A 72089-nucleotide genomic window follows, 5' to 3' on the forward strand; every position below is an offset into this window, starting at 1 on the left:
GCCTTATTAAGTTTGTTAGCTTTTGCAGCGGAATTATTATTATTATCAGAGTTTGAGCTAACAGACTTTGTAACAGAGTTTGTACTAGAAACAGAGTTTGTACTTGCAGAGTTTTTATTAACCTTTAAAGAAGGTTTCAATTGATAATAATCATAATACAAACTATGATATTCTTTGCAAGTATAAATAGAATGCCATAAACTACCACAATGAAAACATGGATCTTGTGGTTTATATCTAATACTACTTTTTCTAACTCCAGACTTTGTAGGTAAGGAGTTAATGTCCTTGTTCTTCCTGCAAAAATTAGCAAGATGATTAGTATTCCAACAGTTATGGCATGTCTTCCTAGGTGCATTTGGAACAGGCATGTAGTTATTACTCTTGTCTATTCCAATCTTGCCATTTCTATTTTTCCTAGGCTCCTTGTTTTTGTCATCAGACTTTATCTCTTTAAGCTTATGTTTAAGCTGTTTCTGAGTCATCAGCCCTATGTTAACCTGTTTGGGCTTATCAGATTTTAAATTGTTGTTAATCTCTGATTTTGGTCTACTCTGTTTAGACTTAGAGGATTCAGCAACAAATTTAACAGGTTTAACCTTAGGTTTTTGAGTTTTAACAAACTCTGTTTTTGATGACTCAGCTTCTGAGTTATCAGTGTAACCTAGTCCCTTCTTCCAGTTTCCACTACCTAAGATATCCTGAGTAGTTTTGCCTGAATTAGTCCATGTCTTAATAATCTCATTTTCCTTAGCAAGTTCTGATTGAAGAGATGCATACCTCTTTAATAATTCATCTTTGACAATGACAGCATCATCTCTTTCTTTCTGAACTTCCAACATCTGAACTAATTCTTTTTCTAGATAATCATTCGTTTTCTTTACACTTAGAGTTTCAGATTTTAATCTTTCATTTTCTAAAGTCTGATCTCTAAAGCTGATATGCAAAGTTTTAAGAAACAATCTTAACTCAGTTATATCTTCAGTATCAAAGGCAAGAGTAGAATGAGGTACCTTTGCAGTAGATTCAGAGTTGTTGTCAGTGTTTGCCATCAGAGCATAATTGACTTCTTCCTCTGAATCAGATGTATCTGTCCAGTTTCCTTTCTTGGTGATAAAGGCTTTTTCTTTTTCCTTCTTGGCTTTCTTGCATTCAGATGCAAAGTGACCCTTTTCACCACAGTTGAAACAGGTATACTTGTCAGCTTTTCCAATTTTCCCTTCCTTGCCCTCATTCTTCCTGAAGTTCTTCTTGTCATAAACTCTGTCAGAGTTTCTGTCTTTCCTTGAAAAACTTTTGCCTTTGTTGAACTTTTTGTAAGCCAACTTCTTGAAGCTTTTCACCATCAATGCCGCTAACTGCATCATTTCACCATCACTGTCATCAGAGTCTGAGACATCAGAGTTTGAGTCATCAGAGTTTGATGACTCAATGTCAGACTTTGTGACATGAGCTTTTCCTTTGCTCTTAGCAGCTTCCTCTTGAACTTTCAGAGCAACAGACTTTGATTTGCCTCCATGACGTTTGCTTCTTTGCTCCATCTCAAGTTCATGGGTCTTCAGTCTTCCAAAAACATCATCAAGAGACATTTCTCCAAGATCAAGATTGTCTCTTATTGTGGTGACTTTCAAATCCCACTTTTCAGGAAGAGCCAGAAGAAATTTGAGGTTTGAGTCTTCAAGATCATATTCCTTGTTCACAAGAGATAAGTCATTCAGCAGTTTGACAAATCTGTCATACAGATCTGTCAAGGACTCACCAGATTTTGAGTCAAAGTGCTCATACTCCTGTGTAAGGATTGTTTTTCTATTTTTCTTTATGGCCTGAGTTCCTTGACATCTGGTTTCCAGAGCATCCCAGATTTGTTTAGCAGTTTTGCACCCAATCACCCTATTAGACATTGCATTATCAAGGGCACTGTGCAGAAGGTGTTTCACCTTAGAGTCTTTACCAATTGACAAGATGTCCTCAGGGGTGTAATCTTTCTATTCTTTTGGAACCATCTTCTGAGGTTCATCTGCAAGCCCAACAGAGAGCTTGGTGGGCATATGTGGTCCATCATAGATCCTGTCAAGGTATTCTGGATCAACAGAGTCTAAGAATATGATCATTCTCTCTTTCCAGACTGGATATTCAGATGCCTTAAGGATTGGAACTCTAAAGGATGAAGCTTGTGATTTTTCAGACATGATTGTGATTAAGATCTGACTATAGTAATCTTAACAGAGCTGGCTCTGATACCACTTGTTAGGTCCTATAAACTCACTATATAAGATGATATAGTGATCACAATATGTAACACAGTATGACAATATAAGAGATTGAAAACAATAAACTCTTATTCACAAAGCTTGAATGGTTACAAAAACTCTCTCAGTGATTTATATTTTATCACTAAGAGCTGCTAGGGTTCTTAACAATGTACTCGATAACTCTACTCATATAGAGTAACCCTAATCTGTGTTTATATAGACACAGTTACAAAATCAATCTCTGAGTTGATATCCTATAAATCAGCTATGTATTCTATCAATCAAAGATTGCTCCAGTTTTCTGTTTAGTTTCCATAGTCAGCAAATCACTCCTCCGCTTCTATCCTTCCTTGAAGTATATCCGCTTCTGAGCTCTTTCCACGTGTAAACTCTGACGAGTCTTGACTATGTAAACTCTGATCAGACTTTATCAAACTCTGGTCAGACTTTACTAAACTCTGATCAACTTCATCAAACTCTGATCAGCTTCCAGCTTAAACTCTGATCACTCCTGTTCTAAAACAAACTTTAAGAACATTAGTAATCATCAATTATATCTAACACATGTTTATAAGAAATATTCTTAACTCAACAATATCATGAGTATCAAAGGCAAGAGTAGAATGACGTGCCTTCATATTAAAACTTCAGAGCTACTTTCAACATTTTCCATCAAGGCAGAGATCACCTCATCTTAAGTTGCTGAAGTGTCTGCCCAATGCTTCTTCTTTGTGATGTAGGCTTGACTTTTATCAGCTTTGTTGCACTCAGATTCAAAGTGTCCCTTCTCACCATAATTATAGCATTTAATCTTGGACTTGTCTACTTTTTCAGATTTGCCTTCCTTTCCCTCAGCTTCTGAAACTCTTTTTGTCAGAGTTTGAATCTCTTTTAGGAACTACTTGTATGCCATCTTATTGAATCTCCTAACCATCACGGCTGCAAGTTGCATCATCTCAGTATCACTGTCATCAGCATCAGAATCTGTGAGATCTTCAGAGTTTGAGTCATCAGCAGAGTTTTCTGCGTTTTGTGCCTGACTACATGCTAGAAAGGAATTCTGCGGCACACGTGCGTTAATAAACATACGAAGGTTTTCTGTCGGCTCATTATTTAATTGTTTAAGGGGAATACAGATGAAACCTACCTAAAAAGACCTGAAGGGTTGAACCGAGCCAAGAAGTCCTGGATGGTTAAATGGGGTTACCAGTATGAGGCAAAATTTGACACATGGCATTAAAAAATCAAATAAGTCTATTGCATATAGTACTATTACAGATGGTTCTTGTAATTCACATATTTCATTGTGGATCCAACATCTCTAGAGAATGCAAGAGATGTCTGAATCTGCAATAAAGTTAACGGAGTAGCAAGTGGGAGAGAATGAACACCGTGACCTGTGAAGGGCTTATAAGAGAAAGTCCAATAAGTTACCTATCTCATTACTTATTAATAATATGAAATAATGAATTCTAGTGAGTCTTAGTGATTTAGGTAATCTACTTTTAGTGTCAACTCCAATAGCAATCCCTATATTTGTTCTCCTAATATTATTTTAATAATAAATTTGAGAAAGAGAAGGGGAAAAGGAGGGAAAAGACAAAAAAAAGGGGAGAGATGATTATTTTATTCATAAATATTAAATAGGTAATGGCTAGGTGTTACTTATAAATAGGTAATGGTTAGGAGATTTGAGGTTGTGCTAGTGATTTAAGTAACCACTAGGAGAGTGTTGGAGTGCTTGTTTTTAGGACATTACCTAAATGTAAGTTTAGGTAACCTATTGGACTTGCTCTAAGCGCCTAACCATAGTTAGCCAGTAAGGGAAACAGAGTTACATAGTACACAGAAAACATATGATCTGCATTACCCTCATTTGTTGTAATTCTTCGCACAATTTTTGTTCAAAAGTAAAAAGGCTCAATGATATCTCACTCTGAAATGTTGAATGTTGATGGATGGAACCTGCTTGTCTCAAAAAATCGTTATAAGTTTCAATGAAGAATAACCTGCGGAAATGAAATGAGATTCAATGGCAAGGAACAAGTTACTCCATTCATCACTGGCAAATTATGTTTGACCGGGTTACTACTTTATAACAACTGCTATATTATGTTGTGGATGCTGTACTACTTGTTATATCTGTATTAATATGGAGGAAACAACTCAACATCTATTCCTGTCATGTCCTTTTACACATCACCTTTTCAAGCTAATAATCAACAGTAGAGCTATTCTCAATCCCAAACAGAGATAACAAGAATGGCTCCGAGATAGCGAAAGCTTTAAATAAAGATTCCTCATGTAAGGGAGAATTTTAAACTGTAAAAGTCTTACTGCCACTTGTAGACACATTGTCTAGGGCTGTCTCTGCTCTTTTGAGGTCTACTCCTCCCCCTCTTATTTCTAGCTTTGCATTTGAAATGGTACATTGGGATTAAATGGTAGCATCTTTTTTTAACTTGCAGGACCGTAACATCTACCTAGATGGTCCGTATAAAGCATCAACATGTGAATATATACTTTATGATAAATTAGAGAATACAAGTATATGTTCAGTTGTATTCAATTAAAATTTATAATTTAAAAGATGTAGAATTCAAATTCCCTCAAAAACATATTAAATTTGATTTAAAATTTACATATAGATATAGTTATTATTAGGCTTAATGACCTTTTAGCCCTTGAAGTTTGGGTGGAAGTTCCGATGCGGCCTCGAAGTTTAAAAACATACCTTTCGACCCTCAAAGTATCTTTGTATTACCTTTTAGCCCTTATGGCGTATACCGGTATATAATGGGAGGGACAAAGTTGACATTTCACACGTGAGGGTTAAAAGGAGCATTAAACATTAAGGGTTAAAAGGAACATCTAATGCATTTTAATGTATTCTTTAGGGGTTAAAAGGAACGAGATGTAAACTTTAAGGGTTAAAAGGTACGCCCAAACTTTACCCTGAATATGAATTGTCAAGTTTATCCCCTGATTTATACCGGTATTTTTAAAAAGGGCTAAAAGGTATGACAAAGATACTTTGAGGGTCGAAAGGTATGTTTTTAAACTTCGAGGCCGCATCAGAACTTCCACCCATACTTCGAGGGCTAAAAGGTCATTAAGCCTTATTATTAACAATCGAATATATAGTCGTATATAGCACCCGTTAGAGGAAGTTAAAAGGTAGGATAGGATTTGCATATTGTCTAGTTTTGTTTTACCTAAACCATGTAGAGAAGAAGAGTGAATTCGGTTTCCAAACAGGGTTAGAGTGATTGAGCTGTCGGTTAGCATCTCCTAAAGGGATGAGGATAAATAAAGAGAGGCCACTGCAGTTCTACATTAACTAATATTTCTCATAATTTTCACAAACACTCATGGATGTTATAATTTGTTGATTAGTTATGTGTTCCACGTCATCAGCCAGCTTGTCATCAGTACTAGCTAGCTACCACATGTCACTATCAGTTAGTAACGATACTTTGTTATATACTCGTTTTACATCCACTACCCTGTAATCAGTTTTATTACTTCTTTCTTAAGCTTCACTGTAAATACATGTTTTCTCTTTGTGTTTCATTTTGATTCACATCTGATTACTTAGTTTGCGCTTGATTGAATTGTTTCCACTAAGTGATTTTTGTTGGAATTCTGTGCTTAATTGTTGTTGCAATGGCGTCCACAAACACAAACCCTTGGAATCGTCCTAATCTACTACACTGTCATGATCCAGCTAGTTCTATTATATTAATCCTTCTGACGCTAGCACCTCTCAACTTGTGTCTGTTAAATTCAATGGAAATGGCTATAGTAATTGGAAACGATCTATATTTCTTAGTTTAATTATCAACTTAAAATAAGCTTGAATTTGTTGATGGAAATGTTCTTCAACCTGATGTTGCTTCTGTTGAGTATAAGGCTTAGGAGAGGTGTAATGATTTGGTATGTTCTTGCTTTTAAACAATTTGGATGAAAGCATTGCTAAAAGTGTACTCTTCTGTAAAACTGCTAGAGAAATTTGGGTTGATTTAGAGGAAAGATTTGGCTATCTTTCCTTGGCTCAAGTATATTTACTTGAGCAACAACTGTTTGACTTAATTCAGGGCACAAAGTCTGTTTCAGATTACTTTACTGAATTAAAGGCAATTTGGGATGCTCAGAATGATGTTGATCCCAATCCACATTGTACCTTTAATCTATTTGTGTGTCCCATTAATCAGAGGCTTCAAAAGAAACAACAGGATTGCAGCCTTATTCAATTCATGACGAAACTCCATGACAAATTTGCTTCAATAAGAGCCAATATTCTTATGCGATATCCTTTACCTCCTTTGTCCAATGCATTCAGATTGTTTGCTCAGGAAGAAAGACACCAAGAATGTAGGAGTAATCGGATCTTGGCCTTGCGTTTTATGATATCAATTGAAAAAGTTCGAACAGAATATTAACCTTAATCGCTATGACGCAAGCGATTCAAATCTACGTCTTCTACTGTATTCCTTGATCTTCTTGGACGAAGTGTGGCCTTCGATCTCCCAAGGTGTACCTCTCCTTAAAGCTCCAAAAACCCTAGCTGGCTCCTTGAGAAAAACGGCTGCCTCTCTCAAACCCTAGGATGAATTCGTTTTTTGTGTGTATCATAGCTTTAGGAGAACGAGAATATATATAGGCTACAATAGGGATCATGGACCATTAGGTCATGCCTTCCAATGACATCTCAGGCCAAGCCCAATGTCATTAAATATTAATTCAATCCACTAAAGAATTAATATTTGCACTACCTTTCCTAATTCTATTAAAGAATGACTGGGTGGTTTGTTGGACTAATTCAGGTCCTAAAATCTTTCTCTCTCCAACTTCATCCTAAACAAGAGGTGATCTACACTTTCTGCCATATAATACTTCATAAGGGGCCATTCTTATGCTAGAATGATAGCTATTGTTGTAAGCAAATTCCACTAAAGGTTAGTGATCTTCCCAGCTTCCTTTAAAATCCAAAGAACAAGCTCTTAACATATCCTCTATGGTTGGTATTATTCTTTCACTTTGCCCATCTGTCTGGGATGATATGCAGTACTTAGATTGAGCTTAGTCCCGAAACATTCTTGAAAAGCTTGCCAAAATCTTGCATGCCTATCTGAAACAATTGACATTGGTATTTCATGTCTTGTCACAACCTCATTCATATATAGCTTTACTAATCTTTCCATTGTGTACTTTTCACTAATAGGAAGAAAATGTGCAGATTTCGTCAGCCTATCGACAATTACCCAAATAGCATCATGACTAGCTCTATTCTTTGGTAATCCAACAATAAAATCCATGGTGATGTGTTCCTAGTTCCATTCTGGAATCTCTAATGGCTACAATAATCCACTAGGTCTCTAGTGCTCTACTTTCACTTTTTTGACAAGTTAGATATTTACTTACCCAATCAGCGATTTCTTTTCTCATGTTAGGCGACCAATAATTCTTCTTTAAATCCCTGCACATCTTGGTGCTTCCCGGGTGAATAGAAAATCTTGATTCGTGTGCTTCGCTTATAATATCTCTTTTAAGATACGTCATGTTAGGAATCCAAATCATGTTTGCAAATCTTCTAATCCCTTTATCATCCTTTACACTTAAATACTCATCAACTGACAACCCATAACGCTTTTCCTCAATCATATATTATTGACTCTTTTTGATTCTTTCTAACAAATCTGATTGTATTATCATTTCAAAAATCTTTCCATCTTTAGGGTCTGAACCCTTAATCTCTAAATTTAAATTTTCCAGCTCTCTGATCAACTTGTTTGGTAAAGACATCACACTGATTCTTTCTTTTCTACTTTAAGCATCAGCAACTACATTGGCTTTTCCTGAATGATATTTAATCATACAATCATAATCCTTGATCAATTCTAACCATCTTCTTTGTCGCATATTCAGTTCCTTCTGAGTAAACAAATACTTCAAACTGTTATGATCAGTGTATATCTCACATTTCTCACCATAAAGATAATGCCGTCAGATCTTTAAGGCAAAAATTATAGCATCTAGTTCTAAATCATGGGTTGGGTATCTCAACTCATATTCCTTAAGTTGTCTAGAAGCATATGCTATTACTTTTTTTTTCATGCTGCATCAAAGCACATCCTAAACCTTTATGAGATGCATCACTAAAGATTACAAGGTTCCCAGTTTTATCAGGTAAAGTCAGCATAAGAGCCATTGTAAGTCTTTTCTTCAATTCCTGAGAATTTTATTCACACTTAGGAGTCCATTCAAACTTTTCTTCCTTTCTGGTCAACTTAGTCAGAGGAGTTGCAATCTTAGAGAAATCCTTTACAAATCTCGTAGAGTAACCTGCTAAACCAAGAAAACTTCTTACTTCTGTAGGAGTTCTAGGTCTCCCCTAATTTGATACTACCTCAACCTTTGCGGGATCTACAGAAATTCCTTCTCTAGAAACTATGTGTACAAAAAAAATGAACTTCCTTCATCCAAAACTCACACTTTGAAAATTTTGCATATAGCTTTTCTTTTCTCTGGGTATATATCCAAGGTTATCCTAAGGTGCTCTTCATGCTCTTCTCTAGTCTTAGAATATATCAAAATATCATCGATAAAAACAATAACAAACTTATCTAGATATTTTTTGAACACTCTATTCATAAGATCCATAAAGGCTGTAGGGGCATTGGTTAATCCAAATGACATCACTAAAAACTCATAATGTCCATATTGGGTCTAAAGGCTGTCTTAGGTACATTCTCAAACCTGATTCTTCAAATGATGGTATCCACATCTCAAGTCTATATGAAAAAGTAAGATGCTCTTTTCAACTGATTAAACAAATCATCAACCCTAGGTAAAGGGTCATCTTATTTAACTCTTGATAATCGATGTAACAATCCTCAAATCCGGGGATCTGGATTTGGCATCACCATACAACACCTTCTTAAAACTCTTTAGGAAAAACTGTTTAAAAAGAACAAAATCAAAGAATTTGAAATCTGAGCATTTCAAAAAGAATTGAAAGGAAATCAGAATTTTAAAACTTTGTTGGACATATGGAAGCCTTTCACAATGGTAATCACCGATCAATGAGTTTTCAAAATAGCTTTCATTTGAAATAAAAAGGATGATTGGGAGACCAATATGACCAAATGAACAAAATGTTGCGTGTCTAAATTAAGACACCACTAAAGGTTGTTAACCTTCTTGTAATTACAACACACACAAGCGATGGCGTCTTATCCAACTCCTATCACATAGATAGGTATACCTTGTGTCCCGTATAATTAGGGTTGTTCATCCCAATCAAATTGAAGAAATATAAAGGAAGATTTATCTTAAAGATTTGCTTTTGAATTGTTATCTCATAATTTGGACAAACCTAATCTACCATAATCATTTCCCCAACACACTTTTTCCAAGGAATGCGAGTAATGCATCCTTTAATCATAAATCAAGGATTTTCAATGGGTAGAATAGAAAATTGGATCAAATATGGGACGATCTCTTAGAGTTATTAGATTGAGATCATCATTTTGGTATATATCTATTGCAATTCTCAAATATTAAATCATGAATCGCAAAAGATTTTGTAACATCAAAGAAATATTGATTATTGGGGAGCAGTCACTTCCAAACAAAGGAAGGACTCAAGATACAGAATAAACTTCTCAGTTTTCAAAATGAGATTTGATGTCAACTTGAGCCAAAATAGTGTGAAACGTATATTATTCATTAATAGCGTATTCCACAGATCTTATACTCAAGCGATGAAGGTCTTACTTATAACAAGTTCGTGGTCTGCGAAGATCTAAACCTTTGATTTCCTTCCATATTATCTATATTCTTTGCTCTCGGCATCTCTTACTTCACAAAAGGCTTCTTCACCCTATGATTCCAAGATATCTTTCCAGCATTTTGATTATTTTGCGGCGATTTACGCTTCCGATCGACTTTCTCTTTGTTAAACAACTTGCCACTTGACCCAATGATACAAGCTTTGTGCACTAACGTCGTATAGCTAGCAATCTCGAGAACAACAACCATATTATGAATCCAGGGCTTTAAGCCGGACTGAAAATGTCCAGCTTTCTTTTCGTCCGTATTTACTTGATGTGAAATAAATTTCGACAGTTTGATAAACTTAGTTTCGTGTTTAGCTATACTAACATATTCTCTTGCTTAAGCTCTAGAAATTTGAGCTCCATTTGATTCTCTAGGTATTTCGGGACATACTTCTCTAGGAATAATTTTGTAACCCTAGTCCATGATATCACATTAGACTCTTCTAGAACTTTCTTAGCTTCCCACCAATAATTAGCCTCTCCATTAAGCATATAAGCATCAGAGAAAATTTTCTTATCCTCCTCTACACCAACTATTTCAAAACTCTTCTGTATTTCTCTTAGCTATATCTCTGCCTCAACGGAATCCACAGTCCCTTTAAACTCTGGGGGTTGAAAAAATTTTTTTTTGAAAGATTTGAATAAAAAGGTAGGTTTGTTAAGTTAACTCGGAGAACTTCTTTCAAGATTGTTTTGAAAATTCTAGGTTCGTTGTTGAAGAAGATCAATAAATAATTGAACAAGATTGGGTTTGGGTTGTATTCCAGGTGAAACATCTGGTATTAATTAATCAACAGGGTTGTCATTCAGGTTTAGGTTTATCTTGATTCAAAAACAGGTTAACATTGTACAAAATGCAAGATTTATCCAAATGTACAACAAGGTGCAATTTTGTAAAATACATAGTATTAAACTTTTGAAAACAGGTTGCATATTTTTGGTCCAAAGTTGCAAATTTTTGAAAACTTTTAGAAACTTCAGAGGTTGCACCTTTTCTTTTGGAAACTCTAAAACTTTAACATTTCTTTTTTTTCTTCTTTATTTTGAAAACCTTTAAAAACTTTAAAAGTTGAAGACTTCACATTGGATCATTGATGTAGAAAATGCAAGATAGTTGACAGAAATGAGACAGGTCAAAACTAGTTAAAAAGTGCAAAAAGCATGGGGAAGGTATATGTTAGGTCCTATAAACTCACTATATAAAATGATATAGTGATCACAATCTGTAACACAGTATGACAATATAAGAGATTGAAAACAATAAACTCTTATTCACAAAGCTTGAATGGTTACAAAAACTCTCTCAGTGATTTATATTGTATCACTAAGAGCTGCTAGGGTTCTTAACAATATACTCGATAACTCTACTCCTATAGAGTAACCCTAATCTGTGTTTATATAGACACAGTTACAAAATCAATCTCTGATTTGATATCCTATAAATCAGCTATGTATTCTATCAATCAAAGATTGCTCCAGTTTTCTGTTTAGTTTCCATAGTCAGCAAATCACTCCTCCGCTTCTATCCTTCCTTGAAGTATATCCGCTTCTGAGCTCTTTCCACGTGTAAACTCTGACGAGTCTTGACTATGTAAACTCTGATCAGACTTTATCAAACTCTGGTCAGACTTTACTAAACTCTGATCAGCTACATCAAACTCTGATCAGCTTCCAGCTTAAACTCTGATCACTCCTGTTCTAAAACAAACTTTAAGAACATTAGTAATCATCAATTATATCTAACAATCTCCCCCAACTTGTGCATAAATAAGTTATGTGCAAGTTAACAGATAATTGATGATGTCAAAACAAATAAGTCAAATGCAACAGAGTTTAGCTATATAGCAGAAAACTTTTTAAAACTTACAGATACTTTACTCCCTAGCTTCATAGACACCATTTGCTGTCTTTAGATATCCTCTGAGGAGTTCTCTTTCAGCTTCTTCAAGTACTGTAATCATCTGTCTCTTGATCTCTCTAAGTTCTGGATCTGAAACTCCAGTTTGGTAAATTGCAGCTCTGAGATCATATATCTTGTTTCTTCTCAAGTCTCTATCCAGCCTGATATTGTAAGCTTTATCAGACTCTTCATTGAATGCAAGAGTACTGATTCCAGCTATTTTCACTATTTTTGCTGAATTTTTCTTCATCTCAACCAACTGTCCTTTATGATTGAAGTATTTAGGAATGAAAGGTCCAGCATTTTTGTTTCCTGTAATACCCATCTTTCTTCTGATTTGATCTTTGAGCAGGTTGGAGATGTGTTGGCATGACTTGTTCTTTACTTGAAACATGTGTGAGACATATCTCAGTTCCTCCCAGTGTTTAGCATAGAGATCAGCTTCAATTACTCTAAACACTGTTCCATCAGACATGAAGTAGATAAGAATGTTATCTCCTCTGTCATTTTTCACTAGCTGGACTGAATCAAGTTTGTCCATTTTTTCTTGCAATGCTCCAGTCTTGGGAGCACAGAGAGATGAGGGGTCTGTTGACATTGATCCTATACTCTGATCAAATTTCTCATATTTGGATCCCAGCCCTCCTTTATCTCTTCCTGCTTTACGATGAGAGATTGGTTGAATTGAGCCCTTTTCAAAGTTTATCTCAGTCATCAGACTAGGCTTTGCAAATCCTGCCAGTGGAGTAGTTGTTGGTTTGAACACAGCTTGAGCTTTGTCAGAGGTTGTGTCTTTCTTTGCTTCTGTATTAACTTGAGCTATGTCAGAGGTTAATCTTCCTTTCTGTGATTCTGCAACATGAGCTTTGTCAGAGATTGCAGCTTCTGATTTCTTTTCCTTTACAACTTGATCTTTGTCAGAGGTTGTAGACTTCTTCTTATCCCAGCCTTTCTCAAGGTGCTCATCTACTTTGCTTTTGCCCTTGGATGTATATTCATCTTCAGAGTATACCTTTTTGACTGGTAAACTCTGATCAGCAACAGTAGCTTCCTTGATCAATATCCCTTTTTCTTTTGGCTTGGTGGTTGATTTTGCAGGCTTTTGAATTTTTCCAGAGTTTATAGCTTCAACATGTTCTTTCTTCAACTCAGCTTCCTCTGCAGCAATCAACTCCAAATCCAATTTGGCTTCTGGATTTTCTTGTTCAAAAATCAATCTAGCAAGCTCTTCATCAGTCATGGGTTTATCTGATCCAGTCACTGGTCTTTGCTTAGATCCTGATGTGATATTATGAGTTGGAGCAGACTTTGTGCTTTGCTTAGACTGTTTTTGACTGTCAGAGTTTGAAACTCTTCCATCAGTCCCTGCTTGAAATCTCTTGTGCTTTGTGAAGTCATCCACATCATCATCATCATCCTTCTTCTTTCTCTTCAGAGTTTGAAAAGTAGACTTGCATTTGACCTTAGCTACTCTCTCCCCCTTTTTGACATCATCCTCATCAGGAATCAGTATAGAAGTTATCAGAGAAAGTGAAGATTGGATGGCTTCCAGCTGTTTGGACATTTTATCTTGAGTAGACTCAATGGTGGTCATCCTCTTTTCCAGAGATTCATTTGCAGACACCAGCTTCTTAACATCATCTTTCAGAGGTAGTAGAGTCCTTTTCTTCTCCATAGTTTGAGTTTCCTTGAGATTAGCTACCTCTGTTCTGAGACCATCTATAGACTTAGATGTCTGATCATGAGCAGGATGAAATGTCTTAAGATAAAGAACTGTAGCCTTGAGGCTTGACATGACATCAGACTTTGTAATTTTATTCTCTGCCATAGATAAGAATTCTTCAGCTTTAGTTGGCTCCAGAGAATGCTGGTGACTCAACCAGAGTTTATCCCATACTTCACTTGGTGGATCAACCTGAAGATCCCTGGGAAGTGGCTCAGAGTCTGTGTTCAGAGTTTGTAGCCTGGCAATATACTGGCTGGTAGACTCCCACTTTTGTTGTAGATGTGACTGAGGAACTTCATTATCATCTTCATCATTGTCATCATCTGAACTTTCATCATCCTCATCATTATCAGATGCAGGGTCAGCAACATTCTAAACAGTATCTTTAGCAGATTTTTCTTGAGCTTTAGACTGTGATTTGCTTGGCTCTTCACCAGCCTCAGCAAGAGACTGCAGAGCTTCCAAAGCTACTTTGTCAGATTCATCAACTACATCAGACTTGTAGTTTTCTGGAGCTGTATCATGAACAATGGCATCCTCAGGAATTTTCATTGGAGAATGAGGAATTGGAGTGGAGGGGCCATGATCAGATAATGGAATTTGAGGATCAGACATTGTTGCTCCAGCTTCAGTTGTAATTGGTTCATCACACCTTATTTCTTCATCTACTTCAGAGGATGTAGTAGATGTTGTAGCACCATCAGAGATTGGAACAGCCTGAAGAGGAAGCACCATCAGAGCTTGAGAAGACTCTGGTAGTGTGGTAGATGGTGTTTGCTCTTCATTAGCAGTAAGATCTGTAATCTCTGTTATGGGTACCTTTGCCCTCGCAGGTTTTTGAGCCCTTCTTTTGAATCTGGCTGGCTTTTGTTGAGGACTTGTCTGAACAGGTTCAGAGTTTGTTGTAGGAGTAGGTTCAGAGTTTACAGCATGTGCAGGTTCAAGATCATCATAATCATAGGCTGCAACCAGTCTCCTTCTTTTCTGCTTTTGAGGAGAAGCAGCTTCAGAGTTTACACGATCAGTGTTTACAGCATCAGAGTTTACAGCAGCAGAGTTTGCTGGTTTATCAGACTTTGTCTTCAGAACTTGTGTAGCAACAGAGGTTCTGGTCTTCTTGGTAGAGGGGTTTTCATCAGACTTTGTAGCCTTTTTAGGCCTGGATGCAGAAATTCTGGGTTGTTTGGGGATTGTAGGAGAGACTGGAGGTTGAGGCTGTTGTGGTTGTGGTTGTTGTTGTACTGGGGGCATGTCCATCCTAGCTCTAACTTGAGCTGGAATTAGAAGAGGTCTCTGAATTGGATACTTCTCATCCTTGGAGATGAGGTCCTTAAACACTCTTTTATGAAGCCTGAATGGCTTGATCTCATCAACAACATCAAAATCTACCTCACCAACAGTAGCATTAAACAATAATTGACAGAATCTTGAGAAATATATGACTTGTCTATTCTCATGCATTCTTTCACCAATATTTCTAAGAACTAATCTACCAAAATCAAAATTAGTAGAGTAGATCAGAGAATACCCAATCTGCAGCATGTCCATTGGTATGGCATCCCAGTTTGTAGACTTCTTTTGAAAGGCCCTGGTGATGCAGTCGAAGAAGAAACTCCATTCCCTTCTGAGCCCTGGGCGCTTCAGTTGTCCCAATTTTTCAAGTGATTCACTGTAGCCCAAATCAGTCATCATTGTTCTCAGATTTGCATCTCCATTAGTGATATAAGCAATGTCGAGCTCTGGTAGGTTGAATGCTGTTCTGACTGTGGCTGGAGTAACAAAATACTCCTCCCCTTCATATGAAAACACAATTGATGGTGATCCATCTTCACCACCATTGTCATACTTACCCGTCTTCCAAAAATTGATGATTTGGCTTCCTGAGAGTCTGGCAGGAGCGGTAAGAGCGGTAGCAATGGCACTCTGTGCAAGAAATTGCTGCATGGGATGATAATCCCTTGGAGCGTCGGCAGTGTTTAGAATAGCAGCATGGTTATTGGTAACAAATTCCACACCTGCAAAGATGAATGCTGTAGTGGCCATGAGAACAGAGTTTATGAAAGAAGGTGTTTGAGGAGGTGTGTGAGAGAAGATTTGAATTTCAGAGAGAAGAGAGTAAGATTTTGTGAAGAGAGTGTGTGTAAGGATTAAGTGTATAAGTGAATGATAAGCAATAAAATCTGATGTGATAAACTCTTCAGATTTTGTGTAGTTGTACACGCATGGCTCTTTGTTCACTTGGACACCTGTCAGATTTTAACTGGTAGATGAGAGTTAGTGGGATGGAGAAAGGAGAGTAATAATCATGAGCGCAGTAAAACATGTGCAGTTATAAATGCTGATTACACGTTCTCCTATTAAAATGTTTTTCATGTAAACCCACTAATAATACATCCGTTTGGAATACACCCTTCATATTCTCTGAATATTTGAACTCCTGAAATGTATAAGAGTTTAGAAAATCAAGATCAAATCTCTCGAATTTTAAACTCTGAGATTTAAATTAAAGAAAATAAATTCTGAATACCTCAGAATAAAGACATGATTTTTAGAAAATTCATCAAAAAAAATCAGAGTTTGTCATAAAATCCATAGCTCAATAATGTGCTTATGAAATAATGTGTGTGATTTAACATATGAGATCAGAGACTTAAGAATTTCACAATTTCGTAATTATAAGGTAGACAAGAATAATTTATTTAAACTCTCAAGACATAGACAATAGGCATACTCTGATGGAGAAATATATAAAATAAACTAACCCCCCCCCCCCCTTTTTTTTTTCAAAGGACGCTTTTCAGTGTAAATGAATCACGACCTTTAAGGATAATTTTGCAACAGTATTTCTCCAGTAATCAGAGATTGTGACTGGTCACCATAGATTTTAAAATCTTGGCAATTACTTAATACCAGTAAGTGTTTGGGTCTTCCCAGTCACTGTCATATAGACATCTAAGATCTCAAAGGAGTACCATGCTTATTTGCAGGGGTGTGTATAGCATCAGAATGTATAAACACTGTCTAATTTACTGAGAGAGAATGCAAATTACTCAGTCTCACTTATAATTAAGATATGTGAAGTAATAGAGTCTCAATGATATCAATATGCATATAGTGTAAAATAGTAGCACAAAATTGAGATCAGGATTAAAGAACTTAACTGAGATTCATGATTACTAATTCAGATCATGCTCCATAGTATCTTCACAGGTTAAGTGTCTCAGAGAAATAAAAATAAGATCATTTATCAAGATTCAGAGTTTACAAACATCAGAGAATATCGTCAGAGAATGACGTCAGAGAATGTCAATCAGAGTATAGCAAACAGAGTATATCATCAGAGAATGTCATCAGAGTTTAACAATCAGAGTATATCATGGCAAATTTGTGAGCAATACATATGGTAATTTGACAATTGAAATTTGAAAGATCTGACCATTATGTTTACTCAGTTCCTGATATCATTCCTAGCTCATTCACCAGCCTAGTAAAGGTTGCTTCACTTAGTGGTTTGGTGAATATGTCTGCTAGCTGCTGTTCTGTGGGAACAAAGTGAAGTTCAATGGTTCCTTCCTCCACATGCTCCCTTATAAAATGATATCTTATACTGATGTGCTTTGTCAGAGAATGTTGAACTGGGTTTCCTGTCATAGCAATAGCACTTTGGTTATCACAATAAATAGGAATTTTAGAAAAGGATAACCCATAGTCCAACAATTGATTCTTCATCCAAAGAATTTGAGCACAGCAGCTGCCTGCAGCTATATACTCTGACTCTGCTGTTGATGTTGAAATGGACTTTTGCTTCTTGCTATACCAAGAAACAAGTCTTCCACCCAGAAATTGACAACTCCCACTTGTGCTTTTCCTGTCAATTTTGCAACCTGCAAAATCTGCATCAGAGTATCCAATTAGACTAAAATCTGATTCTTTAGGATACCATAATCCCAATGATGTGGTTCCCTTGAGATATCTGAATATTCTCTTCACTGCAATCAGATGAGGCTCTCTTGGATCTGCCTGAAATCTTGCACATAGACATGTGGCATACATGATGTCTGGTCTACTTGCAGTCAGATAAAGCAAAGATCCAATCATTCCTCTATAGTTTGTGATATCCACTGATGCACCAGTATCTTTGTCTAGTTTGGTTGCTGTTGCCATAGGAGTGGTTGCAGCTGAACTGTCTTGCATACCAAATTTCTTCAAAAGATTTCTGGTATACTTGGCTTGATTTATAAAAATCCCATCTTCAGTCTGTTTAACTTGTAAACCCAGAAAATAACTGAGTTCCCCCATCATGCTCATTTGGTACCTTGACTGCATGAGCTTGGCAAATCTTTGACAGAGTTTAGCATTAGTGGAGCCAAAAATAATGTCATCAACATAGATTTGAACTAAAAGCAGATCATTACCATGATTCAAATAAAACAGGGTTTTATCTATGGTACCTCTAGTAAATCCACTTTCAAGAAGAAATTGAGCCAGAGTTTCATACCATGCCCTTGGAGCCTGCTTTAGTCCATAAAGTGCCTTGTCCAATCTATAGACATAGTCTGGATGTTTTGGATCCACAAAGCCTGGAGGTTGTTCAACATATACCTCCTCATCCAGTTTCCCATTTAGAAAAGCACTTTTGACATCCATCTGAAATACCTTGAATTTCTTGTGAGCAGCATAAGCCAGAAAGATTCTAATTGCCTCCAATCTTGCAACTGGGGCAAATGTCTCATCATAATCAATACCTTCCTGTTGTGAATACCCTTTTGCCACAAGCCTTGCTTTATTCCTTGTAATGACACCCTCACTGTCAGTTTTGTTTCTGAAAACCCATTTTGCACCAACTATGGATCTGTCTTTAGGTCTTGGTACTAGGGTCCATACTTTGTTTCTCTCAAACTCATTTAGCTTCTCTTGCATTGCTTGTATCCAGTCAGCATCTTGAAGAGCTTCCTCCACTTTTTTTGGTTCTGTTTGTGACAGAAAGCAATGATGTAAACACTCATTTGCTGTAGCTGTCCTTGTTTGCACACCTGCTTCTGGATTTCCAATTATTAAATCAGGTGTGTGAGATTTTGTCCACTTCCTAGCATGTGGAAGTTGGCTACTTTCATCATTGGATCCTCCCCCTTGATCCATGCTCTCTTGATTCTGTTGATTATTCTCTGTAGCTCCCCCTAAATTTGTGCTATCAGAGTTTGAATCAGTATTCTCTGATGAGTTTGAGTCAGCATTCTCTGATGAGTCTTGGTTAGAGTTTGAAACATTCTGATGCTCCCCCTCAGCAAGTGCTTCATTATCATGAACTTGTAAATTTTCACCAGAGTTTGCTGTATTTTGTTCACAGTCAGAGTTTGACTGTTCATCAGAGTTTGTCGAATCAGAGAATATTTCTTCATTTTCAAAATGCAGTTCTTCATGATCATCCATATCTGCTAAACCCATAATCCTTTTGTCATCAAATGACACATGTATGGATTCCATGATCACCTTGGTTCTTAGATTATAGACTCTGAAGGCCTTTGTTGTCAGAGGATAACCCACAAAAATGCCTTCATCAGCTTTTAAATCAAACTTGGTAAGCTGTTCTGGATGAGTCTTCAATACAAAGCATTTGCACCCAAATATGTGAAAGTACTTCAGATTTGGCTTCTTTTTCTTCACCATCTCATATGGGGTCTTGCCATGCTTATTAATCAAGGTTGCATTTTGAGTGAAACAAGCTGTTTGAACAGCTTCTGCCCAGAAATAAGTAGGCAATTTAGCCTCATCAAGCATAGTTCTGGCAGCTTCTATAAGAGTCCTGTTTTTCCTCTCAACTACACCATTTTGCTGTGGTGTACCAGGTGCAGAAAATTGTTGCACTACACCTCTTTCTTTGCAGAACTCTTCCATTGTTGAATTTCTGAACTCAGTTCCATTATCACTTCTAATGATCTTCACTTTGTCTTCAGATCCATGATCCAGTTGCTTCACATGATCCATCAGATGCAAGGCTGTTTCATCTTTAGAGTGAAGAAAATATACCCAAGTGTATCTGGTATACTCATCAACAATGACAAGAGCATATTTCTTCCTTGCAATGGATGGTACATTAACTGGTCCAAATAGATCAACATGTAGAAGATAATATGGTTTCTTTATTGAGAATTCAGTCTTACTCTTGAAAGATGGCTTTCTCTGCTTGGCCTTTTGACATGAATCACATAATCCATCAGATGTGAGTAGTGATTCAGGGAGTCCTCTCACAAGCTTTTTCTTTATAAGCTCATTTATGGAGTTGAAATTGAGATGTGAGAGTTTCTTGTGCCACTTCCAACTTTCTTCTGCAGAGATTCTTGTAGACAAGCAGATTGCTTTTCCTTCAGAGTTTGTAGGCAAGTGGATTTCATAAATATTCCCATGTCTGTGAGCAATCACTGCCACTTTGCCTGTTGACTTGCTTACTATCTCACTGTGTTCTTCATAGAAATCAACATGATATCCTCTGTCACAGATTTGACTGACAGAGAGTAAATTGTGTTTTAGCCCTTGAACAAGAGCTACATTTGATATGATGACATTTCCAAGATTGATATTGCCATATCCCAGAGTCCTTCCTATGTTGCCATCTCCATAAGAAACACTTGGGCCAGCCTTCTCCACAAACTCTGACAGCAGGGTCTTATTTCCAGTCATGTGTCCTGAACATCCACTGTCCAAGACTAGGATATTCTTCCTGTTGCCCTGCAATCACAAAGACCACTAATTGTTAGTTTTAAGGACCCAGACTTGCTTGGATCCCTTGGCCTTATTAAGTTTGTTAGCTTTTGCAGCGGAATCTTTATTATTATCAGAGTTTGAGCTAACAGACTTTGTAACAGAGTTTGTACTAGAAACAGAGTTTGTACTTGCAGAGTTTTTATTAACCTTTCTCAAAGAAGGTTTCAATTGATAATAATCATAATACAAACTATGATATTCTTTGCAAGTATAGATAGAATGCCATAAACTACCACAATGAAAACATGGATCTTGTGGTTTATATCTAATACTACTTTTTCTAACTCCAGACTTTGTAGGTAAGGAGTTAATGTCTTTGTTCTTCCTGCAAAAATTAGCAAGATGATTAGTATTTCCACAGTTATGGCATGTCTTCCTAGGTGCATTTGGAATAGGCATGTAGTTATTACTCTTGTCTATACCAATCTTGCCATTTCTATTTTTCCTAGGCTCCTTGTTTTTGTCATCAGACCTTATCTCTTTAAGCTTATGTTTAAGCTGTTTCTGAGTCATCAGTCCTATGTTAACCTGTTTGGGCTTATCAGATTTTAAATTGTTGTTAATCTCTAATTTTGGTCTACTCTGTTTAGACTTAGAGGATTCAACAACAAATTTAACAGGTTTAACCTTAGGTTTTTGAGTTTTAACAAACTCTGTTTTTGATGACTCAGCTTCTGAGTTATCAGTGTAACCTAGTCCCTTCTTCCAGTTTCCAATACCTAAGATATCCTGAGTAGTTTTGCCTGAATTAGTCCATGTCTTAATGATCTCCCTTTCCTTAGCAAGTTCTGATTGAAGAGATGCATACCTCTTTAATAATTCATCTTTGATAATGACAGCATCATCTCTTTCTTTCTGAACTTCCAACATTTGAACTAATTCTTTTTCTAGATAATCATTCCTTTTCTTCACACTTAGAGTTTCAGATTTTAATCTTTCATTTTCTAAAGTCTGATCTCTAAAGCTGATATGCAAAGTTTTAAGAAACAATCTTAACTCAGTTATATCTTCAGTATCAAAGGCAAGAGTAGAATGAGGTACCTTTGCAGTAGATTCAGAGTTGTTGTCAGTGTTTGCCATCAGAGCATAATTGACTTCTTCCTCTGAATCAGATGTATCTGTCCAGTTTCCTTTCTTGGTGATAAAGGCTTTTTCTTTTTCCTTCTTGGCTTTCTTGCATTCAGATGCAAAGTGACCCTTTTCACCACAGTTGAAACAGGTATACTTGTCAGCCTTTCCAGCTTTCCCTTCCTTGCCCTCATTCTTCTTGAAGTTCTTCTTATCATAAACTCTGTCAGAGTTTCTGTCTTTCCTTGAAAAACTTTTGCCTTTGTTGAACTTTTGTAAGCCAACTTCTTGAAGCTTTTCACCATCAATGCTGCTAACTGCATCATCTCACCATCACTGTCATCAGAGTCTGAGACATCAGAGTTTGAGTCATCAGAGTTTGATGACTCAATGTCAGACTTTGTGACATGAGCTTTTCCTTTGCTCTTAGCAGCTTACTCTTGAACTTTCAGAGCAACAGACTTTGATTTGCCTCCATGACGTTTGCTTCTTTGCTCCATCTCAAGTTCATGGGTCTTCAGTCTTCCAAAAACATCATCAAGAGACATTTCTCCAAGATCAAGATTGTCTCTTATTGTGGTGACTTTCAAATCCCACTTTTCAGGAAGAGCCAGAAGGAATTTGAGGTTTGAATCTTCAAGATCATATTCCTTATTCACCAGAGATAAGTCATTCAACAGTTTGACAAATCTGTCATACAGATCTGTCAAGGACTCACCAGATTTTGAGTCAAAGTGCTCATACTCCTGTGTAAGGATGGTTTTTCTGTTCTTCTTGATGGCTTGAGTTCCTTGACATCTGGTTTCCAGAGCATCCCAGATTTGTTTAGCAATTTTGCACCCAATCACCCTATTAGACATTGCATTATCAAGGGCACTGTGCAGAAGGTGTTTCACCTTAGAGTCTTTACCAATTGACAAGATGTCCTCAGGGGTATAATCTTTCTTTTCTTTTGGAACCATCTTCTGAGGTTCATCTGCAAGCCCAACAGAGAGCTTGGTGGGCATATGTGGTCCATCATAGATCCTGTCAAGGTATTCTGGATCAACAGAGTCTAAGAATATGATCATTCTCTCTTTGCAGACTGGATATTCAGATGCCTTAAGAATTGGAACTCTAAAGGATGAAGCTTGTGATTTTTCAGACATGATTGTGATTAAGATCTCACTGTAGTAATCTTAACAGAGCTGGCTCTGATACCACTTGTTAGGTCCTATAAACTCACTATATAAAATGATATAGTGATCACAATCTGTAACACAGTATGACAATATAAGAGATTGAAAACAATAAACTCTTATTCACAAAGCTTGAATGGTTACAAAAACTCTCTCAGTGATTTATATTGTATCACTAAGAGCTGCTAGGGTTCTTAACAATATACTCGATAACTCTACTCCTATAGAGTAACCCTAATCTGTGTTTATATAGACACAGTTACAAAATCAATCTCTGATTTGATATCCTATAAATCAGCTATGTATTCTATCAATCAAAGATTGCTCCAGTTTTCTGTTTAGTTTCCATAGTCAGCAAATCACTCCTCCGCTTCTATCCTTCCTTGAAGTATATCCGCTTCTGAGCTCTTTCCACGTGTAAACTCTGACGAGTCTTGACTATGTAAACTCTGATCAGACTTTATCAAACTCTGGTCAGACTTTACTAACCTCTGATCAACTACATCAAACTCTGATCAGCTTCCAGCTTAAACTTTGATCACTCCTGTTCTAAAACAAACTTTAAGAACATTAGTAATCATCAATTATATCTAACAGTATAGACAAAGAAAGAGACAAGAATATGACATAAAGATTGATCATCCTTCCCAAGATGGTAATAATATCCGAAGCTTTAAGGGTACACGTCATAATATAGAAAGTACATCTGGTTATCATCCTACTAGATCTGGACATCACTATGCAAAAGATCATCTATACACATCTCTACTGCCAGAATGATCTATTGATCGAAACTATAGCCTCTACATAAAAGGAATGTGCACGATCCTCTAGTCTGATATTATATGATGTCTAATATTTTCCACATACATCATATACTATAACTGAGATACAAACAGAGTACGTGTGTAAACTCCCAAAAATCAAACTATACAAAATATTTATCAACCAAATATCTCTGACACCCTATACTGGAACTTAGAAAATGCTTATTTTGTAACAAGTGTAACATTTACATCTCCTAAGATGGTGGAGAGTATCCCATCAATATCAGTACGGAGTCCCTCAATTACAGAAACCAAAATCTGATACACAATTCCATACCAAATTCTCGGGCCAAAAAAAATATGAACCCATTGAACAAACATAGGATCGTAAGATCTTGGAATCACAAATCTAGAGTCATAAGAAGACTCTCTTAACAGCTGGTACTGATATACTAATGACATGTAGTGGCACAGAGTCGCCACCTGATGGAACATAAACTGGTGTAGAGAAAGATCCATTAATCTGACAAAGAGTGGTCTAAGGTGAAGAATTAAAGCTAGAAACAAAAATAGTGGATATACAAGTGAATGGTACAAAAGTCTCTGACATGGTAGTAACAAGGGGTGAAACTCGAACTCGAGGTTCAAATATGGTATAAACAAAAGTGTGGCTACTCAAAGGTGGTATAGGAGCATCTCCAATATCACAGCAGTCCCAAAATGACAACGAGCAAAAGTATGTAGTAACAGGACTATGTGGAAGAGGTATAGGTTCAAAATGTCGAAGTAAGTCTAAACTAGAAGGGTTTCCACTCTCAGAAACAAGGGAAGAAACAGTATAAGTTGTAACCTAAAAAGAAGTTGTCAAAGTAGGAACAAAAGTTGACTCAGGTACAGATGGAAGGATATCCATCCCATTACTCTTAGTGAACTCAGAAGATACTCTATCATCGATCTCCTCAAATACTAAGTTAATGATCTCAGGTGTTGATGGCTCTGATATCTTTATAGAAGAATTCTCATACTCGTATCTATCATCTCAATCTCCATTGATGGATCAGAATAGCCTCGTAACCTGACATCCACATTATACAACACATGTCCTTACTAATAGTTACTACTGCGATTGTTCGTAACTATAAATGTATATACTCGTAAGGTCCACTAACCCTTTTCGAGAGATTTATTTGGCACATATGTGCTCTAATATACGAAGATAGGTTCAACTAAGGTACCTACCTTAAACTTTGTTTCACACTCGCTCCTTATATTCCTAGGATTCCTCAAATCCTAAGGATATAACTACAGCTCTGATACAAAATCTGTGACGCTCCCAGATCCACATCCCGCGGACTAAACATTTGGCTCAAAACAACACTTGCATTACATATTAATATTACATAATCCAGGGTCGATCGTCTTACAACATTACTACCGAGTCTAACTTTATTACATAAAGGAAAGTCTGATTTCAGACCATTATAATAACTATAGCTCATACTACCAAGCGCCATAGTCTAGCAGTCTCAGCTTGGGTGATGCGCATTTTCCCTGCCTTTGCCAGAAACCTATTTCCGGGCGGTTCTCTTGACTTGTTCCATACTCACTATTTACTGCTCAAAAAGGAATAAAATCAATGCAAGAATGAGCAATCAAATTGCTCAGCAAGTCCACATAGAACAAAATAATAATCAACAAAATATGCACGTAAGGCATAGAAAACAATCCAGGTCAAAGCAACAAAGCGGCTACCGTCAAATGACAACACAAGTTCAAGTAAAGAAAACGCTGGTCTTCCACCTCTCGGGTAACTGCAGTCTGATCGTAACTGCACAAGACACACCTACCACTCTCATTTGCTAGCATAAGGGTTAACATTTGTAACCCTAAACTATCTGCCTTACCAGATAGTATATTCTCAACTCTACCACGAATTTAATAAATTCATGTTGACCAGCTTGAACAAATTCCTCCGAATACAAGGAAATTCTCCCAAACAAACACTTCTCAATCATTACTACTCATCGCCACCAAAGAAGCGAACAATGCACCCTTTCAACAAAGATTACCCGAAGGTAGAAGTGAAGGATAATTAAAAGAACTAGATTCCAAAGAATAAGACGATCTCCAAAAAGGGAGTAAGTTAATTGTGGTGAGATCATCGCTGCATGTATTCACTTCAAGTTTCAAAGATTCAAAATATTATCGTTATTAGGATCAGCTCATTCTCGTACAATGGGAGTGCTCGAATTATAGAAAGTAATATATGAACAACATCTTTAAAGCCTTCAAAATGAAACGGAGATATTTTCTCGATTCAGATTGGTACGAAATGTAATATCTTCACAATCAACACTTTTCACACAATTATCAAACAGGCATGAAAAACTTCACGTCAAGAAAGGGATAGTGAACTTGCCTGGCGTCCTTAGCTTGAAAATATTCCAATTTAAGTTGAATAATCAAGCTCGCCTTCCAAATAATCAATCTTCCATGTCACAAAATATTAGATTTAGATAATGATTTCGAAGAATCCACTAAATTAAAATTGTCTAATAATATGTATCTCGTTTGTTCTTTATAGCAATTAAATAAATATTTCTTAAATCCTTGAATAATGGATTTCAATAGTTTAAACAACTCTTTTACTGACCGCACTTAACCGGTTATAACTTCCTTATTCTCGGATATATTTAATCCTGAACAGATATATATATATATATATATATATATATATATATATATATATATATATATATATATATATATGCATATACTTTCCTCCCAACTTATTCTTATCAATTACTCATTTCTCTTTTATTAATCTAAATATTCTATTGAAACCCGTTATTATTAAACCTCATTTACTACCATAAGTTTATTCTCAACAAATAGCCCATCAAATATTTTTAATTTCTATATTTTGAATCCCCCTTACAACTCTTCACCAAATTTACTATTCTAATCTTATTCTCTATTATATTTTATTAACCCATTTATAATCTCTATTTAATTTCTCTCAATTACAAACTTACCAAAATAGCCTATCTCTCCCAACTCTTCTCTCTCCCGCTCTGCTCTCTCATTTTCTTCACCACTGCCATTGCCACTGCCGGCCGGAGCGGCCGGCGACTCCTTCGCCGTTGTTACCCCCTCCCCTCTCTCTCTCTCTCTCCCCTCGCTGCCGGGCTCCACCACCGCCGCCGCGGTGGCTCCTTCCTCTCCTATACACCCTCGCAAACACACACACGAATACACACACACACCCACCTCTCTGCTTCTCCTCATCTCACCACTGTCATTCTTCCTCTGTCCGCGGTGGTCGCCGGACGACACTCCGCCACCATCGTTGGTATAACAATCGGTAATTTAGTAACTTTATATTATTTGTTTAGAAATATATGTCATGCTATCTGTGGTTATCTGTTACGTGATATAATCGCTTTTATGTGCAATTGTTTATGCTTTCGATGTTAATTTATTATATTTATTATTTTCTCAAAATTATATTTTGGAAATGAATTTTTATATATATTTCAAAACTGATTTGAAAATTTTTTAATTACTTGAAAATGATAATAAATATTTCTGTAAGTTTTTAAAACATTAAAAATATTATTTTTGTAAAGATATGATTTTTAAATACCTTCCAAACAGAGCTAACTTATAAATTTCGTGTAAATTTTGACAAAACTCTATAAATCCCGAAAATTTTATTTTATTAGTTTACAATATTCTAAGATATATAAAAATATTTTGGTAAGTTTTCGAGAAAGATTTATCATGAATTGTTCAGTAAAATAGCTTAATTGCGGGTACATTTGGTGCTTGGTTGGATATATTATAAACGTGGAAACAGTGAAATTGTCCACGTGCCCCCACCACACCTTTCCTTTGTTCCTTTTCTTTACTTTCATTTTCTTCTTTTTCTCTCAGTTTTGTTTCACCCAGCCTACTCTCCCTCACAATTTCTCTCGCACTCCTCCATCTCACATCCTGTTCTCGCACCTCACTTCACCTCTCTCTTTCCCCTTTCTTCCTTTCTTTTCCTTCGCCTTTAATCCCCCCTAACTGCTTTCTTCCCGTAGCTGTTCATTTTCTTCTTTTGTCGGGATTCTCTGCCACCGTGATTCTTCCGGCCAGATTGGCCGCCGCCTGATCTTCTTTTTCCGGCGACCTCCCAGCCCTGCTAGTTGTAATCAGTGGGTATAATCTGATTTTCTTAATTAAATCAGTTCTTATGTATATATACGTAGAGGGTTACTCCAGTGAGAACTTCTTAAAATGAGAACCGTGAGAACTTCATTAATTTTTCATATTTTGACTAATCTAAATATCAAACTAGTGAGTACCCAATATAAAAAAATGTATATAAAACTAGTCTGTCCCTAGTTAGTCGAAAAAAAAAATTCAAAAAAAAAGTCCACTGCCACGTCATCAGTGATTTTTTTTTTATTTTTATTTTTTTTTTCGACTAGGTAGGTGGAGACCTTAATTATATACATTTTTTGTGAAGGTGCCCCTGGCGGGGCCCTTCAAATGAATGAGATATTGATAAATTAAAAAAGTTCTCACGGTTCTCATTTTAAGAAAGTTCTCATTTGAGCAAGTGCCTACGTATATATTGGTTAGTGTTAGTTCGGTGTTAAATTGATTGTAAGCACTGATTTAATTATATTGGGTTCAATCAATTAGATACATAAACATATATATATAGAGAGTTTTACTCTAATAGAAACCTTCTTATCCTAGAAACTAAAAACCCATCTTAAATATCACTGAATCCTAAAGCACATATCACCAGTACATACACCTTCTTCTCCATCTTCCCCGCCATCTACATCTTCACCTTCACCTCCATCTCCGTCACTCCACCTCCGCCTCCTCCACCTCTGCCGCTGCCTCCTCCTCCACCGCCTCCTTCACCTCCACCGATGCCGGCTCCTTTCCTCCGCCTCTTTCACCTCCATTGCCGCCTTTTAATTGCAACCCCAGCTGTCTTCCACGGCTCCGGCGAAGCTAAGACGCCTGAAACCACAGCGTCACTCCGTTGTCTACCTCCTCCGCCATCTCAGCTGCCTCATCTGCCACCTCCTTCGCCGCCCTGTTTTTGCCTTGCCCAATCCCTTCTATGCTCCTGCCCTTTCATGCTCACCTCCTCTCAGAATCGATATTACTCCCAGAAGCGATAACAAGCACAGATCTAAGCACAGATCTGAAATTTTCGCTGACTCTGGAGTTTTTCACTAATATTTGCAACGCATATCACTAAATTCTAAAGAGGATATCACTAAATTATATTGAGAATATCACTAATTTGAATTGGTTTCTAGTTTTTATTTTAAAAGTGGTTTCTATTTGATCATGAGCCTATATATATATATATAGGGATATGATCAAATAAAAACTTTTTTAAGTTACAAACTTACAAAATTTTTTTTATTCTTCCATGGTGTTAATCCGTAGTTATAGAAAGTATCCATGTTGAAAATTCTTGAAAAAACATCACAATTTTTTAAAATAACGCATAAATAAATCGTACATTCAACACATTAATAACTGGGGTTCAACATCGGGTGTAGAACACTAATTATCATTGTGTTGAATATATCTAAAAAGATTTTTAAACTATACCTCTGGGGTTTGGGTAGGGTCTAGAAACATAAATATTAGTTATATAACATGTTTACCTTAGTTCTTACATTTAAAAATTAGTTTATGTACTTCTCCACCACTATTTTAATCGATGTTCAACAAAATATGTTAAAAAAATGTTGAACTCAAATTATATATGTGTTGAACACATAAAGTTTGTAAGTTTGTAAGTTTGTATCAGAATCCACCCCTATATATATCTATATATATATATATATATATATAGGGATAGGATCAAATAAAAACTTTTTTAAGTTATAAACTTACAAACTTTTTTTTTGAATTTTTTTATTCTCCCAACCTGTTAATCCCTAGTTATAGTAAGTATCCATGTTGAAAATTATTGAAAAAACATCACAATTTTAAAAATAACGCACAGATAAATCGTGCATTCAACACATTCGTAACTTGGGTTCAACATTGGGTGTAGAACATCAATTATCATTGTGTTGAATATATTTATAGAGATGCTTAAACTATACCTCTGGGGTTTGGGTAGGGTCTAGAAAGATAAATATTGGTTATATAATAAGTTTAACTTAGTTCTTATACTGAAAAACTAGTTTATGTACTTCTCCAACACAATTTCAATCAATGTTCAACAAATTATCTCAAAAAAATGTTGAACTCAAGTTATATATGTGTTGAACAAAAAAAGTTTGTAAGTTTGTAAGTTTGTACCAGAACCCTCCACTATATATATATATATATATATATATATATATATATATATATATATATATATATATATATATATATATAGGGGGCTGTTATACAGCCACCGTTGGATAGCGAACCACCAGATCTTGACCGTTGGATGAGAAAGACTCCACGCAATGAAACATTGCGGGTACTAAGGTACCCGCAATGAAACATTGCGGGTATGAAAGTACCCGCAATGTTTCATTGCGGGTAGGTAAGTACCAGCAATGTTTAATTGCGGGAACTACGAAGCAATCCAACTCCACAGACTACCCTTCCACCACTTTAGTTTAATAAATTTTTATTTTTATTTTTAATTTAAATTAATTCCTTTCATTTTAAATATATGATTATCTTCATTAATTCAATATATATATATATTAAAATTTAAAATTTTAAGATTATTATTCATAATAATTGTATCACTATAATGTATAAAAATATTAAATTATTATATCACAAATATTTTAAAATATTAATTGTTTATAATCTTAAAATATTTAATAATTAAACCCCGCAATGAAATATTGCGGGTGGTGAAAAACCGTGTAAAACCCGATTTCTCCTTTCATTTCAATTGCAAGTTAGGTCATCGGTTCCCATTTGCACTGCAGACTTGCGACCATCCCATCCCCATCTCCCATCTCCCATCCGTTCGACACTCCCGGCTCCCATCTGCTATCTTCTGCATATTCTCGCCTCTTCATTGAAAATTAGGTACTCTCTCTCTCTCTCTCTCTCTCGCCCCCCCCCCCTCTCTCTCTCTCTCTCTCTCTCCCCCTCTCGCTCCCCCTCCCTCTCTCTCTCCCTCTCCCTCTCCCTCCCCATCTCTTGCGAATGAATTTTATTACATTCCCCCCTATAGTTCCCTAATTTTGATGATATGTGTGGTTGATTGAAATGTACAGCTTGTGATCAGCGAGATCAATTTGTCTGCTGCTACGCCACTCCAGGCCCTTAAACTGCTGGCATTGTATCGAGTTGGGAAAAAAATGCGAAACATTTGATTTTTAGTTTCTCATTTAGTACCAGGTTTAATTAGTTGTCACTTGACTAAAAATGTTGAAATTAACTAATGAAGTAAAGTTTGATTTAGTAATGACCATCCTGACAAGTGACTTTGATTAAATTACAGAGGAAGTTTAGAAGTTCCGAGAAGGGAAAGAAGGCAACGGAATCTAGATTTGGAAGCCACTGGTGAAGAAGAAGAAGAAGAGTTGCTGGAAAGCGAAAGCTTCTCTAACGACAGACGCTGGAATTGCTTTAGAGTAATTGCTCTCGTCGTAAGTTCATCTTTTCCTCCGAAAAATTTGAAATAATTTTCTCAGTCAGTGCATTCAAGAACTTCTTATGTGAAAGTTATGAAATTTTAGGTTGCTACACATTGACAAAAATTCAATCTAGTTGTAGACAGTACACTTAAAAGTGTCAATGGCTTGAATTGCTATGTGGAGTCTGAAATCACTAGAGAATCTTGATTATGTTACAAACACAGTTTTCATATATGTGGGTGATCCGTAGTGTATTTTGTGGCATCCACCTGAACACACTAAAAATGCATAATTAGATAATTCTGAGTGCCCTAAATGAACAAATCATTCATTTTAGCTTCTAAAAATGATAATGTATTACAAGGGTCCTACAACATGTTCATCTGCATTGTGCAGTACCTAAATTCAAACCAAAAAGGAGCCAAACCTCAACTACTAGAATACGTTCCTAATGCGGGAGTCTTGTGTACTGATACAACGGCTTTCATATAATGTTTCTGACTAATTCTTTCGAGGATTCATCGACTTTGCATGAGACGTGTATTATCCCCGATGATACATATTAAATCATGTTTAGTTGTATACTAAATTTGTTTTGTTTAGACACCATAGGGATTGCTCTGCAATTGGTTAGATTTGTCATGTATGTGAATTTTCTCACCCTACATGTATATGTAAATCAATTCGTTTAATATTGGTGACTGAATGGTTTATCATTAAAATTAAGAATTGAGAAAGAGATTTTAACAGTAATCAATCATAAGCAGCTCCACGACCTTTCATTTTCTTACAACTTAGTTTTATTCAGCTTATACTGTAATGTCTTATGTACTTGTCCACAAATTAAGCATCCATCAGCTGATAATGATTGTTACTTTGGATTTTTTTTATTTTTTTTTTGAACATATTGGATGATAATGATTAATCACTAGTCATTTGTTGTGAAATAGTAAGAGAGTATAATATGTTTCTTTAACTACAAATAATCATTATATAACTTTGATTTGTTTGGTTACATTCAACATTATTTAATCAGTGGTTTGTAGGAGGGAAAAGTACAGAACCAGTAGCCAACAACTAAGGCTAAGCAACAGGGATGGAGTGAAAAGAAAGTCATTGAATACAGGCCGATTCAGCTTTGACAGTAAACCACCATAATACGTTCTTAAGCTTGAACCAGTAGCCCCTGCTGGCTTTTCAATAGTTGTTTACCTATACTTAAGCCAATAGCCTAAATGTTAGAATTTTTGATGGACTGGTGTTTGAATCTATTTACAAATTTCTTTAATTTATAACACTTTTTAGTAAATCTTTTGATTATAAATAGAACACCTGGATCTATTTATTATAAATATTTTAACAGAATTAATTATTAATTTTTTTAACATGTACCTCATAGCATGACCACTTCATTATTTTGCGGATTTATATTTAGGTTCTACAGGATCACAAGTCTAAACGTACTGTATACCTCTTCTGGCCGCAAAGGCCAGAATTACTTATTAATTTTTTATGACTTTTGATGTTAAATATTGATTTGCATTATCTGCTAATTAGTCGACTTAGCTTGCACAAATTCTTTATATCCTTTGTTGGCATGACTTTGGATGTAATAATGACATGGTATTTTTTTCTGGTAGCCTAATTTGTAATGCTGTAAAATTAGTCATTTCTTTTATGAATTACAATTAAATCACCTGTTCATTATATTGATTGGTTTTTTGATTTGAATATCTACAGATTTTTATGGAGAAATCTAAGGATTCAGCTTGCGGCCCTATAGATCGATCACTGCTGTTCATGCAGGAGGATCATATTAGCACCTCCATCTGGGAGGGCGATGATAGGCTCAGGTTTGATGTCAGACAGTATACCACATGTATGGATAAGTGGGTTTTGGATGATGAGCAGAGGCATCTTCTTGATTCTTGGGGTTTTGGGGTGTTTGCTCACCCTCAGGTTGTTCGACAGAACGACATTGCTAGAGAATGGAGGCCGGAGACAAACACCTTTCACTTCCCATTTGGTGAGATAACCATCACACTAGAGGATGTCTACATGCTTATGGGTCTGCCGATCAGCGGTCGTGCTCTTACTTTCATGGATCTTGCTACTCCGCAGCAGTATTGGCTTACTCAGTGGGAAGATTTAAGGTTGGAGAAGGGGCCTGTCCGAAAGAAGAAGTCTGACAAGAAGAAGAAGAAGAAGAAGTCTAAATGGAAGGAGAAGTCTGAACGGGAGAAGATGTGGTCATAAAAAGTTTGTATTCATTGCGGGAAACATATAAGAAGAAGCCAAAGTCAAAGCGTCCTAAATATTTAGAGCAGGATACCAGGGTGTATACCCGAGCCTATGTGTTCCAGATCATAGGGGCTATTCTTTTTCCTACATCATCCAGAGCTACTGTCCATCCCCGATACATACAGCTGCTGCAGAAGACGAATGAAATCATTGATTATACCTGGGGTGCTAGTGTGTTGGCATATCTTCTGCGAAGAAGACCAGCACTTCCATTAACGGGTGCGTGATGTTTCTTCAGCTCTGGGCTTATGAGAGGTTGTTGCCTGGTCGTCCTGTGATTGCACGTGGATTAGAGCGTGTATGGCCGAGGGCACGCGCATGGGCTGAGTCAGTAGAGGGCAGGAGGGTTAACCCTCACCATCATGTATGCCAGTATCTCAGGGATTTTGATAGTTTTGATCCAGAGTGGGTGGCAGCCGTATGCTCATTTTTATCAGCTAGATGATGTCGATCAGGAGGAGGATGCTGATTTGTATGTTGCTTGTCATATGGCTCTGGGTCGTATCCCTATGTTTGCTTTCGAGATTGTTGAGTATCAGATGCCAGACAGGGTATTGAGACAGTTTGGCATTTTACAGCATATACTGGAGCGGCCTGTTGACATGAGATTTTTGTGGGCGGAGAGGAACTCCGCGTCACAGCGGGATGATCACATTACTAGGCTGAGTGCATATAGAGATGAGTGGGATAGCTTCGTATCTACGGGTATGCCCATTATCACGGAGGGTGCTTATGTACCTATATCGGAGTATATGCATTGGTTTAGACTCCACAGCAAATTGAGGATTGTTTCGTGCCTAGCCCCTCCTCCTGATATCATACAACCCCGTGATTGGTTCCCGCAGCAGAGTATGGTCGATGAGGTATGTTGTATATTTTATTAATTGCTACATATGCTGCTTTGTTTTATAAGAATGTTATAGTACTTGTTTTACATTTATGTCCATAAAATACGCATTTGAATGTAGCAATACTTGCCTGACATGTCTGTTAATGATATTTACAGTTAGAGAGTGCTATGAGGATGGCGCACGCCATCCATCTGCGGGGTGCCCCAGAGTGCCCCCAGAGTGGCTGTATGATTATCATATACCCGACTTCTTGTCTCATTAGGACCGGGTGTACACTGAGTGGAAGGGTATGGCATATGAGAGACCGTCATTTGTCAGGCAGCAGCCTCCCCTTTCTCATACAGAGTTGCATCCGCCTCCGCCTCCCCCACGTACTGAGTTGCCTCCCATCCCACAGGCCCCATCTCATATGGAGGTTGATTCCAGTGCCCCTACTTCTTCCCTGCAGCCCACACTTCCGGCCTCTCACCAGAAGCATCCACGTGATGATGACACCGAGGTACCAATATTTCAATTTTTCTTCCATTTAGTGGAGGGCTTCATTTAGTGACATATATGTATATCATAACAGGCTGACACGAGTGGTCCTCAGACTTCTATCCATGTGTCTCATAAGCGTCCTCGTGTTGGTGCTGACATTCAGGTACTTTTATTAATTTATTTATTTTGATTATGTAGGAATTCATTGTGCTGACATGTGTAATTGCAGGTTTCGGACCAGACTCGTCCCCCCGAGGAGACCCCGATTGTTATCTCCTCCCCGCCTACTACTCAGGTAATATAATGTTGTTTTATTTCTGGCTGAGAGAGTCTAGTGAATGAAGTAATCTTGTCTCTAAAAATTAAATTAGCGTTAAAGTTTAATATGGAATTAAGTGATATTAACATGACATAACTTAATAAACTATAGCTAATTATATTCGTAATTCGTAGTATATGCAAATTTTTTTATTTTGATTATGTAATGAATTCATTGTGCTGACATGTGTAATTGCAGGTCCCGGACCAGACTCGTCCCCCCGAGGAGACCCCGATTGTTATCTCCTCCCCGCCTACTACTCAGGTAATATAATGTTGTTTTATTTCTGGCTGAGAGAGTCTAGTGAATGAAGTAATCTTGTCTCTAAAAAGTAAATTAGCGTTAAAGTTTAATATGGAATTAAGTGATATTAACATGACATAACTTAATAAACTATAGCTAATTATATTCGCAATTCGTAGTATATGCAAATTTATTTATTTTGATTATGTAATGAATTCATTGTGCCGACATGTGTAATTGCAGGTCCCGGACCAGACTCGTCCCCCCGAGGAGACCCCGATTGTTATCTCCTCCCCGCCTACTACTCAGGTAATATAATGTTGTTTTATTTCTGGCTGGGAGAGTCTAGTGAATGAAGTAATCTTGTCTCTAAAAATTAAATTAGCGTTAAAGTTTAATATGGAATTAAGTGATATTAACATGACATAACTTAATAAACTATAGCTAATTATATTCGCAATTCGTAGTATATGCAAATGTTAGGTCCTATAAACTCACTATATAATATGATATAGTGACCACAATCTGTAACACAGTAAGACAATATAAGTAATTGTAATCAATAAACTCTTATATTCACAAAGCTTTGATGGTTACAAAAACTCTCTCAGTGATTTATATTGTATCACTAAGAGCTGCTAGGGTTCTAAACAATATACTCGATAACTCAACTCGTATAGAGTAACCCTAATCTGTGTTTATATAGACACAGTTACAAAATCAATCTCTGATTTGATATCCTATAATTCTGCTATGAATTCTATCAATCAAAGATTGCTTCAGTTTTCTGTTTAGTTTCCATAGTCAGCAAATCACTCCTCCGCTTCTATCCTTCCTTGAAGTATATCCGCTTCTGAGCTCTTTCCACGTGTAAACTCTGACGAGTCTTGACTATGTAAACTCTGATCAGACTTTAACAAACTCTGTCAGACTTTACTAAACTCTGATCAGCTTCCCGATTAAACTCTGATGATTCCTGTTCTAAAACAGACTTTAAGAATATTAGTAATCATCAATTATATCTAACAATCTCCCCCAACTTGTGCATAAATAAATTATGTGCAAGTTAACAGATAATTGATGATGTCAAAACATATAAGTCAAATGCAACAGAGTTTAACTAATTATAACAGAAAACTTTTAACACTTACAGATACTTTACTCCTTAGCTGCATAGATACCATTTGCTGTCTTTAGATACCCTCTGAGGAGTTCTTTTTCAGCTTCTTCAAGCACTGTAATCATTTGTCTCTTGATCTCTCTCAGCTCTGGATCTGAAACTCCAGTTTGATAAATTGCAGCTCTGAGATCATAAATCTTGTTCTTCTTCAAGTCTCTATCCAGCCTGATATTGTAAGCTTTATCAGACTCTTCATTAAATGCAAGAGTTCTGATTCCACCTATTGTTTCAATCTTTGCTGAATTTTTCTTCATCTCAACCAGCTGTTCTTTATGATTGAGGTATTTAGGAATAAAAGGTCCAGCATTTTTATTTCCTGTAATCCCCATCTTTCTTCTGATTTGATCCTTAAGCAGGTTGGAGATGTGTTGTCCTGACTTGTTTTTCACTTGAAATATGTGTGATACATATCTCAATTCCTCCCAGTGTTTAGCATAGAGATCTGCTTCAAGTACTCTAAACACTGTTCCATCAGACATGAAGTAGATAAGAATATTATCTCCTCTGTCATTCTTCACCAACTGGACTGAATCAAGTTTGTCCATTTTGTCTTGCAATGCTCCAGTCTTGGGAGCACAGAGAGATGAGGGGTCATCTGGTCTTGATCCTATACTCTGATCAAACTTTTCATATTTGGATCCCAGCCCTCCTTTATCTCTTCCTGCCTTACGATGAGAGATTGGTTGAATTGAGCCCTTTTCAAAGCTTATCTCAGTCATCAAAGTAGGCTTTGCAAATCCAGCCAGTGGAGTTGTTGTTGGTTTGAACACATCTTGAGCTTTGTCAGAGGTTGTGTTTATCTTTGCATCCTTATTAACTTGAGCTTTGTCAGAGGTTAATATTTCCTTTTGGGGTTCTGCAACATGAGCTTTGTCAGAGATTGTAGATTGCTTTTTATCCCAGCCTTTCTCCAGATGTTCATCTACTTTGCTTTTACCCTTGGAGAGGTGTATTCATCTTCAGAGTATACCTTTTTGACTGGTAAACTCTGATCAGCAACAGTAGCTTCCTTGATCAGTATTCCTTTTTCTTTTGGCTTGGTAGTTGACTTTGCAGGCTTTTGGATCTTGCCAGAGTTTATGGCTTCAATATGTTCCTTTTTCAGCTCAGCTTCCTCTGCAGCAATCAACTCCAAATCCAAATTTGCTTCTGGATTTTCTTGTTCAAAAACCAATCTAGCAAGCTCTTCATCAGTCAATGGTTTATCTGATCCAGCCACTTGTCTGTGCTTTGATCCAGATGTGACATTATGTGTTGGAGCAGACTTTGTGCTTTGCTTAGATTGTTTTTGACTGTCAGAGTTTGAAGCTCTTCCACCAGTCCTTGCTTGAAATCTCTTGTGCTTTGTGAAATCATCAGCATCATCATCATCATCCTTCTTCTTTCTCTTGGGAGTTTGAGTAGTAGACTTGCATTTGACTTGAGCTACTCTCTCCCCCTTTTTGACATCATCCTCATCAGGAATCAGTATGGATGTGATCAGAGAAAGTGATGATTGGATGGCTTCAAGCTGTTTGGACATCTTTTCTTGAGAAGATTCAATCATGGTCATCCTTTTGTCCAGAGATTCATTGACAGTTACCAACTTCTGTACATTTTCTTTCAGAGGTAGCATGGTCCTTTTCTTTTCCAGTTCATTTGTCTCCTTGACTTTTGCCACCTCTGTTCTTAGACCATCTATTGATTTAGATGTCTGGGCATGAGCAGAATGAAATGTCTTCAGATAGAGAATTGTGCCTTTGAGGCTTGACATAACATCAGAGTTTGAAATTTTATTCTCTGCCATAGATAAGAATTCTTCAGCTTTAGTTGGCTCCAGAGAATGTTGATGGCTCAACCAGAGTTTATCCCAGACCTCATTTGGAGGATCAACCTGAAGATCCCTGGGAAGTGGCTCAGAGTCTGTATTCAGAGTTTGTAGCCTGGCATTATACTGGCTAGTAGACTCCCACTAATTTTGTTGTGTCAGAGGGACTCCATCATTCTCATCCTTGTCAGCATCTGAACTGTCATTATCATCAGTATCAGCATCAGAGTTTGCTTTGTCAGTTTCAGGAACAGGATCAGCAACTTTCTCCACAGTATCTTGAGCAGATTTTTCTTGAGCTTCAGACTGTGATTTGATAGGCTCTTCACCAGTCTGAGCAAGAGACTGTAGAGCTTCCATAGCTACTTGGTCAGATTCATCAACTACATCAGACCTGTAGTTTTCTGGAGCTGTGTCATGAACTATGGCACCCTCAGGAATTTTCATTGGAGAAGTAGGAATGGGAGTGGAGGGTCCATGATCAGATAATGGATCAGACATATTTGCTCCAGCTTCAGTTGTAACTGGTTCATCACACTTTATTTCCTCATCTACTTCAGAGGATGAAGTAGATGCTGTAGGAGATGTGAGAGGAACAGCTTGGATAGGAAGCACCATCAGAGCTTGAGAATGTTCAGCAACTGGAGTTGATGGTGTTTGGTCTTCCTCAACTGTGAAGTCTGTAATTTCAGTAACTGGGACTTTTGCTCTTGCAGGCTTTTGAGCCCTTTTCTTGAATCTGGCTGGCTTCTGAGGACTTGCTTGAACAGGTTCAGAGGCTGGTGTAGGAGTAAGTTCAGAGTTTACATCTTGTGCAGATTCAAGATCATCATATTCATATGCTGCAACAAGTCTTCTTCTTTTCTTCTGCTTTTAAGGAGTAGCAGCTTCAGTGTTTACTGGGATCTCAGAGTTTGGAGCATCAGAGTTTAAGTGAGCCTCAGAGTTTACTGGCTCATCAGTGTTTGTTGGTACTTCAGAGTTTGCTTTCAGAACTTGTGTAGCAACAGAGGTTCTTGTTCTTTTGGCATTTGAGGGGGCTGAATCAGACTTTGCAGCCCTTTTGCACTTGGATGCAGAAGTTCTGGGTGCTTGAGAAGGGACTGGAGACTGTTGATTTGCTGCAGGCATGTTCAGTCTATCTCTAATTTGAGCTGGAACTTGTAACGGCCTGAGAACTGGCCTCTTTTCATCTTTAGAGATGAGATCCTTGAAAGCCCTTTTATGTAGCTTAAAAGATTTGATCTCATCATCAAAAGCTACCTCACCAACAGATGCATTGAATAATAATTGGCAAAAGCGAGAAAAATAGACAACTTGACGATTTTCATTCATTCTTTCACCAATATTTCTAATAACTAATCTACCATAATCGAAATTAGTAGAGTAGATCAGAGAATACCCAATTTGTAGCATGTCCATGGGTATTGCATCCCAGTTGGTAGATTTCTTCTGGAAGGCCCTTGTTATGCAATCAAAGAAGAAGCTCCACTCCTTCCTGAGTCCAGGACGCTTCAGTTGGCCCAATTTGTCCAGAGAGTCATAGTAGCCCAAGTCAGTCATCATGACTCTTAGATTTGCATCGCCATTTGTGATGTAATTTGAATGTTCAGGTAGGTTAAGAGCTTTACAAACTGTGGCTGGAGTGACAGCATACTCCTCTCCTTCGTAAGAGAATACAATGGATGGAGATCCATTGGTACCACCATTGTCATAATGACCCGTCCTCCAAAAATTTATAATCTGACTTCCAGAGAGTCTGGCAGGAGCTGTAAGGGCTGTGGCCAGAGCACTCTGTGCCAAGAAGCGCTGGAAGGGATGATAATCTCTTGGGGCTTCAGTAGTGTCAAGAATGGCTGTATAGTTGTTGGGGACAAAGTCCACACCTGCATGGGTGAATGTAGTAGTTGCCATTGTAACAGAGATTGTGAGTAGAGAAAAGTGTTTGAGAAAATGTTTGTGAGAGGATTTGAATTTCATAGAGAAGAGAGTAAGAGTTTGTGAAGAGAGTGTGTGTTGATTGAGTGTATAAGAGAATAATGAGCAATAAAATCTGATGTGATAAACCCTTCAGATTTTGTGTAGCTGTACACGCATGTCTCTTTGTTCACATGGACACCTGTCAGATTTTAACTGGTGGATGAGAGTTAGTGGCATGGAGAAAAGAAAGTAATCATTATGAGCGCAGTAAAATCGTGCAGTTATAAATGCTGATTACACGTTCTCCTATTAAAATGTTTTTCAAGAAAACCCACTAACAATACACCCGTTTGAAATACTCCTTTCATATTCTCTGAATATTTGAACTCCTGAAATGTATAAGAGTTTAGAAAATCCAGATCAAATTCCTCAAATTTTAAACTCTGAGATGTACATTAAATAGAGTAAATTCTAAATACCTCAGAATAAAGACATAATTTTCAGAATATTCATCAGTAAATCAGAGTTTGTCATAAAATCCATAGCTCAATAATGTGCTTGTGCAATAATGTGTGTGATTTAACATATTAAAATAGAGACTAGAGAATTTCACAATTTCGTAATTATAAGGTAGACAGGAATAATTTATTTAAACTCTCAAGACATAGACAATTGGCATACTCTGATGAAGAAATATATGAAATAACCTAACCCCTTTTTTTTTTTTTTTTTTTTTATTTTTATCAAGGACGCTTTTCAGTGTAAATGAATCACGACCTTTAAATATTATTTTGCAACAGTATTTCTCCAGTAATCATAGATTGTGACTGGTCACCATAGATTATAAAATCTTGGCAATTACTTAATACCAGTAAGTGTTTGGGTCTTTCCAGTCACTGTCATATAGACATCTAATATCTCAAAGGAGTACTATGCTTGTTTGCAGGGGTATTTATATAGCATCAGAGTTTATAAACACTGTCTAATTTTCTGAGAGAGAATGCAAATTAGTCAGTCTCACCTATAATTAAGATATGTGAAGTAATAGAGTCTCAATGATATCAACATGCATATAGTGTAAAATAGTAGCACAAAATTGAGATCAAGATTAAGGAACTGAACTGAGATTCATGATTACTAATTCATATCATGCTTCATAGTATCTTCACAGGTTTGTTTTCTCAGAGAAATAAAAATGAGATTATTAATCAAGATTCAGAGTTTACAAACATCAGAGAATATCGTCAGAGAATGACGATCAGAGAATATCATCAGAGTATAGCACTCAGAGTATATCATCAGAGAATGTCATCAGATTTTAACAATCAGAGTATGTCAAGGCAATTTTTGTGAGCAATACATATGGTAATTTGACAATTGAAATTTGAAAGATCTGACCAGTATGTTTACTCAGTTCCTGATATCATTCCTAGCTCATTCACCAGCCTAGTAAAGGTTGCTTCACTTAGTGGTTTGGTGAATATATCTGCTAGCTGCTGATCAGTAGGAACAAAGTGAAGTTCAATAGTTCCTTCCTCCACATGCTCCCTTATAAAATGATATCTTATACTGATGTGCTTTGTCAGAGAATGTTGAACAGGGTTTCCTGTCATAGCAATAGCACTTTGGTTATCACAATAAATAGGAATTTTAGAAAAGGATAACCCATAGTCCAACAGTTGGTTCTTCATCCAAAGAATTTGAGCACAGCAGCTGCCTGCAGCTATATACTCTGACTCTGCTGTTGATGTTGAAATGGACTTTTGCTTCTTGCTATACCAAGAAACAAGTCTTCCACCCAGAAATTGACAACTCCCACTTGTGCTTTTCCTGTCAATTTTGCAACCTGCAAAATCTGCATCAGAGTATCCAATTAGACTAAAATCTGATTCTCTAGGATACCATAATCCCAATGATGTGGTTCCCTTGAGATATCTGAATATCCTCTTTACTGCAATCAGATGAGGTTCTCTTGGATCTGCCTGAAATCTTGCACATAGACATGTGGCATACATGATGTCTGGTCTACTTGCAGTCAGATAAAGCAAAGATCCAATCATTCCTCTATAGTTTGTGATATCCACTGATGCACCAGTATCTTTGTCTAGTTTGGTTGCTGTTGCCATAGGAGTAGTTGCAGCTGAACTGTCTTGCATACCAAATTTCTTCAACAGATTTCTGGTATACTTGGCTTGATTTATAAAAATCCCATCTTCAGTCTGTTTAACTTGTAAACCCAGAAAATAGCTGAGTTCCCCCATCATGCTCATTTGGTACCTAGACTGCATGAGCTTGGCAAATCTTTGACAGAGTTTAGCATTAGTGGAGCCAAAAATAATATCATCAACATAGATTTGAACTAAAAGCAGATCATTACCATGATTCAAATAAAACAGGGTTTTATCTATGGTACCTCTAGTAAATCCACTTTCAAGAAGAAATTGAGCCAGAGTTTCATACCATGCCCTTGGAGCCTGCTTTAGTCCATAAAGTGCTTTGTCCAACCTGTAGACATAGTCTGGATGTTTTGGATCCACAAATCCTGGAGGTTGTTCAACATATACTTCCTCATCCAGTTTCCCATTTAGAAAAGCACTTTTGACATCCATCTGAAATACCTTGAATTTCTTGTGAGCAGCATAGGCCAGAAAGATTCTGATTGCCTCCAATCTTGCAACTGGAGCAAATGTCTCATCATAATCAATACCTTCCTGTTGTGAATACCCTTTTGCTACAAGCCTTGCTTTATTCCTTGTGATGACACCCTCACTGTCAGTTTTGTTTCTGAACACCCATTTTGCACCAACTATTGATCTATCTTTAGGTCTTGGTACTAGGGTCCATACTTTGTTTCTCTCAAACTCATTCAGCTCTTCTTGCATTGCTTGTATCCAGTCAGCATCTTGAAGAGCTTCCTCCACTTTCTTTGGTTCAGTTTGTGACAGAAAGCAATGATGTAAACACTCATTTGCTGTAGCTGTCCTTGTTTGCACACCTGCTTCTGGATTGCCAATTATTAAATCAGGTGTGTGAGATTTTGTCCACTTCCTAGCATGTGGAAGTTGACCATTTTCATCATTGGATCCTCCCCCTTGATCCATGCTCTCTTGATTCTGTTGATTATTCCCTGTAGCTCCCCCTAAATTTGTGCTATCAGAGTTTGAATCAGTATTCTCTGATGAGTTTGAGTCAGCATTCTCTGATGAATCTTGGGTAGAGCCTGAAACATTCTGATGCTCCCCCTCAGCAGTTGCTTCATCATTATTAACTTGTAAAGTTTCACCAGAGTTTGCTGTATTTTGGTCACAGTCAGAGTTTGACTGTTCATCAGAGTTTGTTGAATCAGAGAATATTTCTTCATTCTCAAAATGCAGTTCTTCATGATCATCCATATCTGCTAAGCCCATAATTCTTTTGTCATCAAATGACACATGTATGGATTCCATGATCACCTTGGTTCTTAGATTATAGACTCTGAAGGCCTTTGTTATCAGAGGATAACCTACAAAAATACCTTCATCTGCTTTTAGATCAAACTTTGTAAGCTGTTCTGGATGAGTCTTCAATACAAAGCATTTGCACCCAAATATATGAAAATATTTCAGATTTGGCTTCTTTTTCTTCACCATCTCATATGGGGTCTTGCCATGCTTATTAATCAAGGTTGCATTTTGAGTGAAACAAGCTGTTTGAACAGCTTCTGCCCAGAAATAAGTAGGCAATTTAGCCTCATCAAGCATAGTTCTGGCAGCTTCTACAAGAGTCCTGTTTTTCCTTTCAACTACACCATTTTGCTGTGGTGTACCAGGTGCAGAGAATTGTTGCACTACACCTCTTTCTTTGCAGAACTCTTCCATTGTTGAATTTCTGAACTCAGTTCCATTATCACTTCTAATGATCTTCACTTTGTCTTCAGATCCATGATCCAGTTGTTTCACATGATCCATTAGATGCAAGGCTGTTTCATCTTTAGAGTGTAGAAAATACACCCAAGTGTATCTGGTATACTCATCAACAATGACAAGAGCATATTTCTTCCTTGCAATGGATGGTACATTGACTGGTCCAAATAGATCAACATGTAGAAGATGATATGGTTTGTTTATTGAGAATTCAGTCTTACTCTTGAAAGATGTCTTTCTCTGCTTGGCTTTTTGACATGAATCACATAATCCATCAGATGTAAGTAGTGATTCAGGGAGTCCTCTCACAAGTTTTTTCTTTATAAGCTCATTTATGGAGTTGAAATTCAGGTGTGAGAGCTTCTTATGCCACTTCCAACTTTCTTCTGCAGAGATCCTTGTAGACAAGCAAATTGATTTTCCTTCAGAGTTTGTAGGCAAGTGGATTTCATAAATATTCCCATGTCTGTGAGCAGTTACTGCCACTTTGCCTGTTGACTTGCTTACTATCTCACTGTGTTCTTCATAGAAATCAACATGATATCCTCTGTCACAGATCTGACTGACAGAGAGTAAATTGTGTTTCAGCCCTTGAACAAGAGCTACATTTGATATGATGACATTTCCAAGATTGATGTTGCCATATCCCAGAGTCCTTCCTATGTTGCCATCTCCATAAGAAACACTTGGGCCAGCCTTCTCCACAAACTCTGATAGCAGGGCCTTATTTCCAGTCATGTGTCCTGAACATCCACTGTCCAAGACTAGAATATTCTTCCTGTTGCCCTGCAATCACAAAGACCACTAATTGTTAGTTTTAAGGACCCAGACTTGCTTGGATCCCTTGGCCTTATTAAGTTTGTTAGCTTTTGCAGCGGAATTATTATTATCAGAGTTTGAGCTAACAGACTTTGCAACAGAGTTTGTACTAGAAACAGAGTTTGTACTTGCAGAGTTTTTATTAACCTTTAAAGAAGGTTTCAATTGATAATAATCATAATACAAACTATGATATTCTTTGCAAGTATAAATAGAATGCCATAAACTACCACAATGAAAACATGGATCTTGTGGTTTATATCTAATACTACTTTTTCTAACTCCAGACTTTGTAGGTAAAGAGTTAATGTCCTTGTTTTTCCTGCAAAAATTAGCAAGATGATTAGTATTACCACAGTTATGGCATGTCTTCCTAGGTGCATTTGGAACAGGCATGTAGTTATTACTCTTGTCTATACCAATCTTGCCATTTCTATTTTTCCTAGGCTCTTTGTTTTTGTCATCAGACTTTACCTCTTTAAGCTTATGTTTGAGCTGTTTCTGAGTCATCAGTCCTATGTTAACCTGTTTGGGCTTATCAGATTTTAAATTTTTGTTAATCTCTGATTTTGGTCTACTCTGCTTAGACTTAGAGGATTCAACAACAAATTTTACAGGTTTAACCTTAGGTTTTTGAGTTTTAACAAACTCTGTTTTTGATGACTCAGCTTCAGAGTTATCAGTGTAACCTAGTCCCTTCTTCCAGTTTCCACTACCTAAGATATCCTGAGTGGTTTTGCCTGAATTAGTCCATGTCTTAATGATCTCCCTTTCCTTAGCAAGTTCTGATTGAAGAGATGCATACCTCTTTGATAATTCATCTTTGACAATAACAGCATCATCTCTTTCTTTTTGAACTTCCAACATCTGAACTAATTCTTTTTCTAGAAAATCATTCCTTTTCTTTACACTCAGAGTTTCAGATTTTAATCTTTCATTCTCTAAAGTCTGATCTCTAAAGCTGATATGTAAAGTTTTAAGAAACAATCTTAACTCAGTTATATCTTCAGTATCAAAGGCAAGAGTAGAATGAGGTACCTTAGCAGGAGATTCAGAGTTGTTGTCAGTGTTTGCCATCAGAGCATAATTGACTTCTTCTTCTGAATCAGATGTATCTGTCCAGTTTCCTTTCTTAGTGATAAAGGCTTTTTCTTTTTCCTTCTTGGCTTTCTTGCATTCAGATGCAAAGTGTCCCTTTTCACCACAGTTGAAACAGGTATACTTGTCAGCTTTTCCAGCTTTCCCTTCTTTGCCCTCATTCTTCTTAAAGTTCTTCTTGTCATAAACTCTGTCAGAGTTTCTGTCTTTCCTTGAAAAACTTTTGCCTTTGTTGAACTTTTTGTAGGCCAACTTCTTGAAGCTTTTCACCATCAATGCTGCTAATTGCATCATCTCATCATCACTTTCTTCAGAGTCTGAGGGAACATCAGAGTTTGAGTCATCAGAGTTTGATGACTCAATGTCAGACTTTGTGACATGAGCTTTTCCCTTGCTCTTAGCAGCTTCCTCTTGAGCTTTCAGAGCAACAGACTTTGATTTTCCTCCATGTCGTTTGCTCCTTTGCTCCATTTCAAGTTCATGAGTCTTCAGTCTTCCATAAACATCATCAAGAGACATTTCTCCAAGATCAAGATTGTCTCTTATTGTAGTGACTTTCAAATCCCATTTTTCAGGAAGAGCTAGAAGGAATTTGAGGTTTGAGTCTTCAAGATCATATTCCTTGTCCACTAGAGATAAGTCATTCAACAGTTTGACAAATCTGTCATACAGATCTGTCAGAGACTCACCAGATTTTGAGTCAAAGTGCTCATACTCCTGTATAAGGATTGTTTTTCTGTTTTTCTTAATGGCCTGAGTTCCTTGACATCTGGTTTCCAGAGCATCCCAGATTTGTTTGGCAGTTTTGCACCCAATCACCCTATTAGACATTGCATTATCAAGGGCACTGTGCAACAGATGCTTCACTTTTGCATCTTTACTGATAGATGAGATGTCCTCTGGAGTATAATCTTTCTTTTCCTTTGGAACCATCTTTTGAGGTTCATCTGCAATCCCAACAGAGAGCTTGGTGGGCATATGTGGTCCATCATAAATCCTGTCAAGGTATTCTGGATCAACAGAGTCTAAGAATATGATCATTCTTTCTTTCCAGACTGGATATTCAGATGCCTTAAGGATTGGAACTCTAAAGGATGAAGCTTGTGATTTTTCAGACATGATTGTGTTTAAGATCTCACTGTAGTAATCTTAACAAACCTGGCTCTGATACCACTTGTTAGGTCCTATAAACTCACTATATAATATGATATAGTGACCACAATCTGTAACACAGTAAGACAATATAAGTAATTGTAATCAATAAACTCTTATATTCACAAAGCTTTGATGGTTACAAAAACTCTCTCAGTGATTTATATTGTATCACTAAGAGCTGCTAGGGTTCTAAACAATATACTCGATAACTCAACTCGTATAGAGTAACCCTAATCTGTGTTTATATAGACACAGTTACAAAATCAATCTCTGATTTGATATCCTATAATTCTGCTATGAATTCTATCAATCAAAGATTGCTTCAGTTTTCTGTTTAGTTTCCATAGTCAGCAAATCACTCCTCCGCTTCTATCCTTCCTTGAAGTATATCCGCTTCTGAGCTCTTTCCACGTGTAAACTCTGACGAGTCTTGACTATGTAAACTCTGATCAGACTTTAACAAACTCTGTCAGACTTTACTAAACTCTGATCAGCTTCCCGATTAAACTCTGATGATTCCTGTTCTAAAACAGACTTTAAGAATATTAGTAATCATCAATTATATCTAACAGCAAATTTATTTATTTTCATTATGTAATGAATTCATTGTGCTGACATGTGTAATTGCAGGTCCCGGACCAGACTCGTCTTCTCGAGGAGACCCCGATTTCTTTCGCTGAGGCTTTGCGGGACAATTCTGAGGTACTTACTAATATATTTTCTTTCATTTGAACCATAACCCCCTTGTTATTTAATACGTACCTGACCATAATTTTGAAATCTATTTGCAGATGGATACATTAGAGGATAGAATGTTCGATTCTCGAAGGCGGGGGAACAAGGATAGATCTGGTGATATGACGAGGCCCTTAAAAAATCGAAAAATTAGATGGTTGTTCCGTGAATGTGATGTGCTATAAATTATACCTTATAAATCGCAAGCGCACGATCACCGTTTTAATATTTATGATTCGTCCACGGAGATTAAAATAATTTTCGATACCTTAATCTTTAATCTAGGCGGATTAGAACAATATATTTTGTGAAGAGAGCATTAATCTAAAATTAAGTCTAATAAGGAAGATTAATTAAACTAAATTAGTTATCACTTAATCGGTTAATCAAATTTAACTTGTTAATTAATCTACACATTAAACTTGACTAAAACGAAACTAAGCACAAAAAAAAAAAAATCTAAACCAAAAACAAAGTATATAAACTGACACAAAAACAAAACTAACTTAATCCAACCCCAGATGCGACTCAACATACTAAACAATCAGAAACGACCAAAATTAATACAAACATGCATCCATTTTTGTTATAAAAAGAAAACAAAATTAAGACTGAAAAGAAAAGTTGCAGAAAACAAATTACGGCCATAAAACCACTTTAAACAGCTTAGCCACTAAATGGTTAAAAACAAAACATGATGGACTCGAGACGACACAGTGCAGGACTTGGCAAACTAGACTCAGTACACTATCAAAAACAACTCGGCATTAAACTAACAGAAGCAAGCATTACAGAACAAAAAACAACCAAAACAATAAAACGAAAATCAACAAAAGCAACAAACAACCCAAGGATTACAACTCCACTCGAACACTTACTTGCGACTCAGCGACATACAAAGAAGAAAACGCAGCCATCGACTCGATATTCCGAACCCAGAAAAGAAAGAAAACAGAAACAAATGCATCAGAATGAACAAACCCAGAACACGACTCAGTAGCTCGACTCAATGACTCTATTAACAAACTAAAACAAAGAAGAAACTACAGCAACAACTCGGAACTAAACCCATCAACGACAATGTTTTAACCAAAATTTGCGGGGTTAAAAGCCAAGCCTATTTAATTTCTATAACAATGGAGGAAGTGTTCTTATGTATGAATATTTAGTAGATCGAATGGATGAATATCGAAAAGAAAAAAAAAGACAAGAACACAAACAATTTTGGTGACGCGGAAAACCCCGAAAGAGGGTAAAAACCGCGGGTGGGGATTAATACCCAGCCGAAATGACTTTACTATGATTTTGTAATACAGGGGCGTGGTTACATTGTTCAAAGAATAGACTGAAGTTTACAAATAAATATACACACTACGTAGCTTATATCTCCAAGAAATGCAGGCGCATGTGCACTGATGAGTTGAGTGTTTTGGTTGATCACAGGCTAGAGTCATAGGTTGTAGACACAAGTTGTAAAAGATGAATGAGGCTCTGTCCCCTTTCTATCTACCGAATGATCCTATTTATAGCCAATATTGATTATGATTCGAAACCTACTTTTCCTAACTTTATGCTGCACGTTCTCATAGTTATCTATTCTGAACAAACTTCTGTTGGGTTTGTGCTCCTCTTTTCACGCAGGACTCTGACCACTTCTCTAGACCGTTATGACACATCAGTTGGCAAGCCTCCCTCAAACTCATTTGAACAGGATGGTCCCATGGCGTCCACAACAAAGTCCATGTCGTAAATTTGGCCCATAACAGACAACAGTGAAGACGACTCGGGATGCAACTTCGGCACTAAGACAGAAAAGAAATCTACGAGTCTGACTCGCTAGTGACTCGTACGAAACAAGAACAACCCAATAAACTCAGCAAATGAACGCAGCTAACGACTCGACTCAGTGCAGACTCGGTTAAAACTACTAGCAACTACGAACTCATAAACTAAGTACACGACTCCGACTCAGTGAAATAACTCTAAACTCATCAAAAAGAAACAAGACTTGGCTGCAACTCAGCCATGGTGACTTGGCGAACTCGGTAAAGAAAAGCAAAAAAAAAATAGGCGTTAAAAACCAAAGGAACAGGGGCTGGGGTGATTTTGTGTTTATACATGAAAAGAAACAGAGGAACTGTTCGAATAAAAAAAAAGCAGGGGAGAGTATTTTTACTATAAAACAACACTACAAAGCTGCTCTTGTAAATTGGTTTAAAGGTAATGATTGTTGATTGTGTAAAACTGGAACAACCGAATTAACTACACTAAATTGTAGCCTTCAAATCTTAAAACATTAAACCCCCACACAAATGATTTTTGTGCTAGAGTTTAAATTTCTTGTTAAAAAGTAAAACTTAAAAAATAAGAGATCTACACTAATCACAAGCTCAATGATTCTTCATTTCCCAAAAGCTTAAAAGCATGTGGTGGTACTTAGAAGAGTCATTCAATCTTGGAGAACATAAATTAAGAAGACAATACAAGATTAAGATAAAAGAGATTTGCATAGAAATTAAAAAGTGTATACAAGCTTGGAAAGGAAATTGGGGCTTGCAAAATGTAAATCTACTAAGATACTAACTATAGAAATGACTAGGTAGAAAAGGTGGGTAGGTAGCTAGGTTGGTCTTTACAAGTAAAGAGAAAGGGGGTATTTATAACTAAAGAATTAGTGTTTAGGGGTAGGGTGGCTCAATCTTGACCATCCATGTGCCTTGTGTGTTGGGAAGATTGTGGCCCTCCATGTGTCCCTTAGTTGCCAACTCTTTTTTTCTTCTTTTCTTTTCCTTTTCTTCTTTTTCTTGCATTTTCTCTTCTTTCTTTATTTATCTACAATTTCCTGAAATAAAATAAATAAGCGATTAATACTACGAAAATAAACAAAAAATAGGCACTTAAATATGCAAAAATATGGACTAATCAGAATGGTGGAACGAGGAGTGCAAATTTATATGGAGGGAACATGGTGTTCCGGTTACATACAGCCTTAATTGGAAGCAGATTCAGACGCTTAAACCCGGGTATTGGGTTCAAGATGATGTAGTGAATGCTTATCTTGAGTTGGTGAAGATAAGGGATTTTGAAACATTTGGTAAATGTCCGGCCGCCAAAAAGTATTTATTCGCGCCTAGTTTCTTTTTCTGCCGTGCTATGTATCATTGTCAATATTTGAAGGTAATAAATTCTATCAACATTCACTTTCAGCAATAGTGGTTGACATGACACAAGCATGCCAATTTTCTTCTTAAAATTCATCCCCTCAATGAAACATTGCGGGTATAAATAGCAATAGTGGTTAATTTTTTTTTTTTAAATTCATCCCCTCAATGAAACATTGCGGGTATAAATAGCAATAGTGGTCAATTTTTTTTTTTAAAATTCATCCCCTCAATGAAACATTGCGGGTATAAATATCATCCTGCAATGTTTCAGATTGAAACTATTATTAAATTCTAAAAAAATGTTTTAGTTGATGGTCTCTTATATTCTTAGATTTTGTGTATATGCATGTTCTAGGCTAACAAAATTCACTCATTATAGGACCATCCGAATTCTAAAGCACCCGAAGAGCTTGCTGAGCAGGTTGCATTCTTTGAGCAGTTTAAGAGGCAGGTTATCGGGCCAAACCTAGTAGATTGTGACTATGCATTCTTTCCCGCTTGTTGGGAGAATCATTGGATTCTCTTTGTTGTGGACGTACAAAAGAGTAAAGTCAGCATTATTGTTTCTTTGTATAGTGAGAGTGTTGGTCGGTCGTATAAGGATATGTATCCTTCTCAGTTTTACATTATGGTAATAATTATCGCCGTTATTTATTTTATTCCTTAGTTTTTCTGCATATTTGAAAAAAATGAATTTGAAGACTGATTTCTTTAATGATTTACAGGAAAAACTTCTCCCGTGCATGCTTCATCACCTGGATTCCAGTCGGTTCCCGCAGCCAAAATTCATGAAGGTGAGGTCGGTGACTGAACGCCCAAAGCAAGTTGGTGGATCCGATTGTGGTGTATATGTGGTCAAGTATGTGGACGCCATCTGTGGTGGGATACAGTTGAAGAATGCTGTATGGGATCCTACACTTGACATCTTGACATTTCGATATCGCATGGCTTGGAAGCTTAATAGAGGGCGGGCACGGCATATTTCTGAGTGGGGGATTAAGTAGAGGTTGCTAGGATGTTAGATACAATTATTTGATGGTTGGTTGTAATTATTTTTTGTTGGACGTATTTATCGTTTATCGGATGTATGCATATAGTTTATTGATGTAATTATCGATTAATATTTTTGTGATGAAATTGTCTTTCATATTTGCTGGATTCTTGATTGAACAGTTTTGAATTTGGTAATGAAATGGTTGAAGCAGGTTGGATATTGTAGAAACAGAAAGGGTATGTCAAAAATTTTCTGAAAACACCCAGCAATGAATCATTGCGGGGTTCAACTGATCCCTGCAATGATTCATTGCGGGTACCATAAAATACAGGACAACCTTCTGCCCAGCTAAAGTACCCTGCAATGATTCATTGCGGGTACTTATTATCCCCACAATGAATCATGGCGGGGAACCTAAAATTTTAGTAAACCTTCTGCCCAGCTAAAGTACCCTGCAATGATTCATTGCGGGTACTTATTATCCCCACAATGAATCATGGCGGGGAACCTAAAATTTTAGTAAACCTTCTGCCCACCTAAAGTACCCTGCAATGATTCATTGCGGGTACTTATTATCCCCACAATGAATCATGGCGGGGAACCTAAAATTTTTGAAAGGCATATGTTAAGCCTATTTGTATTTAAGAGGAATCAACTCAACTCTGATAAGAAAGCAAGTAAATAGCAAGTACTGTTATCCGGAATCCGTACGAAGAACGTCAAATGATTTATTGAAGATTTTTTGTCAGAAGAATTTCAGGATGCTGCTGCAAACCACTGGAAGAAGTTCATTAATATGATCAAGCCTCAGTGTACAAATAATCTTTTGTAGCACGTCCAGAAGATCAGAAGGTATAAAGTTTAAATACTTTATTTACTCAGAAGATTCCATATTGTGTCAACAAATGAAGCTGAACTAAGAAGACGAAGAATCGACGAACAAGCCACTGCCTAATTGTTTAATTGACAAGGAATATTTAATTCAGCTAGTTACAGATGAACCAGACAGTACATTTGTGTATCAGCTCATCCTGTTAAATATTCTGAGTCAAGAGAAGGTGGTCGTTCAATCAAGTCGAAGATCATAATTATTTAAAGAAGACTGAAGACTCTGCTGAAGAAGGAAAAGGATAATTAATTATCTAATTAATTATTTCACTTCTCAAATTAATTATATTGGATGTGTAATTTATTTATTAAATTAATTCTATCTCGAATTAATTTAATTTATGAATTTATGCATTTAAAATAATTAAGTGAATATTAATTGGTTAATTAATTAAAGGGAAAATGGATTGTCTACTTGAAATACACAAGGAAAGACAATCTATTTGATTGTCTAGTTGAAAAACAAGAAGGAAAGACAATCTAATTGATTGTCTAAGTGATAAACTACAAGGAAAGACAATCCAAGGCATTGTCTTGCTAAAACAAGCAAGGTAAGACAATCCAATGGATTGTCTTGCTGTTTTTAAGCAAGGTAAGACAATCCAAAGGATTGTCTTACCGACTGTTGCCTTCTCACAATGCGGCAAGACAATCCCTCAAATTGTCTTACCGCTTTTCTCCTCTTCCTTTACACGGCAAGACAATCTCTGAGATTGTCTTACCGCTTGTTGCAATTGTCTTGCCTTGGTAGCTTGCAAGACAATCCTTGTGATTGTCTTGCCGATTGTAGAATAGTAAGACAATCTCCCAGATTGTCTTACCGCACTTCTCAATTGTCTTACCGACCCCTAGATTGTCTTGCCCACGGATTTCATTGTCTTACTAGTTGTAGACAATTAATTTAATTGTCTTACAAGGTCTAAAATAGCAAGACAAAGTGCCAAATTGTCTTAGCAAGCTAGGGATTGTCTTTGCCACCATTGTCTTACTAGTTCAAGGGTTTTGCCTATAAATATGGCTCTCCCTCATTCATTTGTTCTTGTTCAAAGTATTGTAAAGCTTTCAAGTTGTGCTAAACTTGATATTTGTTAAATCCACAGTTTACTGTGCTTTGATCATTCGGTTGTTTTGTTCCGCTGAGTTAGAATACTTTCTGTCAAATTTTTCTACGAACTAGTGGACATTAAAACGAACCATATTAATTATATAACGACTTCCACATTGTTATATTAATTAATTAAAATCTGATTAACAATTTTATATTCAATCAGATTATTCCGCCGTGATTATTTTTAGTGACGATTGTATTCAACCCCCCCCCTTCTACAATCGTTCCAGGACCTAACAATTGGCATCAGAGCGGTTGATACCATTTTACCGTATCAGATCCTATATACACTCTGTAACGTCCAAATATTTTTTATTCGAATTAATTTTATTCCAAAAATTAATTTTGATTAAAAATATTTTTCTTTCAAAAATCCATTTCTCATCCAAACACTATTCACTTTAAATTCTTAAAAATGAGTACCCAAAAGATTAGTAGCATTAAAATCCCACCGTTCAGTAAAGAACACTTTGGCCTATGGAAGAGGCATATGTTGTTGTTCCTTCGCACCGCCAACAGAAAATACATCGGGATTTTAAACAAGGGTGTTTCTACTCCGATGAACGTCATATTAGCACACGAAGAAGATGGTGTGTTAATACCTCATCAGACAATTCCGAAAGAACTTTCTGAGTACACAGATGAAGAGAGTGAACAGATGAACCTAGATGATGCTCTTCAACTGATCTTAGTTGAATCCCTAGATCCTGTTATGTACAATGCTGTTGTTAATTGTACGAACGCGAAGCAAATCTGGGACACTCTAGAAATTATAAATGAAGGCTCAGAAGAAGTTAGGGAAAACAAGAAAGAGATACTGATGGCTCAGTATGAACAGTTTGGTTCCAATCCCGGAGAAGGGATTTCAGAAGTATTTATCAGACTCAATAATCTGATTAATAACTTGAATCTGAATGGGAAATACTACGACAAGAATGAGGTCAACATGAAGTTTCTCTTAACCCTTCCCGAACATCTGGAACACAGAATCACTGCCATCAGGGAAAGTAGAGATCTGAATGAGATTTCTCTGGAAAGACTCTACGGAGTTTTGAAAACTTATGAACTCGAGCAAGTTCAAAGTAAGCAGAGATATGGTTGGGGTAAAACACAGAACCATTCGAGAGCTCTAGTTGTTGAGTCACCTGTATAGGAAGAAAAGAAGGATGTTGTTGTTCCTTCTAAGACCACTCAGGAATTTGTTGTACCTGAGATGGGTCAGACTGCTTCTTCCAATGGTGATGAAGAGTTCTATACAATGGAAGAGCTAGAACAGTTAGAAGATCAATCTCTATCATTGTTTGCCAAGAAATTTGGAAACATGAGATTCAGGAAGAACCCCTCCTACAAGTACAAACCTACTGCCAACAGGTTTCAAATAGGAGGTTATTCATCTTCTACGAGCAAAGGAGGATACAAGACTGGGATGGTGGATAGAAGCAAGTTCAAATGCTTCAATTGTGGTGAACCGGGACACTTTGCAACTGAATGCAAACAGCCCAAGGTTCAAGGAAAGAGATAAGATTCGTACGATGAGCTGAAGCAGAAGTATGATGCACTAGTAAGAAAGCATCAGGGTACTTCTGGAAGTCAAAATTACAAAAGCAAGTCTTATCTGGCAGAAGGGAAAAGCTGGGATGATACAGACAGTGATGAAGAAGAGCAGATAGGGAATGTTGCTCTCATGGCTAATGCTGGATCATCTTCACCTCCTCCTGCTGGAAGCTTTCAGGTAGATCCTACATGCCCTAAACTTTTTATGCAATTAGGACTTGAAAGAGATGATGCTATTAAAAAGATGAAAGCTGCCAATCTTAAAATTGATACATTAGTCTTAGAAATTCATGCTTATAAGATGAATGAGATGAAAGTATTAAAACCTAAAATAGAACAATTGACTATGGATTTAGGATTACAATGTGCTAAAGTCAAAGTTCTAGAGAAAGGTGAGATTGCTTTAAGACTTCAGCTAGACGAAGAGAAAGTGAAATGTAAAGCCTTTAAGGATGCCTCCACTATAGTCAAAGAACTCAATGATAAACAAGAGATCAAGAGAACTGTTGGAATAGGTTTTGACTATAACAAATCTGTAGGTAAGGCTAGTAACATTACTCCCTTTAAGAAGAATGCTGAGGAGAGAGGGATTCCTTTTGTTTTGAAAGATTCCCCTAAACCTTTGTTTAAATCCTCAGAAGCTGAACCTCTGTTAGCAACTCCTGTTGTCATTAGATATGAACTCAAACAGGAAGATCTTAAAATGAAAGAGAGTACTGAGAAGAGAGATGAGATCCTGACATCACTGAAACCAATCAAAGTGAAAGGCAATGTTAGGTTGCCTAAAGCTGGTTTAGGTGTCAACTCTGAGAGAACTAAATTCAACAAGCCTAATAACTTTGTGAATAGTAAGAACAGAGACAATAGATGTCATTCTACTGAGAACTTTAAATCTGTTAACAAGGTTAGAGTAGAATCTGTTGATGTTCCTACTACTATGACTGATATGCCTGTTGCTCCTGTTTTTGATGCATGTCATAAATGTTGTGGTGTTGATAACTGTATGCTTTGTGCTTTCAATACTATGTCTGCTTATTTTAGAAATTTGCATGCTAAAAATGAAAACACATCACCTAGACAACACACAAACAATAAGCATGCTAGATCAAAGACTGCTAGTCCTTCTCATGTGAGAAAGGAGACTTATGTTCCAAAGCCTAAAACCAAGGTTTATAAGGCTGTTGTTAAGGAAGTAAGTTCAGTCAAGAGTGAGCCAAATATCAGTCCAAGAGGCTCTGTTGTATTACCTGATAGAAATCAATTCTTTAAGTCTGCTGGACCCAATCAAGTGTGGGTCCCAAAGAATGTATAATCAAGTTGTCTTGTGCAGGGTGCCAGTGGAATTGTTCGTGTTACCCGGGTGCTTGACAGTGGAGCGTCAATGCACATGACTGGAAATAGATCCCTGCTAGAAGACATAAGAGAAGGAGCTGGCCCAACAGTCAGTTTTGCTGATAATAGCAAAGGTCGTACTGTGGGATATGGCAAGTACAAAATTGGAAGAATCATCATAGAGGATGTTGCTTTAGTTGAAGGACTTCAACATAATCTCCTTAGTGTCAGTCAGTTCTGTGACAAAGGATATTATGTTCACTTTGAAAAGGAGATATGTATCATCAAACATATCAAGGATAAGCGTCCTTCACTATGTGGTGTAAGGAAAGGCAATATATACGTAGCTGATTTGTCTTCAGGACCAAGAAACGAAGTTCACTGTTTCTATGCTAAAGCGTCTGCTGAAGATAGTTGGTTATGGCATAAGAAGCTCTCACACCTCAACTTCAAAACCATGAACTCTCTAGTCAAGAGAGATCTAGTGAGAGGTTTGCCTTCCCTGGAATTCTCAACTGATGATCTCTGTGAAGCTTGTCAGAAAGGAAAAGCGAAGAGAGCATCTCACAAAGGCAAGACCATCAATACCATTACAGATCCACTCCATTTACTGCATATGGATTTGTTTGGCCCCGTAAATGTTGCATCAATTGATGGAGGAAGATATGCCTTGGTTATTGTGGATGACTTCTCGAAATTTACTTGGGTTTACTTCCTTACTTCCAAGGATGAAACTCCGTTGACAGTTATTGATCATATAAAGTTAGTTGAATTGGATAAGGGTGTGCCAGTGAAAGCTGTAAGGTCAGATAATGGCACAGAATTCAAGAATCAAACTCTAATCAACTTTTACTCTGAAAAGGGAATTAGAAGGCAGTATTCAGCACCAAGGACTCCTCAGCAGAATGGAGTCGTCGAAAGAAAGAATCGTACATTGATTGAAGCTGCAAGGACAATGATTGCTGAAGCAAAGCTTCCTCTGTACTTTTGGGCTGAAGCTGTGTCTACTGCCTGCTATACCCAGAATAGAACTTTGATCAACAAGGATCATATGAAAGCTCCCTTTCATCTATATAACAACAAGAAACCTTATGTCAAACATCTTCATGTCTTTGGAGCCAAATGTTATGTTCTCAAAGATGGAGAAGAGAACTTGAACAAGTTTGAACCAAAGGCATCTGAAGCAATTTTTGTTGGTTATACTAATAATGCTTATAGAGTTTTTGTAATTGATTCTCTGTTAGTGAAAGTTAGTGTCAATGTTACATTTGATGACACTAAACTTCCAAGTATACAATCTGCTGATCCATCTGAATCTCTGAAGTTTGACAACTATCCAGATTCTGATTCAGATGATGATGTGCCACCTGAGGTTGCAACAGGTGATGTCATCAATAATGATAATGATCCAGGCAATGGTGGAGGAAATGGCAATAATGCTGGAGATTCCACTGATGCTAGTGGTGGATCATCAAGTCAACCTGGCAACAACTCAGGGGGAGCTGGTGGATCAACTAGTCATACACATCAGCTTACTGACAATACAGCTGAATCATCTAGGACACAACTTCCAAGGGAAAGGATTTGGAGCTGAGATCATCCCTTTGATCTTATAATTGGTGATCCTGATGTTGGTGTAAGGACTAGAAGTGCTACGACGAATGAATGTCTATTTTCTGGTTTTCTATCACAATTAGAACCAAAGAAAATAGATGAAGCACTTGCTGATCCTGATTGGGTTCTTGCCATGCAAGAAGAACTCAATCAATTTGAGAGACAAGAAGTCTGGGCCCTGGTTCCAAGGCCAAAAGGAAAGTCTACAATTGGAGCTAGATGGGTCTTCCGTAACAAGTTAGATGGTGATGGCATTGTTGTAAGAAACAAAGCCAGACTGGTCGCAAAAGGTTATTCACAAGAAGAAAGAATTGATTATGATGAAACCTATGCTCCAGTTGCTCGTCTTGAAGCCATCAGAATATTCCTTGCATTTGCTGCACATTCCAACTTCAAAGTTTATCAGATGGATGTGAAGAGTGCATTTCTGAATGGAAAGCTAGAAGAAGAAGTATATCTGGAACAGCCCCTGGCTTTGAAAATCCAGAATTTGCTGATTTTGTTTACTTCTTATTCAAAGCTGTCTATGGGCTCAAGCAGTCACCAAGGACATGGTATGACACTCTCTCTGAGTTTTTAATTGAAAACAATTTCACTAGAGGTGTCATAGACAAAACTCTCTTTTACAAATTGCATGATAATAATATGATATTTGTTCAAATATATGTTGATGATATTATATTTGGTTCTACTAACGATAACTTGTGCAAGAGGTTTGCTAAGTTAATGCAGAGCAATTATGAAATGAGTATGATGGGTGAGCTGTCCTACTTTCTTGGTCTTCAAGTAAGCCAAAAGGAAGATGGCATCTTCATTTGCCAGTCAAAGTATGTCAGAGATCTTCTACGAAAGTACAATCTAGAAGACTCTTCTCCGGCAAAGACACCCATGGCCACTGCCACAAAGCTTGACCAGGATAAATCTGGTAAGAAAGTTGATATCTCAAGCTATCGAGGTATGATTGGCTCCTTACTCTATCTCTCTGCTAGTAGACCAGATATTATGTTTGCAACATGTTTGTGTGCTAGGTTCCAAGCTGATCCTAAAGAATCACATCTTATAGCCGTCAAAAGAATCTTTAGATATCTTAAGGGTACACCTGGTTTAGGTATTTGGTACCCTAAGAATACTGGTTTTGACTTAACCGGCTATACAGATTCTGATTATGCAGGATGCAGGATTGATAGGAAAAGTACGTCTGGAAGCTGTCAATTTCTAGGACGTCGGTTGGTTTCCTGGTACAGCAAGAAGCAGCATTCAGTGTCTACTTCTACTGCTGAAGCTGAGTATATAGCTGCTGGAAGCTGCTGTGCTCAGATACTGTGCATCAGAAACCAATTGAATGATTATGGAATTTCTGTCGACAAAATTCCAATATTTTGTGACAACACAAGTGCCATAGCCATTTCCAACAATCCAGTTCAACATTCCAGAACCAAGCACATAGATGTCAGGTATCATTTTATTCGAGAACATGTCATGAATGGTACGGTGGTGTTACATTTTGTACCCACGACTGATCAAATCGCTGACATCTTCACTAAACCACTTGATGAATCCACTTTCTCTAAGTTGGTTTGTGAGCTAGGGATGTTAAATATGACATGATTCTCATTGTATATATTTTTAATATGCTTTATATATTTTTATATAATTTTGTGAATTTTCTGTGTATTTATAGGTATTTTATTAGATTTTATATGATTGTCTGTATATTATTTGATAATTATCTGTGTAATTATGCATGTTTATATGTTTACCTGTAATTTTCTAAATGCCTGATTACTCCCCTGTATTATTCTCTAAGGATTTAGATAATTATTTGTATTTATTTTGTATTTTTCAAAATTAATTAAGCATAAATATTTGAATTTAAGTTAATTCATTTTTATGAATTAAAGTTAAGTTCACAAGTATTTATATTTAATTAAAGTTGAATTTTACAAAATATATGTGTAATATTTAATATTGTTTTTATTTTAGATTTTTGATTTAATGTGCAAAACATTTTATTTCAAAAATAAATCAAAAATCACCTTTTATATATATTTTTCGTTTGTTTTTATTAAGAAAAACTCGGCAAGACAATTGTTTTAATTGTCTTACCGAATTTCTCATATTGTTTCTTTTATTTTCTTATTGAAAATTCGGCAAGACAATTCCAGTAATTGTCTTACCGCAATTTTCAAGCATTTTACATGTTTTTTCTTTTGTTTTATTCAGAGAAAACTCGGCAAGACAATTACTTCAATTGTCTTACCGAATTTTTCAAGTTTTAAATGTCTTTTTCTGTTTTTTTTTCGGCAAGACATTGTGTTTTTACTGATTCATAACTCGGTAAGACAATCTATTTGATTGTCTTACCGAGCTCTGTCTTCCTTCATACGCTTTAAAAGACTCGGCAAGACAATTTAATCAATTGTCTTACCGAGTATATTACCTGCACTCCCCTTCGATATCTCGGCAAGACAATCTCTCCGATTGTCTTACCGAGATTTGAATCAACAAGACAATATATTCGATTGTCTTACTCCCCTGTTCATTCATCTCCTTCACTTACACGCGCATATACACACACATTCTCTCGCTTTTTCAAGTTTTGTTCGAAAAACTTGCTGATTTCGTACAAGTTTTTCAAGTTTCGTGTAATAAACTTGCTGGTTACTTCCATTAACGCCTCAACAAGACGAAACGCTGCCCGATTTTACCGAGATTCTCGACCTAATTTAGCCGAGTTGGGTTTTAAAATCGCTGATTTGGACTGAGTTATAGTGTTTAATGCCTTCGTTTGTCTGAGTTTTATCAAGATTTGCCGAGTTTGGTTGTGGATTTTGCTTAATTTAATTCAAACCCTCTTTCGTGTTCTTGGAGTTTTTGGAGGGTTTCGAATTTTGTGGATTTTGTGGAGATAGTTGAACTGATTTTGGAGTTTTGGTTCAAGTTGGATTGAATTTTCACACATTAAATTAATTAAATTTTAATTCGAGATTAAATCAATATTTCGAATTATTAATTAATTAATTAATTGTTAATTAATTATTAAGTGAAATTTGCGAGAAATTTGAGAAGTATCGTTTAATTTGATAAATTCTCGCTTAATTCATTTCTTAATTATACAAATGGCTGGAAAATTTGTAATCCAAGAGACCAATTACAATGCATATCTGGATCCTGAGGTTTGCCCGAGCCGGTTCAAGCACTGGGTGAGATTTTTGAATGAACAATGTATAGCCAGTACTGCCCTCACCGCATCTGCAGATTTACAGATACAGCCACTCTACGACTTCTACTCAACCGCGCTGAATTCTACACTGCTAGAAGAGTACAGGTGTTAGGTCCGGAAGCGATTGTAGAAGGGGGGGTTGAATACAATCGTCACAAAATAATCGCGGAATAAATCTGATTGGAATATAATTTTTTTTAATCAGATTTTAATTAATTAATATAACAATCTTTGAAGTCGTTATATAATTAAATTGGTTCAGTTTTAATGTCCACTAATGTTCGTAGAATAAATTCGACATGGTATATTCTAGATTAGTGATTAAAACAACCGGTAACAAAGCACAGTAAAACTGTGGATGTAACAATAGCAAGTTTTAGCAAAACTTGAAAGCTTTTACAAGTGCTTGTGTTTGTCAAAGTGAATGAACACTTAGAAATGAAGAATGGTGGCCATATTTATAGGCAAAACCATTTGAACTACTAAGACAACTAAGGCTTAGACAATTAAAGAAAGACATGACAAAGTATGGCAAGCTAGGACAAACTAGTAGCTTTGTCATGACAATACAAGACAAGGTAAGACAACTAAAAGCTAAGCATGACAACTTTAGTACTTGTCATGATAAAGTAAAGAAGGGAAAGACAAAAGAAAGCAAGGTAAGACAAAGAGAAACAAGGCATGGCATGTCTTTGCTTTGGAGTAGTCTTGGCTTGCTTTTCCAAAGTACATGTGCTTTGTCTTGGCATGTGATGAGAAATAAGGTAGGACAAAGCATTTAAATGTCTTGGAGTGTCTTTAAAGGAGTTAGACAAAGCAATTGTTTGTCTAACGAATATTGTAGTGCTTTAAAGTGATTTGTTCACTAAATAATAAATAGAATATAATCCACTTAATTAAACTAGTTGAATATATTCATTAGATAAATTAATTCGAGAGGGAATTAATTTACTAAATAAAATATACAACTAATATAATTATATTAGAAGTGAATATATATAATCTATTTAATATTTAATCACTTTCCTTCTTTAGCAGAGCTTCTGTCTTCTTTGAAACTTTAATAACTTCGTCTTGAATTGTCAGTCGATTGAACTACCACCTTTGTTTGACGTAGAATATTTAATCCGAGTAGCTGACACACAAATGTACTGTCTGGTTCATCTGTATCTAGCTAAATAAAATATTCTTCGTCATTTAAAACAATTAAGCTGTGGCTTGTTCGTCGAGTCTTCGTCTTGTAAGTTCATCTTCATAAATTGGAATCATCTGAATAAATAAAGTATAGAAACTTTATACCTTCTGAATTCCTGGACGTGCCACAAAAGATTATTTGTGCACTGAGGCTTGAACATATTAATGAACTTCTTTCAGTGGTGTGCAGCAGCATCCTGGAATTCTTCTGACATAAAATTCCGATAAATCATTTGACGTTCTTCGTACGGATTCCGGTGACTTGCTATTTACTGAGCTTTCTTATCTGAATTGAGTTGTACCTCTTTAAATACAAATAGGCTAAACATATGCCTTTCAATCTCCCCCTATTTGTTTGTTAACATAACATGCAAATTTCCTAGAGGATAACTCAACTAACAGATAAGACAAAGGATTAAACATACAAATGTAAATAGCAAAAGTTTCTGGTATTAAATTAAACATGAACCAGAATAATTATAGATTACAAAAGGATGTTCTTATGAACATATCTTACAAATATCCTAGTCAATCTATTTCACTCAGAGCGAGTGACTTCTCCTTCTTCAATATCTGACACATGAATAATAGGAGTAGACGGCTCATTCTGAGTAGGCTCTTCAGATATGGTGGATTCACCACGCTTCTTTCGTTCTCGAGCCAAGGACAGCTGGAACTGAACTTCTGTATCCACAGGGTCTTCTATAAAGTCTGAGGGCTGAGTTGGGTTGATATACTTCATCTTTCTGAAGTAGTGATGTACCTTTCTCTTTGTGCAGTAAGCCACAATCTCAGCATCAGCATCAGCTTTGGCTTTCGAAGCGAAGCCCTTGGTACGCAGAAGAGTAGATACAAGAACCATCTGATTAACACCATATTTCTGAAGATGTCGATGGTCCAAGTAGAAGGTTCCAAACTTGCTCTCGTGAATGAACTTTACACAATATGGGTTTCTGACGACTTATGGACTATTATGAACAGCATATTCCATAAGTCGGTCACGAAGGAGTTCATTCAGATTCGAACTGCGTCGGATCTTGTTACGAGCCACCCAGATTTCAGTAAGAGATAACAACTTGAACGAATCAACTGAAACTCTGAATGTCCCGTTTCTATGAGTAGAAATGATAATCTCCCATTGATCGAGGAGATTCCTGACGCCAATAGTTATATATTCTAATTCAAAAGCAAAGGCACGCATAAACATATCCTCGTTAGGGTTTACCTCTCTTAAATCATATATGAATGATTTGAACTTTCTATCTTGAAAAGGTTCCCTTTGAGGTCCAGAGAAGATCCTCCTTGCGATGTCCCAGCTTTCTCCAACTTTCCGAGCAATATCTTCTTTCTTCTGCTTACAAGCAGCATCCCAAAGTTTTTGTTTCTCCAACTTGATATGCTCATCAGTAATCTTCTTTTCATCCACCAGCCTTTGTAGTTCACGAAGCTTTGCCTTGCTAGCTTCATGTTCAGCTTTAAACTTTTGAACCCTTTCCAAGTGCTCAGGGTCAATAGGCTCTTGCTCGGTGAATAAAAATCTTTCCTCAAAATGACCTTCTTCTTCAGCTTGGAAGTAGGCAGCATCAAATGCATCATCATCAGCAACATCATCAGGAATGTTATCATAATCTTGATTAGAGAAGATGTCATCAGATGCAGGCATTTTGCCTTTAGACTTGTCATGTTTAGCTGCTCCACCCTTATCCTCCGGATCTTTGCTTGCTCCACCCTTATCCTCCGGATCTTTGTCCTTATCCTTCCCCCCCTTAGTTGAGGGATCCTCTGTAGTTGACTGAGCTGTAGACTTAGGAATCTTCAAAAAATCAACAACCTGTGCCAATGTTTGCTCCACGCTATGAAGTTTTGACATACAGAGCTCATGATTCTTGTCAATCCGAGAGTAAATACCCTTGACATGTTCGTCCATTTTCTTTTGCAGAGAGGTAAAGGAAGAATCAGCAACTTGGTTCTGTAGAGTGACTAGCTCTCCACTCTTCAACTTAGCATTTTCAGCAAGAAGTCTTTCACATTCAGCTCTCAGAGTAGCCATTTGTTCCAGTAACAGATCCGTGTTGGTGTGTGCACTCACCTCACGAACACTCGAAGAATGATCTCTATTCTCACGTGCATGTGTTTCGCTCGGTGTTTGCCTTTCTTCACTCGTGTTTATCACACCGTCATCAGTACCTGAATAAACTACCAAAGTTCCCTGAGATGGAACCATAGGTAGTGAAGGAACAAATTGTCCTTCCGATGCCTGTGAAGGCAGATGTACTTGCAAGCTGCCAAGTAGTCCCTGATCAATAAAGAAAGAGTGATCAGAAAAGTTTTCATTAAACATGTTTTGAAAATCTGTGCACTCATTAAGTGTAGTAACAAAAGGATCAGGTTGAGTGTTTACTAGCGTGAGTGCTAGTGATGTGCTTGACTCTTTACAGGGTACCGCGGTTGGTTGGGAAATTTCAATAAACGCATCCTGTTGAGAGAATGAATCTAGAGACTGTATATTTACCATTTCAGTATCCAAATCCTTTTGGGAGGAAATGGATGCGGCTGCAGTTGTCTCAGGTTCATCCACCCTTAGCTTCTTATGAGACAGAGCTGCGGGTTCACGAATCATAGCACTCCCACTCCGTTTCCAGGCTACCTTCTTAACAACAGGTGTAGTAGTGTTGGTGGAAGTGTTTGACGATGAACCAGAGGTTGAAAAGAATTCATCAGCTGGGTTATGAACTTGGGTGTTTTCAGGTTCAATGCTGGCAGTCTGACACACAAAACCAATTTCACAAACATAATCTGATACATCAACAGTAAAATTAGATGAAAAGTTAGAAAGTACCTCAGCTACCTGTAAGTCGTCACGAAAGTTCTGTAGCTCAATGTCGATGTCAGAATCAACTGGTAGTGGCTGAGAGGTTGATTGTGTTTGGGGGAAATATTGTGTTTGTACATTTGAGGGTGTAGGTTCAGATTGTGATGGAAGGATAGATGATTGTTGTACAGGGAAGAAGTTGTGTTGAGGTGGTTCTGTTTCAGGTGGTGGTGAAGGGTGATGTAGAGGTGATTGGTATGGAGAGTAGTGTGAGGATTGGCTAGAGGATTGGTAGTCTTGGATGAGAAGAAGTGGTGGAATGTGATGTTGTTGTTGCATCTCTTGTGGTTCTGGTTGTTGTTGAGGTTGTTCTTGTTGAGGTTGAAATGGTGGAAGTGGTTCTCCTGGTTGAAGTTGTTGCAGTGGTTGAGGAGGTAGTGCCACTTGTAGCTGATATGGCTGTAACTGTGCATTGAACTGTTCCAGCATAAAAGGAGTGACAGTGAGAGGAACCCGATTATGTTTCTTTGCAGCAGTAAGTATGGTCATCAGCTTAGTACAAGACTTAGATGTAGGAGCCACTGGTGAGTTCATGTAGAAGATCTTGTCTTCTTGAGACATCTTGTCATTCAAAAACAACATAAAGAACCTTGGATAAAAGCAGTCAACTTTGGTATTGTTTTGCACATTCTGATTCATTACGGGACCCATCTTCTTGATAATTTCCTTTAGAAGAATCTCCCCGAAATTGATAGGACGATTATGTGCAGCACAGAATCCAAAGACCTGTAGAATGGAAGATATATTGCCAAAGTTTCTTCGGTCAGTGGGAGCAAAAACTTTCGCCATTGTATCAAAGAAAACATCCCACTCAGCTCGTAGGTTACCCTTAGACATCTTAGACAGACGGATATTCCCTTGACAGTGGATTGTCTGAAAGAATTGTCTGAGTTCAGCATCAGTCGGGATCTCAGCAAAATTATTCCTCGGGAATCCAAGTATTCTGTTCACATCATCCGTATTGATTGAGATTTGATTGCCTCCTCGAATTTGTCCAATCATTCTGTAATTATCCAAAGTAGTCGAATTGACTGCAGTGAAATAAAAGTCATAGAGAAGCTGTACTTGTAAATCAACAACAGATGTAATGGCAGTGCTAAGCAGACATTGCTCATTAAGAAACCGTATCCAAGGTCTGAAGCGGAGAGAGCATGACTCGGGATCCAACAAACCATAGTAGTTCGTCTCGATAATGTCAAAGTGACCATTCATTTTTATAATTAAAAATTGAATTAAGCGAGAATTTTTCAAATAAAAAGATAATTCTCAAATGTCTCGCAAATTTCAACTAATAATTAATGGACAATTAATTAATTAATTAATAATTAATTAGTGAATGGTCCAAAATCAACTTAGTCCAATAATCAAGTTATCCAAACACGGTGTTATGTCCAACATCCAATTAGTCTCACAAACCCAAATTAAATCCGAAGTGCCAAACGGAGCCTTAACATATGAAGCACAACCAAACGCAGCCTTAACACAAACAAGAACTCCCACAAATTCAGGTTTCCCAAATCCATATTAACATTCAAAAACCACCGAATTAACATAAAAAGCCCCAAATCAAAGCATATGAACCCTAGCCCTAACTCGGTAGCAAATTGGTTCTTCAACAGACAGCAGACAAACAGATTTACGAAGCAAGATACGCAGCAAATCGAAGAAATAAACACACAAATAAACCCAGTCTGATTACTCAAGCAAACGGCAATGGGTTCAGAGGATTCGAACACACACAAATCGCAAGCAACAGGGTCGATATCGTCACGCCAACACACAACAACGAAAACACACTACTCGGCGAGAAAATCCAGTCAGACTCGATCAAACCCAGGCGAAGCAGGCATGGTGATTTTGCATAAAACGGTCAGAGTTTCGACACAAAAGGAGTAAAATCGCAACCCAGCAAGCTTTAAGCTTGAAATCGAGTACGAAACCAGCAAGTTTTCGGCGAAACTTGAAAACCAGAGTAAGCAGTGCTTGTATATATGTGTATAGCGACGAGATTGTGGTGTTTGAAGGGGTGTGAAGTCGCTGCGTGTGTGTGACGGAAGTGAAGATGATGAGTGTGTGTATCGGCGGTGGTGTGGAGAAGAGAATCGAAGGCGAGCAAGACAAATAGAGAAAATGAAGGTTGGGGGTTTTGTGTGATGGTTTAAGACAAACGATTGTCTTTGGAGGCTGGTGGTGTATTAGACACGCTTGTACTTGTGTAAGACAAACTTAAGGGTTGTCTTGCGGGTCGGGTTAAGAAAAAACGGGGTGAACGAATGTATAAGACAACTGTAATGGTTGTCTTGGGACAGAGTTTTATACGAGTGTACGACTTGTGTTAACAGCACGCACTCGTACCACCAAAAAAAGATCAGACCAACTAATTAATATAAAACAGATTTATTGATTTGATTAATCATAAAACGTTATTTTTTTTATTAAAATCAAAAATCTATAATAAAAAAAATAATAATATATATTACACAAATATTTTGTAAATTCCAACTTTAATTAAATATAAATATTTATGAACTTAACTTTAATTCAATAAAATGAATTAACTTAAATTCTAATATTTATACTTAATTAATTTTGAAAAATACAAAATAATTACAAATAATTAAACTAATTATCTAGATGCTTATAAAATAATAAGGGGAGAACGCAAGCATTTAGAAAATTAAAGACTAATATACAAACATGCATAATTACACAAAATATTATCAGATAATTTACAGGTTATCATATAAAATCTAATAACACAAATATAATTACACAGAAAATTCACAAAAATATGTAAAAAATATATACAGTGAGAACTATGTCATATTTAACATCCCTAGCTCACAAACCAACTTAGAGAAAGTGGATTCATCAAGTGGTTTAGTGAAGATGTCAGCAATTTTCTCAGTCGTGGGTACGAAATGTAACACCACTGTACCATTCATGACATGTTCTTGAATAAAATGATACCTGATATCAATGTGCTTGGTTCTTGAATGTTGAACCGGATTGTTGGAAATGGCTATGGCACTTGTATTATCACAAAATATAGGAATTTTGTTTACTACAACACCATAATCATTTAATTGATTCCTGATCGAGAGTATCTGAGCACAACAGCTACCAGCAGCTATATACTCAGCTTCAGCAGTAGAAGTAGACACGGAGTGCTGCTTCTTGCTGTACCAGGAAACCAACCGTCGTCCTAGAAATTGACAGCTTTCAGACGTACTCTTCCTATCAATCCTGCATCCCGCATAATCAGAATCTGTATAGCCAGTTAAGTCAAAACCAGTATTCTTTGGGTACCAAATACCTAAGCCAGGTGTACCCTTAAGATATCTAAAGATTCTTTTGACGGCTATAAGATGTGATTCCTTAGGATCAGCTTGGAACCTAGCACACAAACATGTTGCAAACATAATATCTGGCCTACTAGCAGTGAGATAGAGTAAAGAGCCAATCATACCTCGATAGCTTGAGATATCAACTTTCTTACCAGATTTATCCTGGTCAAGCTTTGTGGCAGTGGCCATGGGTGTCTTTGCCGGTGAAGAGTCTTCTAGATTGTACTTTCGCAGAAGATCTCTAACATACTTAGATTGACAAATAAAAATACCATCTTCCTTTTGGCTTACTTGAAGACCAAGGAAGTAGGACAGCTCACCCATCATACTCATCTCATAATTACTCTGCATTAACTTAGCAAATCTCTTGCACAAGTCATCGTTAGTAGAACCAAATATAATATCATCAACATATATTTGAACAAATATCATATTATTATCATGCAATTTGTAAAAGAGAGTTTTGTCTATGACACCTCTAGTGAAATTGTTTTCAATTAAAAACTCAGAGAGGGTGTCATACCAGGTCCTTGGTGACTGCTTGAGGCCATAAACAGCTTTGAATAAGAAGTAAACAAAGTCAGCAAATTCTGGATTTTCAAAGCCAGGAGGTTGTTCAAGATATACTTCTTCTTCAAGCTTTCCATTTAGAAATGCACTTTTCACATCCATTTGATAAACCTTGAAGTTGGAGTGTGCAGCAAATGCAAGAAATATTCTGATGGCTTCAAGATGAGCAACTAGAGCATAGGTTTCATCGTAATCAATTCCTTCTTCTTGAGAATAACCTTTTGCAACCAGTCTGGCTTTGTTTCTCACAACAATGCCATCACCGTCTAACTTATTCCGGTAGACCCATCTAGTTCCAATTATAGACTTACCCTTAGGCCTTGGAACCAGGGCCCAGACTTCTTGTCTCTCAAATTGATTGAGCTCTTCTTGCATGGCAAGAACCCAATCAGGATCAGCAAGTGCTTCATCTATTTTCTTTGGTTCCAGTTGAGAGAGAAAACCAGAAAATAAACATTCGTTAGACGTAGCACTTCTAGTCTTTACACCAACATTAGGATCACCAATAATTAAATCAAAGGGATGATCTCTGCTCCAGATCCTTTCCCTTGGAAGATGTGATCTTGATGATTCAGCAGTATTGTCATTATGCTGAAATGTGTGACTAGTTGATCCATCAGCTCCCCCTGAGTTGCTGCCAGGATGACTTGATGATCCACCACTAGCATTAGTGGAATCTCCAGTGTTTCCACCATTGCCTGGATCATCACCATCATTGTTGTCATCTCCTGTTGCAACCTCAGGTGGCATATCGTCATCTGAATCTGAATCTGGATAGTTGTCAAACTTCAGAGACTCAGATGGATCAGCAGATTGTAGACTTGGCAGTTTAGTGTCATCAAATGTTACATTGACACTAACTTTCACTGACAGGGTGTCAATCACAAAAACTTTATAAGCTGTATTGGTGTAACCAACAAAGATGGCTTCATATGCCTTTGGTTCAAACTTGTTCAAATGCTCTTCTCCATCCTTGAGAACATAGCATTTAGCTCCAAAGACATGAAGATGTTTGACATGTGGTTTCTTGTTGTTAAACAGCTGAAATGGAGTTTTCATGTGATCCTTCTTGATCAAAGTTCGATTTTGGGTGTAACAGGTAGTGCTCACAGCTTCAGCCCAAAAGTACAGAGGAAGCTTTGCTTCAGCAATCATTGTCCTTGCAGCTTCAATCAGTGTACGATTCTTTCTTTCGACGACTCCATTCTGTTGAGGAGTCCTTGGTGCTGAGTACTGTCTGTTAATTCCTTTCTCAGAGTAATAGTTGACTAAAGTTTGATTCTTGAACTCCGTACCATTATCTGACCTTATAGCTTTTACAGGAACACCCTTTTCTAATTCAACTTTCTTGATATGATCAATTACTGTCAGGGGAGTTTCATCCTTGGAAGATAGGAAGTAAACCCAAGTAAATTTTGAGAAGTCATCCACAATAACCAAAGCATATCTTCCTCCATCAATTGACATAACATTCACTGGGCCAAACAAATCCATATGCAATAGCTGCAATGGATCAGTGATGCTGTTGATGGTCTTGCTTTTGTGAGATGCTCTTTTTGCTTTTCCTTTCTGACAAGCTTCACAGAGATCATCAGTTGTAAATTCTAGGGAAGGTAAGCCTCTCACTAGATCTCTCTTGACCAGAGAGTTCATAGTTTTAAATTTGAGATGTGAGAGCTTCTTATGCCATAACCAACTATCTTCAGTAGATGCCTTTGCATAAAAACATTGTATTGCATTTCCTGGTCCAGAAGATAAGTCAGCTACATAGATATCACCTTTCCTTATGCCAAATAGTGAAGGACGCTCATTCTTGATATGTTTGATTGTACATGTCTCCTTTTCAAAATGAACAGAGTATCCCTTGTCACAGAACTGACTGATACTGAGGAGATTATGTTCAAGTCCTTCAACTATAGCAATCTCTTCTATGATGATCTTTCCAACTTTGTACTTGCCATATCCTACAGTTCGACCTTTGCTATTGTCAGCAAAAGTAACTGAAGGGCCAGTTGCCTCTCTTACTTCTGTCAGCAGGGAATTCATGCTAGTCATGTGCCTTGACGCTCCACTGTCAAGCACCCAAACAACTCGTACAATTCCTCTGGCACCCTGCACAAGACAACTGATTAAACAGTCTTTTAGACCCACACTTGATTGGGTCCAGCATACTTAAAGAATTGATTTCTATCTGGTAAGACAACAGAGCCTTTTGGACTGACATTCGATTCTGACTTGACTGAACTTACTTCCTTAACAACAGCCTTGTAAACTTTCGTTTTAGGCTTTGGAACATA

At 37.0% G+C, this 72089-nt stretch overlaps 3 protein-coding genes across 6 annotated transcripts; all 3 read left to right on the forward strand.

Moving 5' to 3' along the window:
• The first annotated feature begins 30460 nt into the window (after positions 1-30460).
• Positions 30461-33544, forward strand: LOC108207186 (protein MAIN-LIKE 1-like). Its single transcript, XM_064086996.1, has 3 exons — positions 30461-30568; positions 30987-31134; positions 32863-33544. The coding sequence occupies exon 3, from the start codon at positions 32869-32871 to the stop codon at positions 33376-33378; it is 510 nt and encodes a 169-aa protein (XP_063943066.1). The 5' UTR covers positions 30461-30568; positions 30987-31134; positions 32863-32868; the 3' UTR covers positions 33379-33544.
• Positions 33545-33659: 115 nt separating this feature from the next.
• LOC108207185 (early nodulin-75) lies at positions 33660-48132 on the forward strand. 4 transcript variants are annotated; one of them, XM_064086992.1, is made up of 7 exons: positions 33660-34286; positions 34430-34773; positions 34846-34917; positions 35272-35337; positions 35560-35625; positions 47828-47899; positions 47989-48104. In XM_064086992.1, exons 1-7 carry the CDS (start codon positions 33786-33788, stop codon positions 47999-48001), a joined length of 1134 nt encoding a protein of 377 aa, XP_063943062.1. In that variant the 5' UTR covers positions 33660-33785; the 3' UTR covers positions 48002-48104. The 4 variants fall into 4 exon arrangements, with proteins under 4 accessions (XP_063943062.1, XP_063943063.1, XP_063943064.1 ...); XM_064086993.1 differs by lacking the exon at positions 35560-35625; XM_064086994.1 differs by lacking the exon at positions 33660-34286 and having other exon boundaries at positions 34487-34773; positions 47989-48132.
• A 2731-nt stretch (positions 48133-50863) lies between these two features.
• Positions 50864-52270, forward strand: LOC135150133 (putative ubiquitin-like-specific protease 1B). The gene is made up of 3 exons (XM_064086281.1): positions 50864-51109; positions 51476-51727; positions 51822-52270. Exons 1-3 carry the CDS (start codon positions 51086-51088, stop codon positions 52098-52100), a joined length of 555 nt encoding a protein of 184 aa, XP_063942351.1. The 5' UTR covers positions 50864-51085; the 3' UTR covers positions 52101-52270.
• The last annotated feature ends 19819 nt before the right edge of the window (positions 52271-72089 follow it).

The sequence above is a fragment of the Daucus carota genome, chromosome 2, assembly GCF_001625215.2.
Source record: "Daucus carota subsp. sativus chromosome 2, DH1 v3.0, whole genome shotgun sequence".
NCBI classification, from domain to species: Eukaryota; Viridiplantae; Streptophyta; class Magnoliopsida; order Apiales; family Apiaceae; genus Daucus; species Daucus carota.

Bases quoted from the DNA above. Each gene is read 5' to 3' on its own strand.
- LOC135150133 (XM_064086281.1), top strand. From the start codon at position 51,086: ATGTATCATTGTCAATATTTGAAG. The intron at 51,110-51,475 runs GTAATAAATTCT...CACTCATTATAG, and splicing joins ATCATTGTCAATATTTGAAG to GACCATCCGAATTCTAAAGC. The intron at 51,728-51,821 runs GTAATAATTATC...AATGATTTACAG, and splicing joins CTTCTCAGTTTTACATTATG to GAAAAACTTCTCCCGTGCAT.
- LOC108207186 (XM_064086996.1), top strand. From the start codon at position 32,869: ATGGAGAAATCTAAGGATTCAGCTTGCGGCCCTATAGATCGATCACTG.
- LOC108207185 (XM_064086992.1), top strand. From the start codon at position 33,786: ATGTATGCCAGTATCTCAGGGATTTTGATAGTTTTGATCCAGAGTGGG. The intron at 34,287-34,429 runs GTATGTTGTATA...TGATATTTACAG, and splicing joins AGCAGAGTATGGTCGATGAG to TTAGAGAGTGCTATGAGGAT. The intron at 35,338-35,559 runs GTAATATAATGT...GTGTAATTGCAG, and splicing joins CCTCCCCGCCTACTACTCAG to GTCCCGGACCAGACTCGTCC.